At 59.1% G+C, this 56,489-nt stretch overlaps 1 protein-coding gene across 2 annotated transcripts; it reads right to left on the bottom strand.

Annotated features, from left to right (window-relative positions):
• Nucleotides 1-6,792: 6,792 nt before the first annotated feature.
• Nucleotides 6,793-55,241, bottom strand: SHANK3 (SH3 and multiple ankyrin repeat domains 3; the record flags this gene model as incomplete). Of its 2 annotated transcripts, XM_082666073.1 has the most annotated exons (22): nt 6,793-7,384; nt 15,469-17,719; nt 21,973-22,057; nt 22,701-22,831; nt 26,308-26,331; nt 30,617-30,697; nt 31,627-31,759; nt 31,860-31,984; nt 32,437-32,519; nt 32,713-32,788; nt 38,658-38,771; nt 39,899-40,101; nt 43,024-43,297; nt 49,145-49,211; nt 50,161-50,238; nt 50,621-50,737; nt 50,839-51,006; nt 51,100-51,251; nt 51,327-51,435; nt 53,527-53,598; nt 54,449-54,652; nt 54,960-55,241. In XM_082666073.1, the coding sequence occupies 22 exons, from the start codon at nt 55,239-55,241 to the stop codon at nt 6,793-6,795; spliced, it is 5,421 nt and encodes a 1,806-aa protein (XP_082522199.1). The 2 variants fall into 2 exon arrangements, with proteins under 2 accessions (XP_082522199.1, XP_082522200.1); XM_082666074.1 differs by lacking the exon at nt 26,308-26,331.
• Nucleotides 55,242-56,489: the final 1,248 nt, after the last annotated feature.

Here is a 56,489-nt window from a genome sequence, read left to right as displayed (position 1 = left end):
TGTCCCAAGGCCAGGATCTTCAGTCCCAGTTATCTTCCAAGGTCCCACACCATCTGAGGTTCCACCTTTGTGCAGGTTCAGGGTCTGACCCTCATGCAAGCTGTAGCCACAGTCCCATTCCAACTCACACACTGAGGGGCAGCTCAGCCACTCTGCGACAAGATGGTGCAAAATGTCAGCGGTTCGAGAGAGGCTCCACATGTTGACAGACCCTTAACACTGCGGGGGGAAATTGTCTTTCCCTCTTCCAAGTGTGTGCTATCAGCACACTTTCTGAAGACCATTTTGAACTTACCCAGCTTAAGACTACAAAGCCCACCTTTCTCTCCACAGGGTCTCGGTATCTTCTACCTGAGTGTCTCCAGGTCTCCTCCCTGGGGCCATGGGCAGCAGGGTGTTGTCTCCTATACCTGAGTGTCAGGAATTCTCAGCACAGTTACCTGAATGTCATGAAGTAAAGTTTCTTCTGATTGTCAGGAGACAGCATCTCACCTCCAGAGTAGGAGAATGCTCACCTCACCTACCTGGATGTTACAAAGTTTACCTCCCCTGTAAGAGCGTGGGGAGGTCGCATCTCTACCTACTGGAGGAGCAGTCTTAGCTCCTGTACCTGAGTATAAGGTCTCAGCTGGCCTATCCGAATGTCAAGGAGTTGCACTCCACCTATATGAGTGTCACAAGGCCCCACCTCTCCCACCCGACTGTCAGGACACCTCATGTCCTCTTTCCAGGTGTGAAGAGTTTTCAGATTGTCAGCCGATCTCGATTCCTTCACCCGAGCATCTTCTCTGACGAAATGTCCTACTTTCTCATTTCATGTAACCTTCAGGAGGTCACATCCCCCTCAACTGAACATCCAGCAGGTGGCATATATCTTACCTGAGTATCAGGGAGCTGCCATCTCCTCTCCCTGACTGTGACGATGTCTCTTTTCTTCCATCTCGGGGCCAAAGGCCTCAACTCCACCACCTGAGTGTCACTTTGTCCCATCTTCTCTGCCTGAGAACCGAAAGGTCTCACATCCTCTATCTGAGTGTCAAGAGGTTGCATCTCACCTATATGAGTACTCTGAGGCTTCAACTGCCACACTGGAGTGTCAGGGATTCTCACATCCCCACTTGACTGCCAGGAAGTCTCCCAGCCCCTGCTTGAGGAGACCGTCGTCTCCCTTCTGGAATGTCGTGAGCTTACATCTTCTCTACCTGGGCACCACAAGGTCTCCTCTCCTCTACATAAGTGTCCAAAGCTCTCCCTTCAACCCCCTGACTGTCTGAAGTCTTTCTCTCCCCTTCCCGGGTGTCTGGAGGTCTCACCTCCCCTACCTGAGGGCCATGAAATCTCTATCTCCCACGTGAGCACAAGGAGGTCTCACAGGCCCTGAGTGTCGGGAGGTCTCATCTCTTCTGCTCTGTGTCTGGAGGTCCTGCCTCTTCTCTCTAAGTGACCGAGGGGTTTCCTGTCCCTTACTTTAGTACAAGCACGTCTCATCTTCCTTATTTGAGTGTCATGAGGCTTCGTTGTCCCCGGGTATCAGGCTTTTCCATCTATTCTACCTAATTGTCGGGGCACCTCACTTCCTCTCCAATGTCCAGAGACATCCTCTCACACACCTTGTTGTCAGGAAGTTATTTTCTCCACATGACTGGCCCCAAATATACTCTCCCCGCAGGTCAGAAGGTCTTGTTCTCTCCTATTACAAAGATGAGTTTGAGATTCATTATTTCCCTTCCTGCCAAGCGGGAGGTTTTATTTCCCTTATGTAAATGCAATCAGGTCTCAAAGATATCAACTATTGGAGTGTCACGAGATTTTCCTCTCTGCTACTGCATGTCGGGAGGTCTCCCTCTCCGCTCCCTGAGCGTAAGGAGGATTCATTTCCCCTCCGTCCGTTTCAGGGCTCTTAGATACTTTACCTGTTAGGATCTCTTACTTCCCATACCTGAGTGTCACAGGACTTGTTTCTTCTACTTGACTTTCAGGAGGACTCTTCTGCCTTACATAAGTGTTCAAGGTCTCTCTCTCTCTCTCTCTCTCTCTCTCTCTCTCTCTCTCTCTCTCTCTCTCTCTCTCTCTCTCTCTCCTCTCTCTCATCTCAGGTGGTCTCACCTCTTCTATCTGAAGGTTTCGAGGTCCTATTTCACCAACCTGAGGCCTTGCTTATTTTAACTCAGTGTCAGACTGTGCCTGATAAGGTAACCAAAAAAGGCTTTGGAAATATAGTTCAAGAAATGGCAGTAGGAACTCTATAAGTGATATTAAAGGTTTGCTTGTTAAAGAAAAGGTTATTCAGGTGTTTTTACAGGATTTTGATGGGCATAAAATTGATCCAGTATTTAGATCATGAGAATCATTTAACAGAATGATGTAACCATTTATTTTAAATGTTAATATGTACAATTTTCTGGAAATCATAACTTTTGCAAGTTTTCCAAAATATAGGATGAAAATGTAACATATAAACTTCAAAATGAAAAGTGGTACCCAGTTTTTCAAAACATTTAGGGGTTATGCAGTAACAAAGATTGAAGACCCAATGTCTAGATCCTAGAAGACAATTATTGTTTGACTCTTCAGAGTAGCGCCCACTTCTGAGTCTTGGAGGGGTTAGAGCACCTGCTCCCGGCCACAGTCATGGGTTGAGCGATAGGCACACGGACCAGCAGAGGCTTAATTTTGTCGTTAAACCTAATGGAAGAGTGACTGCGTTTGCCTTCTCCACGCTGTTCCCAAGAGCAAAGGAGGGAGGTGGGAAGGTACAGGACAGTTAGGATTCCGGGGCCAGAGGATGGGGGTCTCAATGGCTACTGGGGGCTGGGCTCAGGCCAAGGTGGGGCTCCCGTACCCCTCCCCGCGAGGTTCCTTCTCCCCAGTCTCCAGTCCCACTCCCTCCCCACCCCGACGTGGCCCTCTAGCTGACCCCAGCCCTCCGCCCTGCTCCTGTGCACTCTGCACCCCACTCACCTGAACAGTCCAACTCCCACCCCATCTTCCTCACACTGACCCTTAACCTCTGCCGGCTCCCACCGGCCCCTCCCTCACTTCTCCCATCCTCTGTTGTTCTCCAGCACGGCCCCCGGCAGAGAAGAAACCTCATCGTCCAGCCAGCCTTAGTGCCCCCAGGACCTTGGGGGCGGCTGGTGGTAAGGGAGGGTTGGAGCCACAGCCTCTGCTCCGGGTTCCAGAGAGAGCACTGGTGAGTTGCTTGGGGCCCCTGAGAGGATAAAGCTGGAACATTCTGAGGTCGTGACGAGGCAGAGGCGGGGCAGGGAGTTCATAGTCCAGAGTGAGAAAGTGGTCACAGGCGTTTGGAGGCTTCAGCTCACTCAGCCCTGTGTCCCTCTGCCATCTCTCCACCTGCCGCTGCAGGCTTCTCTGGTATAGATCTGGAAGGTTCTGACCCATTTTCTGAGGCACTGGGGTGGCTTCCGACCCGTGGGGACATCGGTCTCCCCAGACCCCCGGGGGCCGGGACGGCAACGCCATTCCCAGGGAAGGCGGCTCCCACTGCCGAGCTCTTCCTCTCCTCCACTGGAAAGCTGGACTCGCCCCAAGTCCCGGGCCCAGTTCCGGGGAGGCCCAGGGTTCCACACGCAGCTCAGAGGAGCTCAGCGCCCCAGCTGCCACGGCGCTCAGGCCCAGAGCGAGTCAGGGCCCCACCTCTGCCCCGCACACCCGGGCCCTCCCAGGCCCCCACTCCTCGACTCCCTTCTTGGGCTCTTCTGTAGGATGACCACTGTTTCTAACTTGAAAACGAAGCCAAAATTGGAAAGTGTTGAAAATTTGAAACTGGGGGGCTTTCTAGACAGACGATGAGCCTCTCTCAAGGTCCCACTGCCAAGCAGTCGCCGTCGCAGCCTCACTGGGGCCTTCACCTTCCTTTGCAGGCCGTCCAGACCTTCACCTGCTCCTCAGAGCTTCTCTGCCTTCCCCCCACCTCCGGGTAAAGACTCCTGAGTCCACCCCCCTTCTGCCCACAAGGCTTCACCCATCCACCGTTCTTACTCTCCCTGGGATCCTCACGCTTCCCTGGAGGCGTCACCCAGGCCCCATCCTGAATCGAGGTCTACATTTGTCGTGTGTCACATTCACATTCCACCTTGACCCAGCGTGGCCAGGCTGTGCACCCACTGCCCCTCCTAAAACCCCACCGGGCGACTGGTGCCCAACTGGTCTGATAGCCCACCTCTGCGGCTTCTGGCCCTCTCTCAGACCTGGGCCCCGCAGTCTCCGCCCTTCCACGGCTCCCTCTGGGTCTCCTTGGCCCTCTCGCCTCACTGTTCCTCCTCCTTTCACTCTTAGAGGTGCCTCTGCCCTTCCCATGAGCTACCAGCCCCCACCAGGTGCCACACAGCACTTGCCCCATCAGTGGCTGGTGGCAGCTGGCTCAGAGGGGAGAAGGCCTGAACGTGGGCAGAAGCCTTGGGGGCTGGAAAGCACGGGTAGACAGAAGAGGGTTCAAAGACAGGAGCAGCAGAATTTAGGGACAACTGGATACCAGGGGGAAAAGTGGACAGAGGCCACGGAGGACAACCGGACTTATAGCTCAGAAGGTGTCATTCACTGAGCTGGTGAGCAGAGGGCAAAGCTTCCAGCTCAGGAAGCATGGGCTCAGGTCCAGCAGGACTGGGAGAGAGAGAGAGGCACGGAGAAGCCGGGCACGTGGGCGTGGAGCTCAGCAGAGAGACTGGGTCAGAGACGGGGATCTGCAGGTGATCGCGGCGCGTGGCTGAATGCTTACTTGAGGCCGGGGAGGTCTGTGTGAGCTGTCCAAGGGACAGCAGAGTTTGTGCTCCCAACGTCCCCTCTCAAGCAGGCAACAGAGAGATGGTTTCATTTCTTATAAATTTATTACATAATAATATTATAATAATTATTATCAATAATAATAATATAAGAAACATAGATCTCTGTGGGGTGTATCACAACGTCAGGGTCAGGAGGCCTCAGGACTGGAGCAGGGGGTGAAATCCCCCAGCTGGAACTCCATACAAAAGGAGGGGTGAAGCAGAACTGACCCTGTAAAGTTAAAAACCCAAATTGAACGGAACCAAAAACCCACAGGTGAGTGTGAGACGAGTGTGTATGTGGCAGTCTGTTACAGTGACTGCTGCTGTGTGTGTGACCTGGTCTCTCGGTGAAAGGGTTACTGGGTGTGAATCCGCCCAGGGAATGGGGCCAGCGGGCTGGGGGCGGGGCAGGTGGGCACAGACCGGCGTGCCAGGTCCCTGGGCTGTGAAAACTTCTGTTTTCTGGGTTTTTTAATTTTTATTAAAAAAAGCTAGAAATATAAACAGAAACTTGTGAGTGACGTGGATGGAGCTTAGTCCAGACTCCACAGCCTAGGTTTAAAAACGTCCCGGGCCCCCCGCCCCACAGGTCATTGCTGAGTGTGAGTAGTCACAGTAAGGGGGGCTGGGGTGCCCGCCGGGGCCTTTGCCTCTCCCCAGGGCTCGCAGTGGCCTGGCTCTAGGGCTGCCCCTATGAAGCCCGACGGGGCGGGGGGGGGGGAGAGCACTGCCTCCAGGGGCCCCTGGGGGCCTCTCCCAAGCAGCATGCCTTCGCCAAGAAGGCCCACGCAGGCTCGGCGAGGCTCTGGAGGGACAGGCTGGGCAAACAGCAGGTCCCAGTGTGCAAGACGACCTCTGACTTTCTTTGGAAGTGGAGACGGGGTGCTTTCACAGGCACACACCCATGCACGCACCCTGTGCACGCTTCCGAAGCCCCTACACTAGTCCAGAGTGGCCCCTAGGGACCGCTCTCCAGTCAGGCACACGCGGGGCTCCGATGCACTCAGTCGCACCCCGAGATTCACACACTCGCACATGTGCGCACACACGCAGGGCGGAACTGGAGACTTCAGGTCTGAGGCGGGGAGGCTTCTTTGCTGTAGTCGCCCAGCAGCGTGGGGAGGAGGCTAGACCCCTACTGGGGAGGGACCCTGTGAGAGAGATAGCTGGGGGCGGGTGCCAGGGCCCTGCCCTCCCACCCCACCCCTGGTCCAGGGCCACGGTCTCCCAGGCCATCTGACCTTGCTAGTGCCCAGCAGGACTCGCTGCCTGCCGCCCCTCCTCCACGCAGCACCTGAAGGGTCGGTGGGGCACACTATAGCTCAGCGAGGGGAGAGGGCCCAGCCGGGGCCCCAGGGCGGGTTACTAGGACCCTGGCCAACCCCAGACCAGCTGGAGCATCCCCCGCCCCATGTGGGGTGGCAGTGGCAGTTGAGGGGCCAGAGATGGAAGACTGGGCAGCCGCAGCGGAACCAGTGGGGGGCTGGAGGGGAGGGGAAGGGAAGCTATTGAGGACAGAGATATTTGTTCCTTTTCTCGTTCCAAATATAGAGTGGATTAAAATATGCAAAACAGGGGGGCTCCTTGGCCCCCAACCGAGAACCCCAATGTCTCCCCCCTCCCCCCGAGTCACCAAGGTGTGTCTTGACCTTGCATGCTGGACTAGGTTCCCCCCTCTGCGAAAGTAGCCACCAGGAGCTGAGCGGGAGATGGTCAGGCCGGAGCACCCCCGTCCCCAACCCCCTCCCGCTCCAGCCCCACCCCCACCCCCGCCCCACGGCCCGCGCCCTTCCTGACCGTGTGCTGGGTGGGGCTCGACGGCCTGGGAGGGCACTAAGCAATGTACAGGGCAAGTCTCCGAGCAACAGCAAACAGGACGATTCATGCAACATTCCTGGCCCGGGCGCCGTTGGGGTGGGGGTTAGGGGGCGGGCCGAGCCCGCGGCCCGGGGACGGAGGTGGGGGACCCTGCCGGCAGGGCGCGGGCGTGGGGGGCGGGGGGGCGTCAGCTGCCGTCCAGCTGCCTGAGCGCGCGCTCGATGTTCATGCGGTGGCCCACGCGCGTGACGCCCAGCTCCACGAAGTCGTCCTTGGTGAGCGCCGGCAGGTGCGCGCCCTCGATCTCGTGGTCCTCGAAGCGGTCGCGGTGCTCGCCCAAGTGGATGCTCTCCAGCCAGTCGCCCACGTCGAACTTGCTCCAGAGTTGCAGGGGCTTTTGCTGGAAGGGCCGGCGCGGGCTGGGGGCCCCGGGGCTGGGGCCAGGCGCTGGCGAGGGCAGCGGCGAAGGCGAGGGCGAGCGGCTGCGCGCGCTCACACTGCGCACCACGAAGCGCACCTCCTTCGGCTCGTGCGGGATGGAGAGGCTGGACGACTTGAGGATGGTGGGGGGCGTGAGGCCGAAGGGCCGCCCCGCGCCCCCCGCGCCCGCCCCCAGCCCCTCCACCCGCTCCAGCGACGCGGGCTTCACTGGGCTCGGGGCGCGCCGCGCCACTGGGTAGCGGCCGCCGGGCCGCACCGGGTAGGAGGCCCCGCCGCCCGGGCCCCCAGGGCTGCGCTGCGCTGAGATGGAGCTCAGCTCACCGAGGCTGCTGAAGAGCCTGCGGAGGGAGAGGGGGTCAAGGCCAGGTGAGGGGCACTAGGCCAGGTGGGGGTGGGCGGAGGGGCGGGGGCCAGCGGCCAGGAGGACTGTGGGAGGGTGGGGGCGGGAGGGGGTGGCCTGGGACTCGGTGGGTAGCCTCAGGGCCAGAGGAAGAAAGGAGGGTAGGGTCCTGTGGTTACTCTGGCCCGGTCCTCAGACTCAGAGCCAGTGCCCTGCTGGGGGAGGCGGGGCCCTAGACCGAGCGGCCCACGAGGAGTAAAACCCCTGGCCCCCTCCACTCTTTGCGGGCTCCAAGGGCAGGCTGCCAGGGGAAAGACAGCCGCTGGGGCAAAGGGCTTCCCACCGCATTTCTGACAGCCCGGGACACCAGCTCTGGACAGTGCCCCGTCCACCCACACCCTGGAGAGTAAGACTCCGGCAAGACCCCTCACCACTTCTCCCACACACCACTTCCCCCTCTGTCATCATGAGGGGACCCAGAAAGACCTGGGCTGGCCGCACGGCTGGCTGAGTCGTGGTACAGGCTGGTGGCAGCACAAGACGGAACAAGCCCATGAGGTCTGAGACAGACACGAGGCGGCGTTCACACCCACACAGAGCGGCGGCACGTGCAGGGCAGGCGTGAGGCAGCAACACACCCATGACACTCGGCCTCCCCGCACAGGACAGCGCACAGCAGCAGCGGTAGCACCCACGTGTGTTACATACATGCAGCAGCAGTGGCAGGAGTGGCAGTGGCCTGCTCACGACAGTGACAGCAGCACGTGTGCACGCGCACACACACATATACACACACACACACACACACACACACAGATGGGTCTTCACTTCCCAGCATCACCTGATAGGACCCCAGGTCTTCAGCCCCGCCACGCCCCCCAGCATGGCCATGGTGGGAGGCCTGGCTGGGGGAACGCCTCCAGAGAAAACCCACTCCTAGATCCCATGCCACCTCCACCCCGTTTCTTTCCCTATCCCCTACTGTGGCCACGGGAAGCCTCATGGGGCCGTCAGTGGCACCAAAGCCCCATGAAGCCACGCAGAGCAGAGATCCAGGCGGGCAGGTGCAGCGCAGACAGCGAGAGGCATGGGATGGGCATGCTCACTTACACAGCCGGCGCTCGGGACCACCGCGCAGCTAGACAGAGCAGCCACATGCAGATGGGCGGGAGAGAGCAATGAGAGAGAGTGTTAGCGGCCCAGGCCCTCAAAGCAGGCACATGGCCCCCAGTCACGACCACAGGGAGGGCAGCCAGGTGCAGGGGCCCCCTGGCCAGATACCCAGTAAGGGAGGGATTCAGGTGCAGTGGGCCCAGGTGAGATGGGAGGGAACACATCTGGAGCTGCTGGAGGAAGGAAAGTGCAGGCACGACGTGGGCAGAGCTGGGTGGGCTCCTGGCTTGCCTGTGAGCTGTTCTCTGGTCTGTGAAGTGCAGACCACAGTGGTGTTCATCCACAGGCTTTACTAAGAGCCCTGTGTGGCAGCTGCTCAGCAGACCCCTGGCACTTGGGGATGCTTCGTGTCCCCTTGTGTTGCTGCTGCCTGAAGGGCCTCTCTCCAGCTGCCATCGCACCTCCCTCTCCCTGCCCTTGCCCACACTGGGCTAAGGACCCCTCCCCTGGGTTCCCCCACCCACCTCTGTGCTACCCTGACTGGCACCTGTCCCACACTGCACGGGCACCCTGAGCATCCCTCCTCCCCTGAAAGCAGGTTTGGTCTCTTCCTGTCTCAGCCGTGCAAGGTGAGCCTCCCGCTGGAGACCCAACTCTGTCCCTCCCACTCAGCCTGGTTTCCACTGCCTTCCACTGGCTCCCTCTCCTCAGCCTCTGTCCCTGCTGCCTCGCCCACCTGCTCAGACCCAGAGCAGAGCCTCTTGAAGAGGCCAGACCATGCTTCCCCCACCCAGCAGAGAGGGACTCAAAGGACGCCTGGGGTGATGGGCTCAAGGAACAGGCACCGATCACCAGAAGAGACCCTCCCCTCTCCCACGTCTGACCTCCACGGTACCGCCTGGGTTCCGGAGCAAAGTGGGGCGGCAGTGGAGGGTGGGGGAGGGTGCCAAGGACGTGGTAGGTGCCCAAGTGGTCGTGATTGCTAGGGAGAGGGCGAGGGGGCAGTGCTGGGGGATTGGGCCCTCCCGCACCCCGGGGCCTCAAGCATCCCACCCTGGCACGGGGACCTGCATCTCGGGATGCAGTTCTGCGTGGCCCACCCCCAGAGTCCCCTGGAGCACGGTCTGGAGCCCTGGCAGGGGGTGAGCTGGAGGCCTAGGATGAGGGCAGACTGGCTCAGAAGCACCAGGGAGACCCTGCCGAGGGGAGATACTGGGTGTGGGGAGGTGGGCACCTGCCAGAGGCTAGGGCTGGTGCCAGGAGGTACCATGAGTGAGGGACTGACCCAGCGGAGCGCAGGGGAGAGGGCGGGTCACACTCCTAAGGCCCCAGGGCATAGCAGGGAGGGGCCGGGGATGCCTACGGCCCAGATGCCTGCTGCTTCTCCCCTTCCTCTTGGGGAACAGGGCACTTCCCACATTGTCCCAGGCCAGGCACCCGGGAGTGTCCATGGTCAAGGTCCACATGTTTCCACACCACCTCTGCAGAGCCATTGCTGTCCATCACCACTCTGAGCTGTCTGACGGCCTCCCCAGCCAGCCTCTGACCACGGCATGGCCACATCACAACCGCTGCCAGCCTCCCAGAGGGCTTCTGGGCCACCCACTCTCTAACATGTGGTACCTCACTAGGCACAGCACCCCTGGACGCCTTCCGGTCTTTCCCCAGACGTCTCAGCCAGGCTCCACACTCCCCAGCAACTTCGCCACCAGTGTCTGAACCTTGCACTGCCTGCTTCCTCGTGACTCCTTGACCAGTGAGGTCTGCTCCTGCCCCACCACCCCGCGTCCGGCACCCTCTCCTCTACCCCTTCCTTCCTAGATGGGCTCCCCTCTCAGTTCGCACTTTCTCCCAGGCCGTGTCACCCACTCCCACCCTTTCCTGTGACCGATGTGGCCAAGAAGGCCACATGTGAAGCCAACGACTCTCCCCAGACCTCTCCTGGGGTCTCCAAACACGCTCTCCCTCGCCCCAGTCCTGCCCACACCAGAGGCCTGCGAGCCACCATCAGCCGCTCCATCCTCCCCGCCATGGCCGATGCGCCACCAACTCCCAGCATTAACCCTGGCCCTCCTCGCCCGCAGCCACCTCGGACCCAGACCTTCCGCGCTCTCACTCGGGACCTTTCCTCTCACTTCCTAATTGCTATCCTTGACGCTTGGTGCCTAGCTCAAAGCCAGGAACACAATATGCACTGAAAAAAACGTTATAAAACAACGTGACATGTCACTCTCAGGCTCGACTGCCTGTCAACCCATTGGTGCCAACAGGCAAGAAAAAGCCCACTCCGGCCCTGGTCCCTGCCTGGAGCCTTCTGCCACTGCACTCACGCAGGGCAGGTCTAGGCCTGTGGCCTTTTGAAATTTAAGAGCCTCATTAACGGAAATACTCCTCAACAGAAGCACAAACTACATACGGGCTTGTGAGCGTCCCATTGCACTCTCTCTGGTCTCTGTGTCTCACTCCAGCCCTAACTTCTCACCGCCCACACTAGGTCATGGCTCCAACCTTGATGCACCCAGATGCCCCTATGACCCCTCCTCTGTGACCCCTTCCCGCTCCCCTAGCAGAGTTCCGTGAACTCCTGAAGCCCCGATCACATCTCCTGCAAAAACACACCTCACAGGCCCCCAACCTGTGAGGACCTCCGCAAGGACAGAGCACATCCTGGCCCCTGTGCCCTGCACTGGCCGGCAAACAACAGGTCCAGTTTCAAAAGAATAAGCCCTGAGGCACCTGCAGTCATGTATGGCTTTATCCAGATCCCTGTCAGATGGGCTAGCAGGACAGAGCTCACAGTAGGTCCCCAGGGCGGGGTTTCTCCACCATCGCAGAAACGTGCGTCTTCTGTGGGATGCTAATTAGTGATCTACTAAAGAAGCTGTCCGAGACCACAGCACACAGCACATCAAAAGTTCTGAGAAGTACTGCAGGAAAGAAACCTCATCAACTTTGGGTTTCCAAAGCTATTTCGCCATGAACTTTTTTCTGTAACGTCAGATGTGACGGTCAGACAGGTGTCAAACTGAGGGCCACAGCAAAACTGAGTATTGCTGTGGGGCTCAGAGACATGTGCCCCTCAGACCACCCGCGGGGTCTGGAAGACAAAGGGAGTTCAGAGCAGATGTGGGGCTCTGAGCAGACAAATGTTCTGCCTATCAGGCTAGACCCAAAGCCAGAAGCATAAAGAGGTGGATGGTCTGGGATCAAAGTTCCAAAAAGCCAAAGGCCATGGGCCTTCCGGATGCCCCAGTGCCATTTCCACAAGGTGCTTCAAGTCCATGACATAAGGGGTAACGTCCCCTTCCCCTTCTGAGGTCTTCCTAGACCTCGGGCCGCAGAGTGTCTTGCGGGGGGAAGGACGCCGGAGCCTAGACTGAGCTGCCAGCGAGGAAGGTGGGCAGAGCAGGCGCTTCCTCTCTTGTGGTGTCTGTCGGGTGAGGAGAGGGGCAGGCCTGCGAGGGAACACATGGGGGCCAGTGGACAAGGCACAGGGGTGTGACCCACTGGGTGGCCGTGGCAACTGCCCTAGGGCTTCAGCTAGGATCCATCCTGGGAAGGAAACAGCCCCGCTGGGACATCAGAACTTCCTGCACTTTGGACATGTCTCTGAAAGACAATATCACTAGCACTTTTATCGCTGTGTGAGAAATGAGTGTCAGACTCTAGCCACCGCTGGCGGCAAAACAAGAGCTGCCCAGCAGCGCCGATGGGCACCACAGCCACTGCCGGCCACGTGCGGGGCTGACTGGACGTGGCCACAGCATCTCCGCTCAGCCACCTGCCAGGGGCCAGAAGTAAAGGGTCCAGGACAGGCAGTGGGGCCCACCCCGGGGGCCATGGTTCCACCCAGGTCCGAGGGCAAGAAGGGGCACGTAAGAGGACGGAAGGAAGGAAGGAAGTGTGAACAGCAGCAGAAGGAAATGTAGAGGGAAGTGGGAGTGGAAGCGCAGGGCAGACGGGTAGCTGCTGGGCCTCTCGAGCGGCACCGGCTGGGCTCAACTGCAGGCGGTTTCAGAACCCACGTGCTGTCTGTTACACACCTGACCGATAGACAAAGGTTCGGTCTACAGAACGAACACACGCACTTCTGTGTGAGGGGAACTGCGGCACAGAAACACAGTGTCTGTCACTAGAAGCGGCTGAATGACAGAGGCCCCATACTCCAGTGGACAGAGAGTGGGGCTTGAGGCCAGATGCCACCATCTGCTGGCTGGAATGGATCTCCTCAGAAGCTCAATTTTATCGTCTGGAAAATGCAGATTCTATTATTATCCATGGAACAGAATTGCTCTGAAGAGGAGGTAACGTGACTTGGCCTTTTCCAGTGCAGAGCGCTCATTTTCCCGTAAGGACCCTAAGAGTCCTCCTACCGGCCCGCCTGAGGGCCTGGTCACCCTCACCATTTCACAGGGGTGGGACTGAAGTTCACTGAGGTTAAGTGGTTTGTCCAAGAATACAAACTCAGATGCAAGCTGCTGAGGTGGGGATCCAGGGCCCCCTGACCCCAGGCCGATGTCAGGGAACAAAGCCAGGTGCCAGAGCTGGTGAATGCCGTGGCACAGGGAGCCTCTTGTTTCAGGCTCTCCGGCATCTGGCACCTTTGGGAACAGCACCTGACGTTCCTTTGGACACCCGCCCCCCTCACTCAGCACCCATCCAGTAGCTCTGGCTGACCCCATGCCCTGGCTCCCAGGATAGCACATGAGGCAGGCCTGGCCAACAGTAGCCCGATGCCTCCCTGACCCCAGTGACCGTTTCAGGGGAGGCAGGGGATCCACACGAAGCCAATCGGAGGCCGGGATTCTGCAGGAACTCCTGAGGGAAAGAGGCTCACTCTCCCGTGGGCCTGCAGGACAGATGGGATGTACAGGTTGGAACTGCTGGCCTTGCCCCTCCCCCACACCACTTCCAAGAAAGGAAACAAACACAGGTTCTGGCATGACCCAGACCCACTGGCCAAGAGCGCCTCGCCGTGACAAAGGGGAAACGCTGAGGACGACCGTGAGGGACATGGCGGCAGGTCCAGCCCAGAGACCACCTCCTCCTGCCCTGTGACGGCCCAGCTGCACCACAGGAGCCAGCAGAGCTAAGGCAACACCTGGGCTCTCCTGAGCTCGGCCAAGGGGCTCGACAACCAGCAAACCTCAACCAAGTGTCTGTCCTTCTGTGGCATTTGTCCTAAGCCATCTCCCTAGACCTCAAGTCACAAAAGACAGCACTTGCGTTTAGCTTTGTTCTTTCGTCCGTTTAGCAAATGTTTTATTGAGGCCTGCACTGTGCCGGGCACTGTGCTGCCCGCTGTCAATGGCTTTAATTTTCATCAGGACCAAGGGGCACAGAGGAAAGGAAGGGCTGGTGGAGGGGGGAGAAACAGAGAGCGAAGATGGGGACTGGTCCAGGCTGTATCAGGGATCCCTGCCCTCTGTTCCACAGAAGCCTAGGACCTGGGCTGCTCACTGCAACTGGACACTCCTGGCCACACCCCTGACACCCACTCGAAGGGCACTTTAAACATCGCCCTGCTGGGAAGAGGGCTTTCACATTCAACTGGGGGTTGGAAGAGATGAAAAGGGGAGGGCCCCGGCGCAAGCCTGGGGTGACGGGAGCCGGAGGGCAGCGCTGCCCAACCACGCGGGAGAGGCGTCACTCGTCTCCCGAGCCCCCACTTATCCTTCGAGTCCTCAGCTGGAAGAAAGTAGATGAGACAAGCCCTTGTGCGCAAGACCTGGATGCCTCACTGCTCTGTGAACTCTGCCTCCCAAGGCTGGCAGGAAAGACTCACTAGGCTGGTCTTCAGGGTGGCGAGAAGGACTCAGGAGGTGGCAACCCAAGTGCTACCCACAAAGCCAGAGGTGGGGGAGGGCTACGGGGCACAGAAGGCGAAGGCAGACGAGGGCTGGCCAGGGGGCGACCAGCTCTGCCTCAGACCACTCGTGGGCAGGAACCAGCTCTCCCGCCAGCAAGCGGGGAGCCCACAGGCCCGAGGAGGCACCCCTTGGGGGCGGAGCCTTGGGAATGAGGTCCTCAAGGAAAGGGCCAAGGGATGAGCCCAGAGGCTCTGGCAGCTTCTGCCCAGCCAGAACAGCACCCCAGCCAGAGCAGCACCCCAGCCCCCTGCTCGGCCCCTCCCCCCACTTCCAGGGCACCATGTGGCCTCTTTAAGTCCCCACCTTGTGTAGGAAGTGGGCGGGGAGGACAGAGGAACGGGTAAAATATGGAGAAGAGAGAGTGGACGGAGGTACAGAAAAACGGCATGATTTCCGCCCAAGAATGGCTTCCCGATGCACTTTGAAAATCACGCACAGGGACCTGTGCTTGAGAGACTCTGAGGCGGTGCTGAGAGACAGAACAGAAATGTTTCCGGGGCAGAAAACGGGAAACTGGTGGTGGGTCCTAAGAGGAAAAGGGTCCAGTGTACTCCAGGTTTCAAAAGGAAGCAAGGCAGCTACGAAAGGAAGTGAGGAACGATGGCACTGGCCACGTGGGACAGCCATGTGGCCACAGAGAAGCCAAGTAGCTGGGGTGGGGGTGGGGGAGAGCTGCACCTTGAGTGTGGACCAGAGAACGACCCTTGATGGTAGCAGAGGCAGCTACGTCAGGTGTGAGAGTGAGAGCGCAGGGACCCCGCGGCAGGGAGCCTCCAGGAGGGCTGTGAAGGCGTTCATGGCCAGCCTGGGTCTCCGGTGGGTGCCCAGCTCCCACTGCCAGCACCGACAGGGACAGAGAGAACAGAACCCCTGATATTTCAGATCGCTGAAAGAGCCTTCGGTCTCAGACAGGTCAAGCAAGGCCAGATAAAGAACAGAGATGTGGACGGGAGAAGCACAGGGATGGGTGCCACGGACAGGTGAGGGAGGGGACAGCACGGGCTGTGGAGGAGGAACAGAGGGAACCGTGGAAGGACAAGAGGAAGAACGGGGTGGGCATGGACAGGGGACAGGACCCTCCCCACACCGCCCTGCTCACCGAGCTGCCGCGATGGGCGACTTCTTGGCGGGGTCCAGCAGGCCGCCCAGGCCGCCAACCGGCTCCTCCCCCAGGGAGCGGGTGTCTTTGTTCAGCTGTTGCAGGCGGGAGCTGAGCTCACTGATCACAGTTGGCTTGTCGTCTTCGGGCCCGGGGAGCCCCCGGCTCTCCACGGGGTCCCCCCACAGCTTGGACCTTCTCTGGAAGAGGTAGCGAGGGCGAGCAGGCCCGGCAGCGGAGGCCAGCCCGGCGGAGGCGGCATGATGCTGCTGGGCCATAAGCTCGCTGTCGGAGGACTGCTTCAGCAGCGGGTCCCTGAAAGTCACCGGCCCCTTCCCCAGCGGGGACTTGAGCTTGGGCTTGGGAGGCACTGGTGGCTTCTCGAGTAGAAAAGTATGTCCGTCGGCGAAGGACGTGTGGGTGTCGGTGAGTTCCCCACTCTCCGAGCTCAGGGTGGACATGCTGGACACTGTGGAGATGGTGCTCGTGGTCTCCAGGTGGGGGTCGCTGGAGCTGCGCGTGTCAGCCTCCTCCACCCCCGAATCCGCTGCGGACTCGGGGGCAGGGGGCGGCTCGCTGCTCGGCTTCCCTGAGGCCGGGCCTGGCAGCGTGGCGGGCGAGGGACCTGGGCCAGGGAGTGGGGTGGCCAGCAGGACCCCATTGGCAAACTCTTCAGGAGGCGGCACGAGTCCGATGCGGGCCAGCTCCTCTCTGGTCTCCTCATCGCTGGAGGACAGCTGGGCCGGCGGCAGGTTCACGGCGAATACCAGCTCTGGCTCCTCCTCTGAGCTGCCCTGGCCCAGCCCGGGGTCTGTCGGGGTACTGCCGGGGGGCTGGGCCCGGGGGCTAGGCAGGGGCTCTGCCACCACGGCCGACTGCGTGGGGGCCGGGGCCAGCTCTGGGGTGCCCGGGCGCTCCTCTCCGGCCCCCAGCCCACTGGGCTCCTGCCCATTGCTGGTGGCGTGCACGACGATGAGGCCGGCTGGCCGCTGCAGGGATGTGTCCAGGACGCTGAGGATCATGGACTTCTTGTCCTCCGGTGACTTCCGCTCCTCCCGGGGAGCTTTCTCGGCTTCCCTGCGAGCAGGCACAGGAACCCAGGCGGGGCTCCTCGGGGAGAAGGCTGGGGAGGCCAGGGGCCCTCGCTCAGTGTCACGAGCCTGCACATCCACAAACAAGGGCCCAGGGCGGTCGGTGTCAGGGCTGTGCACAGGTGTGGGGGAGCGGGAGGGCGCCTGGGAGGCCAGAGCCCGCTCCCGGGCAGCCAGGGCAAGGGCCAGGGGTGAGCTGGGGTCCAGGGGTTTGCCGGTGAGCGGGTGGATGAAGGTGGAGCCCGAAGGCCCAAGGCTCGAGCTGCTGACCAATGGCTTCAGAGCGGAGACAGGGGAGGGCAGCAGGAGGTCACGGCCGGTGGTGGCGCCGGCCCCCAGCAGGCGCTCGTCAATGGAGCGGGAGGGCTGCAGGGAGGGCATATCTGCGCTAGGAGGGCTGCTCTCGACGGCTCCGACAGACAGGAAGACGGTGGAGCGCCGCCGCTCCTCCAGCCGCCGGTCCTTGCCTGGGGCCGGGCCGCCGAACGCGAGCCCGGGGCCGTCTCCGGGGCTGTAGTCGAGGCCGCTCGGCCGAGGCCCGCGGTGTGTCGGGGAGGGCTCCCGGGCGAAGCTGCCGCCCGCCGGGCCAGGGCTACCCACGGCCAGGGCCGCGCGCTCCTGCGCATCCTCCACCTGCAGCTGCTTCACCAGCGGGCTTTTGCGGCGCTGAGGTTTGGACGGCGCGAAGAGGCTGGCGCTGAAGGCGCCGAGGTTGGCGTAAGGGCTGTCGGGGCCGGGCGGCCGCGGCCGACGCTTCGGGCGCTCCGGCGGAGTGGCCGCTGGCGGGGGCCGGGGGACGTCGCCTGCCTCGGGCGCCGAGTCCTGAAGGATGATCATGGACCGCGCGCGCTTCTGCCGTTCCGGGTAGGGCAGCGGCCCCAGGGCCGCGCCGGGATCATACAGGCCCGGGGCGCCCGCGCCCAGGCGCGCCTCCAGACCGGGTTTGAAGCTGGAGCGCACGGTGTCATAGGCGCGGCCCGGCGGAGGCGGCGGCGAGAAGGCGGGGGGCGGCCCGGAGTCGAAGTAGTAGGGTGCGGGCGGGGGCGGCGGTGCGGTCTGCGGCGGGGGCGGGATACCTCGGCCCTCGCGCACTGAATCCTGCATCGACGTGCTCCTCGGGAAGCGCCCCTCCAGCAAGGACGCCAGCTTCTCATCTTCCCCTGCGGACAGAGGGGCCCCGGTGAGCCCGGCCCAGGAGCCAGGGGCCTTCGAGGAGGCCCCTCCCGACCCAGGCGCCCGCCCTCCCCGTCCGCAGAAGCCGGCCCCGCCCCCACCCCCACCCCCCCACCCCAGGGCAGCCAAGGTCCCGGACGCCAAGGCGCCTTCTTAATCCGCGGGCGGTGCTGGCCGCCAGCCAGAGGACGGAGTCAGGGTGGGCGTGGGCGCTAGTATGAGATCAGGGGTAGACACGGGGATCCCAGAGCAGGGGATCTAAGCAAGATCCCCAGTCTGGGCTCGTCCCCGCCGGGTTGGGAGGGCTCCTGCGGAGACTGGGGAGAACTATCCGTTCAGATATAGCGGAGAGGAGGGCCCCCCAGCGGAGGCTGTGACAGAAGACCCAAATTCTGCCTCCTCAGGTTGGGTACATGGAGAGAGCCCAAGGTCAACACCGCAGGAGGGCAGGGGCAGCCCCACCCCCACCCCCAGTCGTGGGGACAGAACTGCAGAGAAGGGCCAGGAGGTGGCTGGCACAGGCCTTCGCACACAAGACTGAGCAAGGCCTCATCTCAGAACCACCAGCAGTGGAACAAGCAGGTGTCACTGGGAGGCCCTGGTGGCAACCAGAGGCGGGAAGAAGGGAGATGGTCAGAAATGAGCGGGAACTCTCCCAAGCGGGAGTGACGCGCTGTGGACAAGGGGGCAGCAGGGCTGTGGCCGGGGAGAGAGCCGATGCCCAGGTGAGGGAGGCTTTGTAAAGAGAAGTCCTGAAAGGCTCTACCCCAGAGACCGACGGGCACTGGACTGGGGGAGGCTGCCAGGAGGTCACTGCCATAGCCCTAGTGGCGGAAATTCAGAAAGGCTGGGCAGGAGGGAGGGAGGGCGGCAGTGGAATGGCAGGCTGAGCACCTGACACGTATTTTAGTTTCACTCCTTATGGGCTGTGTGACCCCAGGCCAGGCCCTGAGCCCCTCTACGCCCCCGTTCTCTCATGGACAACATGGACTGAAAGTGAACCCTACTTCCTGCCGCACCCAGCTTGTCATTAGGACCTGTGCGGCGTCAGGGCTGGAGCGCTCAGAGCCCCCACTGTCCCGCCGCCCAGCTAGGACAGGGCAGGGCCTCCCGAGTGTTCCCGTGTACACAATGCGTACACCTGTGCTGCAGGTGTGTTCGGTTAGGCTGCAGGTGTAAGGCAGCCCGATGCAAGGACAGTGGAGGGGTGGCTCCTCAGTGCTGACACACAGGTCTCTGGAACAAGTCTTTGGGAATCTACACCTGGCCTCACTCTGGGCTTGGTCCCATTTTTATGAACTCACGACGATGCAGCCTGCCTGTTCCTGACCACCTCCTCCTTTGGCCACCACAGTGCTCAGCAGGCCTCCCACCCGGCACTGTTCGCATGTGTCCTGCGTAAGGGCTCAGCAAGGGGCGTGGCACACGCGGGAGCTTTCGTGTGAGAGAAGGCTTGAGCTCCAGCCCTGCCACTTCTTGTCTGATGCCTCTTAACCTCTTGGCGCTTCAGTTTCCTCATCTCTGGAGACCTGCGCCCTCCCACGGAAGCGCGGAGTGAAGCCATTCAAAGCTCATAGCACAGGGCTGAGCCCCCGGCAGCGCCCCCAGGAAGGTGGCTGAGGTCGTCGCCACCATCATCATTTTTAGGCCAGGCTTCCACCCCCACTGCTGGACACAGATTCCGTGCCAGGTCCGGCCTGGGTCTCCTCCCTGCTGCATTTCTTGCGCAGCAGCTCAACACCCACAAGCTTGTGCGTGAGATGGAGCCACGTGGGACAAGCTACTGCACCTGGAACACGCCGGAGGGTCAGCATGCCACGTTCTGACCCAGGGTAAAGACAAGTCACTTTCCTTGTGATGAAAATGGGAATCCAAGCAACAGCCGTGAGCATTTCTCCAGCACTTTCTGCGCACCAGCCTCAAGGTGCAGGACCTGCATCTACTATCACCGTGAGCAGTTACTCAGTACTCAGTCTGTGAGTACAGCCCTCTGTGCGAACCTCAACCCTGAGGTTTCAAGGCTTGAGATGTGTGCCCAGGGCCACGTAGCCAGGACAAGGGGTAGGAGTCCCGGAGTCTGACACCTCAGCCAGCGTTCAAGTGGGTGACAGGCGGCAGGCTAGGGCAAGGGGGATTAAAGATGAGCCACCCATGGACCGAGCACAGGAGGGTCCAGGAGGGTGAGCAGGGACCAGCTGGCAGTCTCCACTGAGGCTTACAGCCTGAAGGACAGGCACTTAGATGCGGACCTGTGGTGGTCAGTACTGAGACTGGGTGGGGCTGAGGGACAGGCCATCCAGGCAGATGAGGGCAGGTGGAGAACAGCCAGTCCTGGTAGATGTCACTCAGAGGGAGGCAGAGACAAAGGTCCTTAGATGAAGCAGGAGGGGGCTGGGGCTAGGCCTCAGGGCCCCAAGGCAAGGCAGAGCCCACAGAGGACCAACTCTAGGGATGTGAGGTGGTATCTTGTGCAGAAAGCCCCCTGTGGCCAGAGGGATGGACTAGAGGGTGAAGCTGGGGCAGGAGGTCAAGAGGAGACCAAAGCTGTGGTCTCCAGACGCTGAGGCACAAGACACTGAGGCCTGGCCAGGTAAGGCTGCAAGGACGGTGAGGAAGCCGGCCATCCCTAATTTGTCCGGGGAGGCAGAGAATAAGGAGGAAACCACAGAGGATGCCCAGGGCTTAGGCCAGGGAGGTGAGGGGGGAGTGCCTCTTGGCTCCAAAGCAGCTGCAGTCTCATGTGTCCTCTCCCCCACCCTCCTACCTACAGAAATGACCCATAGCGGTCTCTGAAGGACCACTACTGTCAGCAATTCATGCCATTATCTCTCAGAAACCCCCACTCAGCAAAGTATCTGGCATGTCTGAGCCCAAACACACACACACATGCCCGGCCTTTCATGACACCCAAGCATGGTTGGTGCTCCCTAGTAAATGTGCTTTGCTCCCCCCATGTAACTGCTGAGCTGAGCTGTCTGCAGACACGTCACCTCCTCCAACTGAGCCCCAGACCCTGCCCAGCATCAGCCTAGAGTGTGCATCGATCAGCTGGGGTCCTGGGGTGAATGAGGGACTGGGTTTGCAGAAACTGGCCAGATGAGTGAATAGAAGACAGGTAAGGCAGCTGTGTGACCTTGGGCAAGTCATTTTACCTCTTTGCCGCGGTTTTCTCATCTATAATCCAGAGGTGCTGATGGTGTTACCTCAGCAGGGTTCCTGTAAGTACTAAATGAACCAGTGTGTGTAGAACACAGGGCGGTGGGCACAGGGGCAAATGGGCGCACGAGTGGAAAGGCCAGCGGGTGCACAGATGGACAGACAACTGGACACTGCAGGTGCATGGATGGACAGGTGGGCAGGTAAGGGCGGAGCAGTGGGTGGGGCTTATTAGATGACCCAGTCTGGGGTCAACAAGAGAGGAGATGGCCAAGGGTGAGACGTGATGAGGCCCCAAGGAGACAGGTGCAGAAGGCAAAGAGGCTAAGGACATAACCTTGAGAAAGACCCACATCTTGCAGGGGAACGATGGGCACTGAACAGGTCCAGCCTGAGAACTGAGGGCAAAACCAGTTAAGTGTTGTCTTAGAAGCCCTGGGTAGGAAAATTCCACGGAGGAGGGAGCAGCAAAATCAAGTGTGTCCACTGGGAGGAACGCCCTGGAAACCACTGGTGACCCTGGTGAGAACAGTTTCAGGTACGAACAATTCCCTAAAAGGCCGAGAGGCAGGCAGGGAATGGAAGACAGCAAATGTGGGTGACTTCCGGAGAAAACTGGCTGTGAAGGAGAGGAGAGATACAGAGCAATAACTGGGGTGCCGGGGGGAGGGGAGAGGGCAGATTCAAGGGGAGGGTAGCTTAGCATCAGAAACGTGACAGGTACTCGGGCTGGAGGGGGCACAGCCAGGTAGGATATGGAAGACCCAGGGACAGGGATGCTGGTGTCCGTGGGAAGTACAGACGGGGGTGCCCACTGGCAGGGGGTGACAGATGGCGAGAAGCCTCAAGGGCGTCTTCCAGCAAAGTATCGCTGGGTTGGGGGAAGGGCTGACACCCCACACGCACATCCATATACGTCCACAAAAAATGAGATTCCTGGGTTGGGGCCAGGGAGAGACAGGACTCAGAGAGAAACCGGAAACCTCAGTCGAAAGGTGGGGAGAGACAGGGTCCTCCAGCCCCGCACGCACTCCAGCCCCCGCCCCAGTCCTCCAGCCCCATGCAGCTCCCAGCCCAGCCATACCTACAGATTTGGTCCGTGGAATCCCCTTCCGCAGGGAGCCTGGCAGCTTCTCTGGGCCTGGGAGGCCCTGGCGCTCAAACAGTGACTGTGAGAGTTGGAGGGGGTGGGGGTATATGGAGGTTCCAGAGCACTGGGGTCCCCAGCTGCCCATCCAGCCCCACCCATCCTCCTCCCAAGCCTGAGATCAGACACCCCATGTGCTAATTCCAACAGTGCTAATTCCCATGGTGTCTGACCCAGAAGCCAGGCCCAGGCCCTGCCTCCAAGGAACGGGGGCATGGCTGCGGGCCCACAGGCATAGGCAGCACTGGGCAGGGGTGATGCAGACGGGCCAGAGCAGTCAGGGGTCCTGGGTATGGCCGAGGTGAGGCTGCGGGAGCAGCCCAGAAGGTGCCAAGTGAGAGGAGTGGGCGGGGGGGACAGCGACACCATGTTGTGGCCTCAGCACGGCTGGGGTCCTTGCTCTAGGTGGCACAGAACCTGCCTAAGGCGGGAGGCGCCAGAAGAGTGAGAGCTCAGCACGAGCTGGACTGTGGCTGTTCTGAGGGCTGATGGCCCCAGGTGTCTTCGGGAGACGCTATGGGGTCCTTCACCCCCACCCCTGGAGAGTGGAGTCCAAATGATGGACCCTCACCGTCCAAAATGCACAAACACCCAGTAGGGGCCATGGCACTCTGACCCCGTGCCCCACCCATCCCCCAGCGCCCCCAGCTGCCAGGCAGGCTTACGCTGATCTCGGCAGGGGTGATCCTCCGACTGGTGGGCCGCTGCTTGACGGTGGCAGCTCTTGAGTCAGCATCCGCGATGTCTGGCCTCAGCGCCGGCTCCGTGGCAGCTGCCAGGATCTCGTCCAGCTTCTCTGCACAGCCAAGGAGGTGCCGTCTCAGCCACAGGGACCTTGAACCCGCTACAGCCCCCTGCAGCCCCACTCACGCATCCTGGCTGGTCCTCCCGGGGCTGCTGACAGAGGCCACTGGGGCCCCGCCCACCTCGGCCCCTCCCTCCCCAAGGCACACAATCCAGAAACAAGACAGGAGGCCCCACAACTTGTATCCCATCCAAGCCCCTCACACACCAGAACCCAGACCCTGCTCCAGCCTGGCCCCTCCGTCCTCAGGGAGGCCCCAGGGGACCCCGCGAACCCCACTCCAGGAAAAGCCTGGCTGACCATTAGGGAGAGAACCAGGCAGGGGGCGGGACTGTTTACAGCCCAGAGACCTCCTGAATTTCCCCATTTCCCTTTGCCCTTTCATTCTTCTCCTTAGCACGTGGCATTCCTCGCCTGCCTGTACTGCCACTGCACCAAAAGATAGGCTGTAGCCCCAGAACAGACCTGATGCACAGTCGCTGCCCACAGAGAATGTGTATAAAGCAAGAACCATGGGGGGCGGGGCGGGCTCACTGCCCGAGGCTAGAGACCTAAGAAATAGCTGCATGCAGATCAGGAGGCCACAGAACCTACAACCCCCGAAAGGCAGCCCCACCAAGCGTGGGGGGTGCAGAGAAGAGGACATTGGGAGGGGCAGTGCTGGGGGGCTTCCACCGGCCCCTTAGAAAGCAGCCCCAGAAGCCAGGAGCGGGAAGGACAAGCCCAGGGCTGAGCCTGAACCAGGTGCCCTCGGGCGGCGCTCTTCAAATCTGTTGGAAAAGAAAAACTGTTTGCTTGTTTTTCTTAAAGCTACGTAATGTTTCTGAAAGTGGTGCTTTTGATTAGCGAGTGACTTGGAGATTTTGTTAAACACTTGTGTCTGAAACCTATCAGCTGTGGACGGATGACTGGGGAGGGCCCGCTTAGGGCCAGCACACGGGACACAGCAGGGGCTGGGGCAGCTCCCACGTGCACCTGGCCGCCACACTGACCCTCTCATCCAGGAGCCCCACCGCAGCCCACCCATCACTCAGCCTCGAAATCCCTGAGCCCTTCCAGACTCTTAGGAGCTGTGCCAACCATAGAGGACCACGCATCTGGTTACACTTAGTCCTTTTATGCCCCAAGTGCCCCCCTTGAATAACTGTGGTCAGCCCTGACACCTCCTCCCAGCACTGCTCAGTCATTGCTGTGGGGAAGGAAATAAACTCCTCCGAGATGTACAGTACCCGACCCAACCCAGACCCATCCTGTATACTGACTGTTCTGACCTAATCTCTTTGCGACTTGATTTCCTGATCTGATAACAGGCATTAAGAAAGGTACCTGCTTCAGTGTCTGTTGTGAGAATTAGCACATACGGCAGAAGTGCTACAGCTGTGCCTGGCGCGTCCAGCCTGGTCCCCAAATACAAGAGAGTTCAACAAATGCTACGAGTGACCAGCAAAACACGCTCCATCTACAGACCAGCTCGCTTGGCCTGTGCACAGCTCCCAGCGCCACCAGGTGCAGACAGGGGCGGGCTGTTAGAGGGGCCTTCCTGTTTGCTTCTGTAATGAGGTAAGCAATTGCCCTTTGGCAGCTGAAATCACCACGATCACCATTTGCTAAGTCCGTGGGGATCTCCAGAGTTAGAAGAGGTTTATGTGGCCCCTCTCATGCTGCAACCGCCACAGGCAGAAGGGGTCACTATTGCCCCCATTCTACCCAAGAAGAATCTGAAGCTCTGAGAGAGAAGTTGCCCCAGATCATAGATGCGATAAGTAAGAGACCAGACTTAACAACCAGACTATCCGGAACCACAGACATAAAGACATGAGCGGAGGGAAGATATTTCCGTGGGCCACACGGGGCGCACGCTCACCCGAGCTGTGGACTTAGGGGCTGCGTCTCTAGGTCCGGAAGCACTCAAGCTCAGAGACCCAGAGCAGTGTGCACACGAAGCTATTAGCAAAGCGAATACTGTTGGCCATGGGGCCATGGTGCTGAGGCCAGACGAGACTCATTTTCCAAAGGAAAAGCATCAAGAATTCTGCAAACTACAAGCTGGTGAGGTTGACACCAACCCCCAACAAAATGAGAAAACTATATTCTTAAATAAATGACTTTAGATACTTAACAAAAGAAATGAAGCCCATTAGGAACCAGGTCTGGGGCACTACACTGGCTGTCAGGGTCGCTATGTGGCAGGGACGCAGCTGGGGATGCAGCTGTTTGAACCAGGACCCAAGCAGGGATGAGGGGCCTGCGGGGGCGACGGATCGCCGTCACTTCCCCTACGACTGGAAGAAGCACACAGGCCACAGCAGAGCACCCTGGGAGCCCCGCTAATGAGCTGAGGAAAGAACCAAAACATTCCAGAAATAGCTTGTGTGTCTGCCTCAAAGGTGTGAAGAAAAGTGTCCCCAGAGGAGACCTAGTCATCTGTTTTATACCTGAAAAGACCCTGAAAAGGGAAAGCATTTCACCTGGGACCGGGGCAAGGGCGACGGGAGAATTCAGAGGGTGAGATCGCAGGTCACACAGGGAACCTGGGCTCAGACAGATGGGCAAGTGTGTCCCTGGCACAGGGAAGGCCCAGTGGATCCTGGAGTGAGGGGTGGGCGGGCACCAGGCACAAAGACAAACGAGTGAACACACACGCCTGGGGCCACAAAGCCACCTCAGGCCCCTGCTTGGCACGGACTCCTGTGCAGCAGACAGAGGCTCCAGGCTCCACGTGAGGTGCAGCCGGCTGGCAAAGGCCAGGCCCTAGACCCCACCAGACCCTGGACCTCAGCGCCCAGGCCCAGACTCTGTCCCCGCCTGGCTGCTGTGCCTCACGGAGCCAGGCTGGACATCCAGGACATCCAGGAAGGAGCTTCAAAGGATCCAGGGTGGGAGGTCTGACGGGAGGGGCGGGGTGGTCAAGTCAGCAGCTCTGGGGCCCAGATTCCCGCTCCTAAAGGGCCAAGCTTAGGCTTGAGCCCGTAACAGATCAGCACAGAGGCGGGACCCACACACCAGGCACAGGAGCCCCAGGAAACAAGCAGAGAGAAGCGGCACGGGCTGGGGCTGAGCACCTGACACCCCCGCCCCCACCAGCCTGGTCACCTTGTTCCCCAAGCGAGCTCCACAGCTGGGCCCTCTGGACCCTTCCCCCCTCTGCTCCGGGCTGTGGCACGCGCTGTGGCCTCCACTGGGATGCCTTTCCAGCTCTGCCTCAGCAGCCCCCATGGCCCTCACACCGCTGCCCCCAGCTCACTCGAGCCCCCGAGGATTGTGGCCACACTCACCATCCCAGGCCCATCTGACCCTTCCCAGGTCCTTCCACTGTGCCCCCAGCAGCCCCCCCACGGAGAAGGCCAACAGGAGGGTGCAACCCAGGCTCCCAGACCCCCTGACTCGAACAGGAGCCCCTCACACACAAGCACTTCCGCAGCCAAGGGTCAGGCAAAGCTGGGCCCCGAGCACAGCAGATGACTCACCCCCTTTCCTTCTCCGAATGGAGGCTTGGAATCGAGAAACAGAGTAAACGGGGTGAGAGGCAGGACTCGTCCCTCGGCACCCGGGCCCCACTCCCCACTCCCACCGCCTCCTAGCCCATCCCTTCCCTCCCGACAGCCAGGATCTCCCAGATCCCCACCACCCCTGGCCTATACCCTGGTCAGATCGCGGGTGGCAAATCGACCCAAATACCAAGTCAGTACGTGAAACTCAAGGTGGGAACAACCACAAGCAGGGACAATGCTTGTGCGCATGCATGCGCACGCACGCACGCACGCACACACACACACATGCACACACACTCACACGTGCTTGTGTACGTCCACACACACACAGATATGCACACACCTGTGTGGACACACAGCTAAGTCACACTTGGTTCAATCAAACGTTTGTTCAGAAAAAAGGCAAAACCCCATAAAAACCCATTTCAGAGGCCACCAATGGTGCAGTGGCCACCCACAAGCATTCCTGCAGTGTGTTTCCAACAACAGGCAAGTCAGCGTGTTTTCCAGACCAAGGCCAGTCAGGGACCACACCCTGGCATGGCACCTGCCCTGACATTCTCATCTCGAAAGAACAAGGAACCCAGAAGTTCCAGATTTCTCAGTGGAAAGAGGATGGACAGGAGGGGCTTGGACCCATCAGGGCCCCTCTGGCCTGGGCCTCCACCAACCTCTGCAGCCCCAGCACGTCCTTGGTTCGAGCTATGCAATGAGCACCTGCTGAGTGTGAGGGGCCCCAGGGCTGAAGGGCACTAGAGGGGTCCCACCCTCCCTCCTTCTCCCTCTCTCCCCCTCTCAGGAGAGTCCCCACCCAACCCCTCCTCTTAATGCCGTCTCTGCCAGCCACCTCAGCCCTTCCTTTCTGGGGACACCAGTGCCCCCCCAGGGGGCAGGATATACCTTCCCTTCCTCTTCCCCCTGCAGGGCCCTCCAAGCCACAGGGAGCCACCTTGCGTGAGCCCCATCCTTGCCACCTGCTTTTCTGTCGCCTCACGTTTTCCTTTCTTCCCAGGTGTTCAGGTCATCTTCTCAATAGACCACAGACACTAAAGGGCCCTGTCAGCCCTCGATATCGTGACATAAAACTGACATGTTCATGCTGGCAACGAACCCACGGGCCTTCCTTCTGTCCCGTAAAAGCACAAGCACTGGATCATGGGATGATCGCTTAGGCACCTGGGAAAACCCTGATGCTGGCCTGGCTTCCTCAAACCACGTGTGTCTACAGAAGGCCGGCAGGTGGACTGGCTTCCCAGGACAGCTGTCGTCCAGGGGCAGGAGTGGGTTTCCTGTGGGTTTCCTCTGAACAGAGCCACGGGAAGGGCCTGGGTCCAGTTCAACAAAAGCTGTGACCCGCTCACTCAGCAGTGTGGATGGAGGCTCTGCGGTAGGCTGTCCCTTCACCCTCCCCCAGACTCTGCTCAGGAAAAGCTGGTGAAAAGGATGCTGACCTCGGGCCGCAAGAGTGAGCCCCCTCCCTCTGGAAGACAGGGGTCTGTGGAGCAACCCTGTCACAAGGCAACAGAGGGGACACCCAGGCCAGAGAGGAAGGAGGCTCTTCTTCCATCCACTGGTCTCTGCACACAGAAGCAGCCCAGAGAGCAGAAGGCAAATCTTCTGTTTCTGCAGCGCAGAGTCCCTGGGTCCCTGGATGACAGACCTCAGGCTGCCCAAGCACCTCTTTCTGAACGTGCAGCTGAACGTGGCCACGTGACGGCCTCTGGCAAGAGACTCCCAGGAACCACCCACCAGAGCCTGGTGTGGGGTCTAGCCAGACCCAGCTGCCTACTGGTATTGGTTTATTGACCAGTTTGGATCTTCAATCAGTGCGGTGGGTCAGCTCCCCATGACTAGCCTTGCACCCTTGTGACCCCGGGGCCCGGAGCTTCTCTGCCTTACTCTTGAATGAGCGAGGTTACTAGGCATAGAATTCCAGGTGCAAAGGCATTCTGACCCAAGACTTTGAAGTTACCGTTCCGCTGTCTTCTAGCATCTGCTGATCAGACCTCCGCTGTCAGTCTGACCCCTGTTCCTTTCTAAGTCATCATTCTCTGGCAATTCAGGTTCTTCTCTTCGTCTATGGTGTTGTGAACTTTTACTATGGCAGGTCTAGGGGTAGCTCTGTTTTTACTTCACTGCTTCAGACTTACACTCCTGCAAACTGGAGTCTCATGTCCTCGTTCAATTTTAGAAAAGTCTTAGCCATTTACTCTTCAAATATTGCCTCTTCCCCAATCTTTTAACTCTTTCCCTCTGGGACTCTATTTAGGCTGGGATTTTTCTCAGTTGTCCTCCATATTTTTTGTCTACTCTTTGATATTTTGCATCTCCTTATCTTTCTGTGCTGAACTTCGGGTAGTTTCCTCAGATTATCTTTTAATTCATAGTTTCTTCCTTCAGGTGGGTCTACCATATTGTTTCCCAGGCACGGATTTTTAAAATCTCAGGGGCTCTATTTTTGTTTCAATAACATTTCTTTAGGAATCCTTTTAAAATCTGCTTATCCTTATTTCCCCCCCCCCCACTGTGTTGTTCTTTCATTATGAGTTCTGCTATTTCTCTCAAACTTTGGCTTTAAACACCTTGTTTTGTCTCTTTCATAGCATTCTACGGTTCCCAGTTCTTCTGATGCTAATTCCAAGTCCTGGGCTTGGCTCTACTTTCCCCCATCTCTTGGCTTTGTGGGGGTATCAGAGCCCCAGTGTCCTGCCCGTAGGATCTGTATCGGTCCCAAGCCCTCATGGACTATGGGAGCATCTGCTTCCTCTCACTCCCTTGGCTCTGATTTCTCTCTTCATTTTCGAGAACTGGGAAATTCCTCTTCTTTTGTTTTGAGATGGCTGTGTATTTTTAGAGTTTTACTTTATTCAGAATATTTATGGGGAAGAAGGTCCTGACCACATCAGCCTAATCTATCTTGGTGGCTGTTCTCCACACCAAACTAAACTGCAGTCAAGAGTACCTGCTCAGGGCTTCCCTGGTGGCGCAGTGGTTGAGAGTCCGCCTGCCGATGCAGGGGACGCGGGTTCGTGCCCCGGTCCGGGAAGATCCCACACGCCGCGGAGCGGCTGGGCCCGTGAGCCATGGCCGCTGAGCCTGCACGTCCGGAGCCTGTGCTCCGCAACGGGAGAGGCCACAGCAGTGAGAGGCCCGCGTACCACAAAAAAAAAAAAAAAAAAAAAAAAAAGAGTACCTGCTTGGAAGGGAAGGGCTCAGCAAAGGTCTAGGGTCAGGGATCAGTCCATGAGGGAGGTCAGAAATAATTTTAGGGGACAGGTAAGGGTTCCTTCTATGGCTGGGGCAGAATCAAGCCTGAAGCCAGGGTTGGGGCTCAGTCTAGAACCAGGATCAGGGCCCTTCCTGTGCCCACGACTGGGTTAGAGCTCAGCACATGACCAGAGTCAGGGGTCCTTCTATGGCTGGAACGAGAGCAAAGTCTGGGACTCGAATTGGGTTCAGGTTATAGAAGGATCGAGCACGTTAACAGTCATGTGCATTGGGACATGCCACGATAAAGATGTTCATGGTCGTGTAAGTCAGGGCATAACCATTATTAACTGTCACGTATGTCAGGACACGGTCATGTATATCTGAACATGCCAATGATGAGGCTATTAACGGTCACATATATCGAGACACACCCACGATGAGGCTGCTGGTGGTCACCCTGGAATCGTGCCCTCCGCATACCCATCAAAGCCTCAACACACTCTTGTTTGCCTCCTGCAACTTACGAGGACCTGTCCCATCACCGTACCAGCAATGTTCACAACGGCCCCGCGAGGTCGGCAGCTCACTCTACTGAGCCCTGCTTAACGGATGTGTGAACGGGTGCTGAGAGGGCACCGGAAATGCAAAGACCACACAGCTAGCGCCTGGTAGAGCCGGGGGCAAAGGTCAGGTCCCCTTTTCTCACTTGGATGAAATGGAGACGTAAAGCCTTACTGGAGGTGGGGAGGACCAGGGGCTGCATGCGCACACGCATGCAAACACACTGGTGAGCCAGGGCCTGATTCCCCACCGCCAGACATGGTGGTCCCACTGTCTATCCCCAGCCCTGTCACCCTGCCCCTCAGCCCTCGATCCACCCACACGTCAGCTCCCTTTTCAGCCCACAGACACCCAATTCCCCCACCACTTCAGCACCCACCCATTTACCTCTAACCTGTCCATACATCCACCTCTCGGTCCTCCCTCCCCTCTGTCTCTGCCTGGCTTTGGCCCAGCTCCCCTGACCTGGGCCCCCGCCCTGGGCTATCTGCCCACCGCCTGCCCTGCCACTCACCAAGCTCCTCGAGCTCCGCCGTCATGGACTTGGAGCGCAGGGTCAGCGTGGTACTGGGGGCCCTCTTAGGGGGCGGCGGGGCTGCAAAGAAGAGGGAGGCCTTGGACCTCCTGTCCAGCAGCAGGCAGCGCGGCGTGGCCAGGTGCAGGTGCCACCTGCGCTCCACCGCTTGGATCTCCTCGTACTCCCGCGAGGACGAGTCACACTGTGCCAGGATCTTGTTCAGGCTGCGGCTGGATGCAAACTTCTTCATGGCGCTGGGAGCTCAGGGGGTGCTGAAGGCCGGGCTGGGCCAGGGCAGCCAGGGCCTCAGGCGGTGGTCGAGGGCCCCAGGGGGGTCACAGAGCTGGCCAGCCTCAGCCCGAGGGCCCACGTGGAAGGCTTCGAGGGCAGAGTCATGGGGTGGGGGCTGGGAGGGGTCTCCCGGCAGGCCGGGCTCCTGCTGCTCCAGCGCCCGCCCCCCCCACCAGGCCTGGAGGCCGCTGCCCCTCGGGGGACCAGGGTGTGGTCAGCCAAGCCAGGGCCTGGGCTGGGCTAGACCCGGCCAGCAAAGCCTCCTGGGCCCAGGCTGTGCCGCGACGTTGGCGCGGGGAGAAGACGCTTTTCCTCTTCCCTCAGGTGCCGCCTCCCCCTTCCCTCCGACAATAAGCGGCAGCGGCAGCGTCAACCTCACAGTTGCTATGGCAACCCCGGCCTCCAGGCAGCTGCTGGCAGCGTCGGGAAGGAGGGCTCTTCCATGCCAGGGGCTGGGGGGCGCCGGGAAGGAGGGGGCAGGGATCTTAGGAGGGCAACCTGGGGTCAGAGGCCGGGAGAGGGTTGGCTGTCTAACATCGGGGATTGGCACCCAGGCGGCGCACGTGGGCGTTCGCCTAGGTTCAGGCCTCTGACGTCAGCAGTCAGCAGTCTGGGGCCGGGGGTGATGAGAGGAGCGTGGGCCTGGGGTCAAAGGTCTAAGGTCAGGGGACAGAGCAGGGAGACTGGGCACAGAGGTCCGAAGCCCGAGCCCTCACCTCTGCGCCGAGCCCCATCTTCTTCAGGCTTCCGTGTCACTGACACCACCTTCATGACGAGGCGGTTCCCGCCCTGGCGGATCAGAGCCACCACCTGCTTGTGCCCGACCTTCACCACGTTCACTCCATTCACCTGGGACAGTCAGGGCCCGGGGGCCATCCAGGTGAGCCCTCCTCGGGCTCGGACAGAGGCCAGCACCCCACAGGGCCTCACAGGGAAGGACGAGCCTCACCTCGATTAGGAAGTCCCCCGTGCGCAGCCCGGCCCTCCAGGCCACGCCCTCCACGTCCACCGACTCGAGATACTGAAGCGCTGGGAAGGCCGGCGTGGGCGTGAACTCCTCGATGGGGGTCTCTGCTGTGGGACGGGAAGAGGGCAATAAGGACGGCGTCCTGCCAGCAGGGTCCAGGTGGAGGTGGCTGCCACACAGCAACCTCCCACGAACGACCTGGGCCGGGGGGCGGCGGGCGGGGGCTGCCCAGCGCGAGAAGAGCCAGCCCGGGAATCCAGGACACACCCCTCTGAGAGACCCCCCCGCCCCCGCCACTCACCCCACCAGAAAGGCCCCCGCTCCATTAGACACGCACAGCAGAGATCCTGGGAACCAATGAGGGAAAGGACCCGCTGCCTCCTACCAACATCCCAAACCAAGAATACAGAGTCACAGCAGGGAGAGGAAGCGGGTGGGGGAGAAGAAAGGGGGGCAGGGGCGCGGCAGGAGGAGAGCAGAGGAGAGGAGCAGAGGCAGGACACAGAAGACACCCCGAGTGGTGCACAGCCCTTGCCAGCCGGGTACCCCGCTCTGTTACCTTTGGCCCCCCGGAGCACAAAACCAAAGCCTTCGTGGTCCCGTTTCTGCAGGACAGCCACCTTGTCGTCAATGACATAATCGCTGACAGAGGAAAACAGAAAGGTGAGGAGACCCCTGCCGGGAAGGCACGTGCCCCAGACAGGATCCCACGGGCACGGACACAGCCCACCCTGGGAGCTGTCCTTGGACTCACCCGGGAGGCCTCCCTCCACATCTGACGCTCCATCGCATGCGTGCCCACCCTCGCCCGCCTGCCCACCTGCCCCACCTGTACCTGTGTGCAGAGAGGCTGTCATAGGAGCCCACCGTGTAGTGGCGGAAAAGTCGCTTCGTCCGGTCCTCCCGGGTTTCTGAGGGGAGGTTCAGGAGCTGACAGAGGGTCTCATCCTCCACGTGGCGTGAACCGCCCCCTGAACCACGCCCGTCACCAGCCGCACACGCATGCACGCACGCTCACGCACACGCCCCTGGCATGGTAGTGCCCACATGGAAGCGGGGGGTCCAAATCCTGGGGTCCTGGGCCCAGCGGTCCTAGGTGAGAAGGCTGAGGGGACCATGCAGGAACTCTTGCCTCTAGGGGTCAGGGTCCAGACGGGGGCAGGAGCTGTGGCTCATCTTTCTCCTGAGTGGCTGCACACAGCAGACCAGACAGGGCCAGGGCAAGCACAGAGAGAGTCAGCAAGCCCCCAAACTAAGGGCAGAGAAGGTTGCGCACGCACACGTGTGGCCTGGAGTCACGTGTAAGTGCTGTGTTCATACAGGCGTGTCTCTGTGACCTGCAGTCATGTGCAGGTGCTGTGCTCATACGTGTGCATGTCTGTGTGTGCATGACCCCCAGTCATGCGCAAGTGTCACGCTACATACCCCTGTGAACTGGCACTGAGGTGGCCCTGCGTCTTCAACGTACCCCTCACCACAGAGACGCTCACCCCCATGGGGTCCTTTGCTCCAGACGCCACCTCCATGTATGGGGGGCTAGGTCCCCCTATCCTGCTGTCACTGCATCCCACAGAGCTTTATCCCCGTCTGTACTCTTGATCTCAGAGTCCCTCACAGCCACTGCAGAGCTGCCCCACCCTCGGCCTCGCTGATGTCCTGCAAGCCTGCAGGTTCCAGTCCGCACCTCCAGTCACGACCCTCCCTGCTCCAGGCTTACTTCTCCAGCTGCCTGTACACGTACACTGGATTCTCTGGTACCCTCGCACCCACTCCTGGCCCCCAGCCCCCAGCACCTCTGTCTCCAGCTCCACCACCACCTGTAATTTCACCCCTCAGCTCCTCCCCCCTTCTCTACCAGCTTAGCATTCCTCAAGATCAATTTATTCATTCAACAAGTACGTACTGAGCTCCTACTACGTACCAGGCTCCAAGAATGGAGCAGAGAACAGAACGAAGCCCCCCTGCCCTGCGGAGTTTACAGGCTAAACTGTACAGATGAAGAGAGAGAGGAGACGAGAAACAGGTACACACAGAACGTGTGGAATGCTGGTAAGCAGTAAGAAAAAAGGAAGCCGTTTGGGGCGCTGCAATTCTAGGTGGTCACGTGAAGGCCTCCCCAGGAAGGGAGAGGTGAACAAAGGCACGAGGACGTAAGGGAGCAGCCCTCCGTGTGGGTAAAGGCTTTCTGGGACAGTGAACAGCCTGGGCAGCTGGGGCGGAGGGAGCAGGAGAGAGAGCAGGAAAGGAGGCCCGAGAGGGGACCTATGATTCTGACGACTGTCTCCACTAACTGTAAGCTCCTGAGGGTAAGGACCATGTCGCAGTTGTTTCTGTGATCCTAGCACCAAGCACAGCACCTGGCACACAACAGGCGTTCCAAATGCCAACTGGAAGGACAGACAGGTGGACAAGTGGCTGGGGCGGGGGGGTGGATGGATGGAAGGATGGATGGAACAAGAGGTAGACAGAAGGATGGATCAAAAGGTAAATGTATATATAAGTGGATGGAGGGAAAGAGAGCAGGGTAGGGAGGTGGGAAGGGATGCAAGGGATGGAAGGTGGGGATGGGTGGACTGGGTCTGCTAGGTGGCTTGATGGATGACAGGATGGGTGGGTGAGTGAAAGCATAGATGGATGTAAGAGTAGACAGAGGGGACTTCCCTGGTGGCACAGTGGTTAAGAATCTGCGTGCCAATGCAGGGGACACGGGTTCGATCCCTGGTCTGGGAAGATCCCACATGCCGCGAAGCAACTAAGCCCATGCGCCACAACTACTGAGCCTGAGCTCTAGAGCCCGCGAGCCACAACTACTGAAGCCTAGAGCCCGTGCTCCACAACAAGAGAAGCCACCGCGATGAGAAGCCCACACACTGCAACAAAGAGTAGTCCCCGCTCGCCGCAACTAGAGAAAGCCCGCGCGCAGCAACAAAGACCCAGCACAGCCAAAACTTAATTAATTAATTAATTAATTTTAAAAAAAATAGTAGACGGAGGGACTTCCCTGGTGGAGCAGTGGTTAAGAATCCACCTGCCAACGCAGGGGACACAGGTTCGATCCCTGGCCCAGGAAGATCCCACATGCTGCAGAGCAACTAAGCCTGTGCGCCATAACTACTGAGCCTGTGCTCTAGGGCCCATGAGCCACAACTACTGAGCCCGCAAGCCACACTACTGAAGCCTGCGTGCCCTAGAGCCCATGCGCCGCAACTACTGAGCTCACATGCTGCAACTACTGAAGCCCACGTGCCTAGAGCCCACGCTCCGCAACAAGACAAGCCACCGCAACGAGAAGCCCGTGCACCTCAACAAAGAGTAGCCCCTGCTCGCCGCGACTAGAGGAAGCCTGCGTGCAGCAACGAAGACGCAACGCAGCCAAAAATTAAAAAATTTTAAAAAAAGAGTAGATGGAGCAGTGGCTGGATGGAAAGAAGAGCTCCTGTTAACATCAGAAGACACAGGTATCAGGAAAAGTATTGATCTGGATTTCAGAACCCTGCCACTAACTTGTGTGATTCTCAGGATGTTCGACAGTCCCTTTTGGCCCTCTCCTTATAAAGCAGGAAAATTCACCTTGGAGGGGCCCCCTAGGTTCACCTTGGAGGGGCCCCCTAGGTTCTGATGGCCTATAGTCTGATCTCACTGGCACCGTCCCCAGTGCTCACACCCTCTCCTCCCTCTGCAGCACACCTGCACCCACCACCCTGCCGTCCCCAAAGCCAGAGCAGGCCAGGCCTCTCCTCACCTCTACCACACCCTTCTCCACGCTGACCCAACTTCGGAAACATTCACAGTGCCTGCCTGCAGAAGGACTCCTCCCCCAAAAATGACCCTCTGCAGATCACTGGACTCCTATTTTTATATTTATCGACCAAACACAAATTATTACATAACGCAAATGAAAACACACAGCATGCCCCCCCCACCCCCAGTACTGGAAAGAAAGGAGGAGGAGGGAGGATGCCAGCCAGAGCCATAGCTTTGGTGTTCTATGCCAGCCTCCCGGATGCCCAGGGCCGCCTCCCCACTCCCTCCCCTCACAGCTCAACTCTCCCTGCTTGCAACTGCTGCTTTCACCCAGATGGGTGCCGTGGGAGCCTTGCTCTCTGCTGACCCAGGGCATCGGCCTGGCCCACACGTGTTGGCAGTATCCCCTCCTTGGCCTCTAAGTCCCTTCTCTGTCCCTGCTCCAGTCTCAGAAACAGATCTTTCTTTGGATCTGGGCCTGTTGGAAGCAGGTTCCTGTTCCTGGGCTGCCCTCTCGCCTCTGGCAGAACTCAGCCCCTGGGTCCCAGATCAGAGACTCTGCCCAGAGCAGCTGGCGGCCGGGCCTGCAGGTAAGGACAGAGGTTATTCCCACCCCCTCCCAGCAGGCAGCCCCCGCAGGCCTGTCTCCCTGCCCGTCCATGAAACGCTCCTATCTACCCAGGTACCTTCTGACACTTTCAGATGACAAATCCCAGAGCCACCCCTGTCTAGGAGCCCCACCACTGCCCGGAGGCCTATAGCTCCTTCAACAGGTTGCTCTGTGTCGTCTCCCTTCTCTATGACTCCAGTCCAGCCCTGCCCATCCCGTCTCCGTCTCCCTGCTTTGCCCTGCCTGGGCCATCACCCTAATCCTAAATGACCAGCACGATCAGGACAGCGCCCCCCAGACTCCTCCTGCGACATCGCCACAAACTTTAGCCCCTGGTCCCAGGACGCGGGACCAGCCCTCACACTCCCCACTCCAGCCCTGCCACCCGCCCCTCAACACACAGGTTCGCTCAGCCAGAGCCCATGAAGCGTGGCAGCTACAGCACAGACCCTGCAGCCCACTGCCTACACTGCAAACAAGACTGCTCCCTGGGCTGCGGGACAGAACCCTCCTAGAGATGAACTAACAACAACTGTCCCCACCTCCCAGGCACGCCGGGACGAGTCAGTGAACTCTTAGATGTAAGAGAGCTTAAAACCCAGCCAGGCATCCTGACACTGCTTGGAGCACACGGGGTGCCAGCACGTGTAGGTCTAGAAGGCCATGCCGTGCCCTGGCCAACAGGCCGTGCCCTGGCCAACAGGCTCTGCCCCCACCCCCACCATGCTGACCACCTAGATGGTCCTAGCGATCCTTCAAGGCTTAGCTCAAACAACACCTCTGCTTTAAAGGCCCCCGGACTCCTTCAGACCGACCCAGGGAGGCCCCTGTGCTCACGCCTGTCACAGCCATGCAGTGTGCCCGCCTGCCCCTCGCTAGGCAGAGAGCCAGCCCCTGTGACCCCAGCTCCCAACACAGGGTCCAGCGCACGTCAAACACCTAACAAACATGGGCTGTTCTCAAATTCCAACTCCAGTCCAGACCTCCCTTCCTTCCTCCCCAGCCTCAGATTCAGCTCCAACTGCCCCTGGACCCACAGAGTTCTCAGACCAGAACCTTTATTGCCCACCCTATAGGGGCGCACAGGACCCACTCCCTACGCAGGTCTCGAGGCCCCTCCTTCCCCTCCCCTCTCCCGTCCAGTTGGCACCAGAGCCCAAACTTCCGAAACCACTCCCCACCTCAACATACCACCCCACCTGCCCACGATGGGCAGAATACAGGATGTCGTGTCCCTCCCAGGCTCCCAGCCGCAAGGAGAGCCGTCAGGGTGAGGCGGTGTGAACAGCCAGGTATGAGAGTAAAGGCTCCACTGTGAAGCAATTATACGCCAATAAAAATAAATAAATAATTTATAATAAAGGCTCCTGCTCAGGAGTGGGTCAGCGGCCACACTCCTGCTTCCCTGGGCTCTGCCACGCTCCACCCAGGGCAGGGGTCCAGGCCACACAGGGGTGGGCTCCCCTGGGGAAACCCGCAACCCAGGATAAGGGAGCACAGCAACCCTGGCTCTGAGCCCTTCATGTGCAGAAAGACAGAGGAATGCACTCTGGGTCCAGACACACCACTAGTGACCACCACCTAGCCACCATTCAGGAGGGGGCTCCCTTGTCCCACCAGCTCTCGGGGCCAGAAATAATACCTGCGGGTCGAGGGGCCTCCTGGGTGCGCAGTCAGCCCTGGCTGGGGTCTTGAAAGGACCCCGCTCCTTTCCACCGGCAGGACCACCTCAGATTCCAACTCCCAGAGGGGTCCTTCCTGGAGGTTCAGGTGGTGAGCAGGGTTGGACCGAGGCTGCTCACCAGCCCCAGGAGCCACGGCCTTTGCCCTCACGTCCTTCCTGCAGGCTAAGGATGCAGCCATCCCCCACCTGCTGCCCTCAGACCATCCTGGCCCCAGGGCACCCATGACAGCCCCTCTGGGCCCAACTGGCCTCATTTCCTTTTGGCTGGCCCAGGCCTCCCGGCACTGCCCACTTGGACAATCTGTCCACTTTGGAAAGATGCCTCTTTTCTCATACTGACCTCTTTACTTGTCTGCCAGCCACAAGGCAATCACACACTCCAAGCACCCAGCATTTCTGTGAGAACCGTGTCTGGGAAGGGTTGTGGTCACTGAGAGCCACATGTGGGATCACAGACTGGTGCACGTTCATACGTGCGCGTCCCATGGGCGCGCACGTCACACGTGTCTCCACAGCTGTCCAGGATCCAGATGCAAACGTGTGTGTTGGTAAGTAAGTATGGGGTGAACGCGTGCCGTGTCTGTCATGTACACGAGTTTGCACCTACTTCGAACGTGTGTTTGAGTTTGTTCTAGTCTTTTCTCTGTGTATACAATGAGGATCTGCCTCCAAGCAAGACCAACGGGAAGCTGGAAGGGGCGGCACCCTCAGGGGCCACCCAGGGGACGTAGGGGTCACTCACCGTGCCGCGTGTCATACTGTCTCATCTGCACCTCCTCCACGCAGTCAGCCGGGAACCAGCCTGTGCGGCCTTTCACGGTCCCCTCCCAAAAACCGCCCTCCCCAATGCTGAGCACTGGAGGGACAGAAGCCAGACGGGCTGTCAGGGCGGAGGAGGGCGGCCGGAGGGCCACACCTCTCCCACCAGCACCACCAGCCCCACCTCCACCTCCTCGGGCTCAGGCTCTGCCCACCCACCCTTCACGTCTCTCCTTCCCTTCCCGTCCCTTCCTTCATCCTCCTGTCTTTTTCCCTGGGAAAATTTTGGGATCCACACAGAAGACAGAAAAGAACAGATGGGCACAGCACAGGATGGGCATGTGGGGGACAGAGAGACGCACAGATGGACACACTCGAGGGGGGGACAGGAGGCAGAGGCAGGGGCCACAATCCTACTCCTGCCCTCCCAGCTGACCCCTCTCCTCCCACCTCTTCAACCAACCCCCAACCAACCTTGCTCTGTCGCCCACCCCAGGGGTCACGGCCAAGAGCTCAGGGTCATTGTGCTGCGGCCAGGGGATTAGGCCACATGATGGGCCATGGAGAGCTGACCCTCGCAACTGTGTCTTTCTTAGGCTCCACGGGCAGAGAGCGCTCATGAGGTGAGGACCCCAGTGATGACAGAGACCCTCGTAATGCAAGGAGCTTGTCATGGCACAGGACCCCCTCATCACAGACACCCACATTAACTGTCACAGATACCCCCAGAATGGCAGAGAGTTCCCACATATCACAAGCGTTTCCAATGAAAAAAGTCCCAGAAGTGACACAGGAACCCCATAATTCAAGGAAGCTCTGTAATAGGATAAGGTCCTACGAACACAGAGAACCCCACCACCACCAGCCCCGAGCATGACACAGAAACACCCCCATGACGAGAGGAGCTTCTGTTGTGACACGGAAAACCCAAAATGACAGAGGATGGAGAGGGACCCACGACAGGAACCCCATAAAGACAGACACCCCTCCCTGACAGAGCCCTTCACAGCGACACAAGGAATCCCCAGTGGCAGATGCAACCCATAATGACCACGGCGACTCAGAGTTCCCAGGGACACCCCTAATAACAGACACCCAAAATGGCATCAGCCCCTCCACGGTCGCCGGGAAGCCGGGCCGGGCACCCCAGAGTGGCGCCCGCGAACCCCAGGAGGCCCCGCGCCGCGCCCCCCCCCCGCGACCGCGCCCCCCGCGCCCCCTCACCCTTCACGGCCTCGCCGCGGTGCAGCGGGATCTCGCCCTCGCCCTGCGGGCTGTGCGCCTTCACGGCGATGAACTTGCGGCCGGGGACAGCGCTGTAAAGTTTCCGCTTCGGGCCCCGGGGCGGCGGCGCGGGGGCCGCGGGGGGCGCCGGGCCAGGGCCGGGCACGGGACCGGGGCCGCCGGGGCCGCCGGGACCGCTCGGGCTGTAGACGAACACGTAGGTGACGGACGCGATGCCGGGGGGCAGCGGGCACGCGAAGCCGGCGCCCGGGGCCTCCATGGCGCGCGGCCCGGCCCCGCCGCCGGCCTCACCGCAGCCGCCGCCGCAGCGCCCGCCGCCCGCCGCCCGCCGCGGCCGCCCGCCCGCCCGCCGGGGGCCCGGCCCGGGGCCGCTCCATGGGCCGCGCCGCCGCGCCCGGCCCGCTCCCGCCAGCGCACGAGCCGCGCCCGCTCAGGGCTCCGGGGCCGCGGGGCTGCGCTCCCGGGCGCGCCGGGCTCGCTCCATGCCACGGCCGCTCCGCGCGCCCCGCCTCCTCCGCGGCCCGGCTCCTCCCTCTGCGGGCGGCGGGCCGGGCTCCCTCCTCTCCCCCCTGCGGCCCGGTCGCCGCGGCCCCGACGCGGGAGAGGCCGAGGGGCCGAGGGGGACTACGGTGCCCAGAGGGGAAGGTGGGGGAGGGGTCAGTCCGACGGAGGAGCGCGGGGACGGGGGAGGCGGGACCGGCTGGGTGGGAGCTGGGGAGGGACTGGAGGCTTCGGACAGGAGGGAAGCGCCTCCGTGAAGGTCCGCCTCGCCGCCAGGAGGGGCTCCCCCAGCGGGTCCGCGCCCGCACCCTCCAGCTCGGGCCTTGGCCTCCTCACACCCTGACCGCTGCGTGTGCTGGGCGCCAGAATCCCCCTCCCGACCTGGGTCTTCTCCTGGACATCTGCCTCGGATGTTCATGCCCTCTCCAGGCTGACCGCCTTGCCCGGACCACTCCCCCGATCTGGGCACCGAGCCTGAGGCCTCGGCCCTACGCCTCTGCCCTGCTCAACGGCCTGCACTGGCTCCCTGGCACCTAGGCCGACCAGGTCCACGTTCTCCGCCGATAGCCAGGCTCTCTGGGACGAGAATTAGCTACACTTCAGTAACAAGGCTGGGTACCTTCTTTTCCCTCCCGCGGCCGCTCATAAGGCGGTCCCCAACACCTCAGCTATCCTAATGCTCCTCCTCCGGCCAACTGTTAAGTTACTGTCTCTCAGCTCCGAATGCACCTTTCTCTGTCCGGCTCTGTGATGGTGGTGGGGACTCTGCGACTACATTTCATGCCAGGCTTTGCCAACAGGGGGAGCCCGGGGGAAACTGCCACGTCGGCCACCTCTACCCACCACCCCACAACAGCAGCTCAAACTCAGCCGTCTACCTTCTCTCCTTCCACCAAACGTGATCTCTCCCCCTGAGGCCCTCTCCCTCCAGGGTGCACCAAACTTCCTCTGGCCACTCACTGGGGGACTCCCTTACCTCCAATAAAAATTACCTGGATCGCTCCCCCCCAGCTGCTGCTTCGTCCTTAGCCCCCCACCACATCTGGCACTCTAGGCACCTACTAAATGTTTGCTGGAAAGAAAGCTACAATAATTCTGTTCTCCCCACAGAGCAGGTCTTAGCTTGTGTTTGCTAAAAGAATGACCGAATATACGAAAACTGCATGAAAGCAGGGCTTCCACACAGCTCCAGCTCAGGAGCAGCCCATCTGCAAAACTGAAACACCCCAAAGTTTGTTCTTTTAGCCACTGGGCCATGCAAAAGTTTTGGGGGAGAACTGAGGTGATTTGGGGCAGGACAGGTAGCCTTGCAGTCTGGGTAGGGACATCACAGGTCGAGGCTATATGAGCAGGGACGACAGCAGAGGAAGAAATGGCTTTTATAAGCTCCTGCTGCACCCCTCTGCTGAACGCTCAGGCTTAGGAAGTTTGGGAATCAGGTCTACCTGGGGACAAGTTAAGCTGCTTCCCAGCTCTGTGACTTTGGGCAAGTCATTTACCCCACCTGAGAGTTAGGACCCTCATCTGTAAAATACAGCACAGCCTCATACACGGTCAACACTACGCTGCTGAGCCCAGCTGTCATTGTGAAAACAAGGTGCTATTTATGTAACTCTTTCAGTCAACATGTCAGCCGAGCACCTTCTATGTGACTGGCTCTGGAGCAACTGTGGGAAATGAGAAAGACAGCTCCTGCCCTCAAGGTGCAGGGAGGAGAGAGGCCTTAATCAGCAGCAGCAGGCCACTGCTGTGGGCCAGGGGGGTCCCAGTAGGGAGCCCTCACTGCCCAGGCTCCAGAAGGCTTCCCAAAGGAAATCTTTGGGTAGGATTAGCCTACCTTACTGATGAGAAAGGCAGGCACAGAGTGGTTGGCTAATCCACACAAGGCCACACGGGAGGCAGATGCAAGGACTGCACTGGAGCCCATCCATCTGTCTGCAGAGCCAGTTTCTACCTTCCACTCCCCACTGCTCAGCTCAGTGGGGCTCCAGCCCACAGAGTCTGGTGAGGCTCCCGCCCAGGCTTTTTGCTCTAAGTTCTAGGAATGCCAAGTCCTTCAGACGTCCTTGGTTCTCAGGGTCCCAGCACTCATGGTGAGGGATAAAGAGAAGAGCCATGGGGTCCTGTGGTTATACAGGGCCAGAGGGGCTGGGGAAACACCAAGACGGAGTGTTGGGATGAAGACTCCCCCCTTGGGAACAGGGCTAGGGTCCACCCATAGATTTTGAGCCCTCATGGAAAGGAAGCTCCAGTCCCTGACCTCTTGCCACACGTCACCCAGCCCTGCCTCATCCCAGCCCTCATCCTCCTCCCTGGCACTGCAGGAACCTTTCTAAACCACAGGTCTGACCAGACCCTCTCCCCACAACATTCTCCCTCAGCTGCCCACTGCCTTCGGGACAAGTCCAGCTCCAGCCAGAGATCAGCACGGGGGCGCCTGCCCCAGGCCACAGGACCTCACCTTCTTCCCTTTCCCATCCAAAGAGACCCCCCCGCCGACCCAAAGCCTCAGCTCATCACTGCAGAGGTGCCAGGCACAAACAGGCCCCTCCCTGCCCCGCTAATGCTGGCTCCTCCAGGCTCAGGTCCCGGCCCCCACATACCTGATCTTACTCTGGCTGCCCCTGCCTGCTGCGGGGCCACTGCCGTCACTCTGCTGGTCACCATCCCGGTCCCGGTCTTTCTCCTCCTGCAGCCGCTGGAGCAGCAGCTGGTGGGGGAGGCTTCGCAGTGAAGGTCCAGGAGAAGCTGCTGGCTGCACCTCACCCTTCAGGTTGATGTCGCTGGCCGAGCGCTGCAGGGGCCGAGGAGAGGCAAGGCCGCTAGGGCCAGCCAGCCGCCGCCGCTTCGCATAGCTGGGGGTTTCCCTGAATGGTACTGGGAGGGGGTAGGGGGGACAGGTGAGACTCTGGGCAGCCAGAAAGGGTGACCAACTTGTCCTGGTTTGCCTGGTATTTCCAGATTTTAAAAGTAGAATCCTATGTCCCAGGAACTGCCTCAGTCCCGGCAAACCAGGACAGCTGGTCACCCCATGACTGAAACTATGATGCCAGGAGGGACACATACCAAACTGCCTCTACCTCTACCTTCAGGGGTAAAAGCCTGCCCTTCCTCTCAGCCAAATGAGGTCTTGGAACTGCCTTTTTCACAGGCTTCCAGAGAGACAAAACCGGCCACATGTGACAAATCTCACCAGACTACCACTGTATAGAACTGTTTGCAGTTGACCATAACCAGAGAAACTGTAAAAGATGTTCTAGACCGGGGGTTGGCAAACATCTGTAATGAATCAGATAGTAACCATTTCAGGCTTTGCAAGCCATACAGTCTCTGTTGTAAGGACTCAGCACGGCCTCTGCGGCATGAAAACAGCCTCAAATGATGTATAAGCAGATGGGTGTGGCTGAGTTCTAATAAAACTTTATTTAAATAGCAGATGATGAGTTTAAAAACATGATCCAACTATGTACTATTTACAAAAGAATCACTTTAGATCCAGAGACACAAGTAGGCTTCAAATAAAAGGATAATGGAAGATAATTTCATGTAAATAGTAACCAAAAGAGAGCTAAGTAGCTACATTAATATCGGACAAAATAGACTTAAAAGATAAAAAGTGTTACAAGAGACAGAGGACATTATATATTGATAAAAGTGTCAATTCATCAAATAGATTAACAATTATTAATACATATACAACAAAGCATCAAAATATATGAAACAAACACTGATATCTTTGGAGAAATAGACAGTTCTACAATAATATTTAAGACTTTAACACCCCACCTTCAATAATGAATAGAACATCTAAAGACAAGATCAATAAGGACATAGAAGACTTGAACCAATTAGACCTAACAAATATATATATATATATATATATATAGAGAGAGAGAGAGAGAGGACACTCCACAGAACAAGAGCAGAATACACATTATTCTCAAGTGCACATGGAACATTCTCCGAGATAGATCATTAATGAGGTCACCAAAAAAGTGTCAATAAATTTAAAAAGACTGAAATCATACAAAGTATCTTCTGCAATGACAATGGAATGAAGCTAGAAATTAAGAACAGGAAAAAAAAACTGGAAAATTCCCAAATATGTGAAAAATTAAACAACACTCTTAAACAATGTGTCAAAACAGAAATCATAAGGAAAATTGAAAACACTTTGAGAAAAGAAAAACAAAAATACAACATACCAAAACTTACAGGATGCAGTAAAAGCAGTACTAAAAGGTAAATTTATAGCTGTAAGCACCTACATTAAAAAGGGATAAAGGTCTCAAATCAATAACCTATTTAAGGAACTAGAAAAAGAGAAGCAAACCAAACCCAAAGCTAGCAGAGGAAGGAAATAATAAAACTTACTTGAGATAAACAAAATAGAGAATAGAAATACAGACAGAATCAATGACACCAAAAGTTGTTTCTTTGAAAATATCAACAAAATTGACAAAACTTTAGCTAGACTGACTAAGAAAAAAAAGAGAAGGGGGACACAAATAACTGAAATCAGAAATGAAAATTGGGGTATTACTGCCAACCTTATACAAGTAAAAAGAAATATAAGACACTACAATGAATAATTGTATGTCAACAAAGTAGATAAACTAGATGGACAAATTCTAGAAAAACATAAATTACCAAAACTGACTCAAGAAGAAATAGAAAATCTAAACAGACCCATAAAAAGCAAGGAGATTGGATCAGTAATCACAAATCTCCCAACAAAGAAAAATCCAGCATGAAATGGCATCGCTAATGAATTCCACCAAACATTTAAAGAAGAATTAGCAAAATCCTTCTCAAATTCTTCCCAAAAAATGGAAGAGGTAGGAACACTTCCTAACTTATTCTATGAGCAATTTTTAAATGAGCAAAGGGACTTCCCTGGTGGTTCAGTGGGTAAGACTCTGTGCTCCCAATGCAGGGGGCCCAGGTTCTATCCCCGGTAGGGGAACTAGCTCCCACATGCATGCCGCAACTAAGAAGCCCTCATGCCGCACCTAAAAGATCCCGCATGCTGCAACTAAGACCCGGCAAAGCCGAAATAAATAAATAAATATTTTTAAAAATAAATAAAAATGAGCAACATTTCTCCTGACATTTCTCCAAAAAAGATGTACAAACAGCCAACAAGCACATGAAAAGATGCATCAACAACCATTAGGGAAATGCAAATCAAAACCACAATGAGATACCACTTCACTTAGACTAGAATGGCTATAATAAAAAAATTTTTTTAATAAAAAATATTCTTTTAAAGGTAATAACAAGTGGTGGTGAGGATTTGAAGAATTTGGAACCCTCATGCATTGCTGGGGGAATGTAAAATGGTGAAAAACAATTTGGTAGTTCCTCGAAAAATTAAATATAGAATTATCATATGACCCAGCAATTCCACTCCTAAGTGTACACCCAAAATAATTGAAAACAGGTTTTCAAGCAAATACATTTCACACATCTTCGTAGCAGCAATATTCACAATAGCCAAAGGGTGGAAACAGCCCAAGTGTCCATCAAAGGATGAATGGATAAACAAAATGTCACATATACAAACAATGGAATATTATTCAGCCATAAAAAGGAATGAAGTAGTGATACATCCTACAATATGGATAAAGCTTGAAAGCAAGGAAGCCAAATACTAAGGGTCATTCCACTTAAATGAAATATCCAGAATAGGTAAATCTCTACAGACAGAAAGTATGTTAATAGTTGACAGGGGTTGAGGGAGAGGGGAATGTGGAATAGTTGCTTAATATATATGTTGTTTCCATTTGGGAGGATGAAAGTGTTTTGGAATTCAATACAGTTGGTTGTGAATGTACTAAATACCACTGAATTATTCCATTTAAAATAGTTAATTTTATGTTACATGAATCTGATTTTGACGGTGGGCTGGATTTGGCCTGGGGGCACTGTTTGCCAAGCCCTATTCTAGACTCCTGTTATGCAAAGTGTGGGCCTTGGGCCTCACCTCCAGCTTTTAGAAATGCAGAATCTCAGGCTCCACCCAGACCCTCTGAGTCAGAATCTACATTTAACTAGATCCCTGGGTGACTCAAATGTACATTGCTAAGTGAGAAGCACCTCCCTAGGGCACTCTTCAAAAGCACTCTGGGAGAGCAAGTCAGAGAGAAGTGTACTTGAAAGTGTACACACAAGAGAGGGTAGGAGAGCCTGTGGACCCAGAGGTAGCCCAAGGCAACAGGTGAGGAAGCAGAGGTGGCTGCTCCCAGGTAGGATCCCTGCTTCCAGCTGGTCAGTCTAGAGGGGGAAGGTGAGGCTGCCAAGAGGCTTCCAGGTGACCTGTCCCGGGAAGGGTGACAGGTCTCAGCCTACCAGATCCCTCCAGGTGGGCTTCGTGCCTGAGGAAAAGGAAGGATGACTGGGCAAAGCCTCCCTGCCGCTCCTCCTCTGTGTGCAGGTCCCACCCGGGTCCCCAAGCTGGGGTGGGACGTGACAACTGACTCATGGAGGGAGTGTGCGCAGAGGGAGTGGGGTAACAAGGATGGATCCCTGGATTGCTCAGGACTGAAGACAGGCTTTGCCATTAACCCTTCTGTGCCTCAGTTTCCTCCTCTGTAAGAATGGACTAACAACAATCACTCATTGGGGGGTTGTTAAAACAGTGAATTAAAATAACAGGGTTTATCATAAATGCTCATGAACACCTGGCTGCGTCTTCTGAGTGTATGTGTGACACCTGAGCAGGTAAGGGTACATGGCCGGCAGAGCTGATGCCCACAATGGGACTAACGGATATGGACCTCTCAGCTCAGCGACAAATGCCTAACCCCAGCCGGGTGAGCTCACTCTGGATCAGGCAGACAGAAAGATAATGGTGACCCCAGGAGCCCTGGCATGTCTGTTCAAAGAAGAGGGGCAGCTGAGGCCTGCCTGACTCTCAGCCTGGACCGTGGCCTGGCCCCCACCCTCAAGGCCACCTGCCAGAGTCCAGACCCACGGAATCGAATCCCACATGAGGTGAGAGGGCGAAGGGGTTGCAAATAACCATATTTTACTGAAAGGAACTGAGGCACAGAGGTCCCAAGAAGCTTTCCCAAGGTGACATCACAAGCAGAAGAGGGAACCCACATCCACAAACCAGGCTTCTCCCAGGCTAACAAACACCTCCAAACACGCAGCAGCCCCAACCAGACCCTAACTGGAGCCCTTGCTCTGTCTCTCACCCCTAATTCAAACCCCAAACTTCATCACAGTTCTCTCCCAAGCAGAACCTGGGCCCCAAGCCTACACCACTTCATCAGCTCAGTTATGTGCTCGACACACGCCTACTGATTCTGCAGCCTACCCGCTGTCACAGTCCGCTGACCCTGCTTGGGGAACAAGGGGCTCCTAACCAAGCCTCGCTGTGGGGAGGACTGTTCTGGGAAGGCTCTATATCGGAAGACTTCTTAACATGAACTTGGCCTTCGTCTTAACCCCTGCCTGACCATAACCTCACATTAGAACCAACAAGGACTCAAAACCTGAGACCAGCTCTAGCCCTCTGCTGTCCACTGTCACTTTAAATTTGATAAAAATGGGGATATCAGGCTTCCCTGGTGGCGCAGTGGTTGAGAGTCCGCCTGCGATGCAGGGGACGTGGGCTCGTGCCCCGGTCCGGGAGGATCCCACAGGCCGCGGAGCGGCTGGGCCCGTGAGCCATGGCCGCTGAGCCTGCGCATCCGGAGCCTGTGCTCCGCAACGGGAGAGGCCACAACAGTGAGAGGCCCGCGTACCGCAAAAAAAAAAAAAAAAAAAAAAATGGGGATATCGCAGTCCCAGCAGAAAGGGGAGCCTGGGAGTCTGTGTTCCAAAGAGAGCCGTGGGCAGAAAAGCCTTGTCCACCAAGGACAGAGGGAGCTGAGCAGGAAGTCCCTCTATGGCTAGGGGGCTGGAAGGGGCAGCCCCTGGCCAGAAAATACACTTTCCAGGAAGAGAGGCCCACCCCCCAGCCACCCCACACAGGGAGGGGCGGCAGGATTTGGAGGGCTGACAGGGGAGTGGGTGCCCCCTGACCCAGGCCCGATGTGAGCCCTCCTGCCCTGAGGTTCAGACTACAGGGCACCCCCTGGTTCTCCTTCTGGGGCACGTGCGGGGCTCCCCCTGAAGCACTGGCTGCCGAAGGCTCAGAGCCCCTCGCCCCGAGACCGCTGCCACCCTCTCCCACGGGCATCCCCGCCACTGGGTTTTGACTTCTTTGCGCGTGCATACATGTGTCGAGGCTTGCTACGGGCCACTTGAACTGCTTTATGTGCCAGGATGAAGTGAAACGCTGAGGGTCCACTGCCACGTGTCCCCTGCTGGCCCTTCACACGACCTAACAGGAAAACAAATCTTGACCCTAACTTCAACCCTGCTTTCAACCTAAGCTGATCTCTAAACCCAGCACTGGCGCCAACCCACAGCCCTATCCATTATTACCATACCCTTGACCCTGACCTGACTCTAACCCCAATCCACAGCCCTCACCTAACCATGACCTTGACCCTGACCCTTTGTCCACCCTACACAGGCCCTTCCCTCAGCACATTCCCCATACCTGCAGGGGCCACTAATGGACCACTCCCAGTTGTACTGGAAGAACTGGAGGAAAAGGCTCAGGGTATGGGGGCTTCCTTGTAACACCCCCACTGACCCTTGCACTGCTGGGCCCCGACGACCCCCACAAATGCACATTCAGCAGGGACCTGGGTGGGCAGAACTCACCAACATCCGAATCTTTGTGAGTCTTGATGACCTCCGCAAGCTCAAAGTTCCCTGCTATGATGGCCACCTGCGGGAGGGGAGGGGCAGGAGGGAGGCTCAGCAGCCCCAAACGCGCCTCCCCTGGGCCCCGGCGGCGCCTTCTCGGACCCCTGTGTGGGGTCTTCCTCAGCTGGGGGCCCCAGGTTCGGACGCTGTCCCCTGCCTAAACTCACCACCCCAGTCTGCATGGGACCGAGGGGTCTCCTGGGACATGAGACTCTCGGAGCTAAAGCTGGGACGTGCTGGCCACTCTGCCTGTTCTCTTAAGGGCCCCTCCACACACCATCTTTTCTGTCTCAGCCATGGCCCACCACTACCTTACTCCTGTCACCCTCTCTGCTCCGTGCCCCCACCCCTGCATCTCGTCATCCAGAAAGCCCTCCACTGCTGCCTCTGCCCCCTTGGCTAGACAATCAGTGGCCACACCTGCTCTTCCCACGTCTCCTATGAAGGCCCTTGCTCCCACCGAGAGTGGGGTCCCAGCTCCCTCCGTGTCCAAAGTCCCCATGACGTGGTCCCCGACTCCCCCCACAAACTCCAGGCCACACAGAGACCCATCCGTCGGGTCATCCTGGTGCTAAGAACCAAACCTGGCCAGAGAAAAGGCCCAGAAACATGACCTGAGTTCAGGCGGGATCTGGGACCACCCCTCTCGCCCCTGGTTCGGCCTCTGCACCCCACCTGTCTCTGGTAGATCAGGCCCACAACTGTTCTCCCTTGGCCCCAGGGCCCTCTAGCCCTCTTCTCCTCTTCCTGGAAGGGGGACCAAGGGAACCACCCTCAACAAACACCCCCACCACGAGCTGGGCACTGCACTGGCTCACCCCCTTCCTCCGTCCCACCCTGGGGCGATCCTGGAGTCAGAGCTCCCTTATTACTCTACAGGGAAAAAAAGCAAGGTCTAGAGAGACCAAGCCACATACAAACAGACAAACACGCCCTGGGGCAGCCTCATGCTCCTGTAGACACTGGCGTACCTGGAAGGCTGTCTGGCTGTTATAATTGCGGACATCCTTATTGGCTCCACGGAAAAGCAGGACGCGGGCACAGCTCTCCTGTGGGAGGGTCGGAGTAGGGTCGCAACTGGGCGACAGCACACGCGCACGCCGGAGTGCAGGGCACACGCACCCACGCCTACACGTTCAGCGCACACATGTGTAGCACAGGGACAAGCAGGTCAGGTGCACACGCGCAGGCCCCACCTGGCCCAGAGGGCCCAGGCGCACACAATTCACACCTGGTTGTGCAGAACACACACACACGACACGTGTGTGCAGGGAAATGACATACACACGTAGGTCTACGAGGCCACAGCTCACTGCGGAACGCAGAACACGCACTTGTGGCGCGACAAACAGGGTCAGACGTGCACACACAGGTAGTCACTGCACAGCATCACCTGTGTGTACACACACGTGTGCACAGGCGCAGGCACACCTGGTTGTAGAGGGCACAGATGTGCAGGGCTGTGTTCCCCGAGGCGTTCTGAGCCCCCATGTTGGCTCCGTAGAACAGCAGGTGCTCCAGGTGCTGCACGTGCCCGAAGCGGCAGGCCTGGGGAGGAAAGAGGTGCTGCTGGGCCCCTGGACAGAGCCCAAGCCCCAAACCCCAGAGACAGAGCCGGGGACACCCCCGCCGTCGTGCTCCCCGCCCACCTGGTGGACCTCCTGCCAGCCATTCTCGTCGGCGGTCCCCAGCCGAGCGTGGTCGTGCAGAAGCAGCTCACAGCAGAGGGCGTCTCCCCCACCCAGGGCGCTGTGGTACAAGGGCGTCAGGCCGCGGCTGTCCTTGTAGTCGGGGGAAGCGCCCAGGTCCAGCAGGGTCTGAGAGCGAGAACCTCAGTATTCATGCCAGGCCAGCCTCCTCCCGCTACTGGGCCGCACGCCCCTCCAGGCCAGGGCTGTGCCCGCACTGACCGTCAAGGCCGCCGCATTCCGCTGGCGCGTGGCACAGTGCACAGCGGTGAGCCCGTCGCGGGTGCGGAAGTCCAGGTGAGCACCGCCGTTCCTCAGCACCTTCAGCAGGTCTGTGGCGTCGTCTAGCTGGGCCGCAAGGCTCAGAGGACACTCTGGGTTCAAGGGATAGATGAAGGTCATAGTCCTGGCCATTCCAAGGCCATGCCCCTTCCTGCTCTGCTTCTCACCTCCTGAGTCAGGATCGTGGAAATTGGGGTCCAGCCCCTTGTCCAGCAGGCGTGCCACCTTTTCCGTGTTGTGCAGCTGGACATATTCCATAAACTTCTTCAGGTTCGCCTGGAATACCCAGCCATCCTGATCAGCCCACACCACGGCCACCATCATCTGACCATCACCCACCTTCCACCAGGGAGCCTCAGATTACCTGTGGGGCACCACCCCACCCCACCCTCAGTCTGACCTATCAGCCTACATCGTGACCTTGTCACTCCTCTCGCGTCACCCTAAGCCCTGCACTCCCGCTGTGGCCCCGATCCCAGCTCAGCTGGACCCACGCCCTGCTCCAAGTCCTTCCCTGAATCCCAAGCCCAACACAGCTGTCAGCCTGAGCCCAGCCAGCCCCTCGACAAGGCCAGGCTGCCCTCGCTCACGCCCCCTGAGTGAGTTCCCTACCCCAACCTCAGCCCCTGCCCTGGCTTCTCTCCCTGGCTCCTGGTGCCCCAACCTGTCCAGCCTGGAAGAGCCCGAGGCCACGTGGGCAGGAGCCAGCCCAGGGCAGCCCACATCCCCATCACTCTCAAGGTAGCCTGTTCCTTATCCAGCCCATTTTCTTCACAAGCTCACCCCATGGCAGACTGCCAACTCCGGGGCCCTCCCCCATCACCAGGTGCCCCCTCCTGCCACGTGACCTTGACTGCCTTTCATTCATACCCCGAGTCGTGCGCTAATTTACCCAGCAAAGCCTCACTGAGCTCCTGCTGGTGCTACAGTGCCACGTGCACAAGGCAAGGTGCCCTGGCCAGAGGCCCCGGGCCCTCTAGAAACGAGGCGCATCCGAGATAAGACAGGGTGCCGCAGGGCCAGCCCCGTGGGAGGAGCATCCTCCAGGGGGGTCAGGCAATGAGAAAGGAGGAATGATGCTCATGGCTGACAGGAAAGACCTCAGCTGTAGCCGGCAGGGAGGGAGGGGGGCAGTGTGATGGTGGGGGCCGGCTGGAGCCCAGGCAGGCAGAAACACGGGACTGTGGTAAGGAATCGAAACGCATCCTAAAAACGAGTGGGACTCACTGAAGGTCAGGGGTCACTGGTGTCCTGTGGGTCACTGGGGACAGTTTTGGAGGAGGGGCAACTACAGGAGGAACCCAGGGTGATAGGTCACACCGGGGCCAGCGAGGGAGTCTCTGCCCAGCCACAGAGTCATGGCTACTGACCACCACATGCCCCGGGGTAGCAGAGAAGTCTGGCACGGAGGCTCCAGGATCACAGCGCGGTCACTGGGCCACAGGGGTGAATGTTCAGATCCCTCTCTTAGGCTCCAGAGACTGTCAATGAAGTGTCCAGCAAGCAAATGTCCATTGGCCCAGGGGAGCCTGGGGTGGGAGCTCAGGGACTCTGACTGTGGGAAGGGCCGCGGCACCCACCCTGCCCCTCCTACATTCAGAGAAGACAGGGAGGTGCCCCCCAAAGAGCACTTGGGGTCAGACCCTCCTAGCAACATTATCGAGGAGTAAAGACTCCACAAGTATGCCTAGGGGCAGGGCCCCAGAGTCAGAGAGATCTGGGTTCAGCCCCAGCATCACTGGATGCAGAGCTGTAAGTCAGTCACTTAACTTCCCTGGGACTCAGTATCTTCATCTGTGAAATGGGATGATAATAGTCCCTCACAGAAGAAAATTAATGAGATGCCTAAAGTGCCCAGCACTGGATGACTACTAAGTGCTGGGCTCCCTGTTCTCCCCACCCCTACCCAGCTCCCCGCAACAACCACATCTGGCGCCTGCTCACTTCTCCCCCACAAAGACACTGTGCCCTATCGCACTCCACCCCTTAGCCGGGGCCCACCAGAGGGGTCAGCCAGAGTCTGATCTCACTAGAACCCATCACCAGACCGACCACCCCAAAGCCATGGTGCCCCGAGTCTGCACCCAGCCCTCTAGCCGTCCCCAACACCCACTCTGGGCCCCTAACGACAAGAGAAAGCAGACTGAGCCAACGCTGGCAGGACTGACTGGTCAGCCCCGACCAAGGTCGGGTGGGGGGTTCTGGGAACAGGGGGAGGGCCTCAAGAAGGGAGTTTTTAAACAACATTTTTGACACCACAAAACCCAGTTAAGGCTGGGGTGGGTGAACACTGGTCATGGGGGGGCGGCGGTCAGAGGGGGTGTAGAAGGTGACCTTGGAGTCCACTCCCTGTGGCTGCCTCCTTACCTTTGTGTGAAGCTTTGCAAACTGCTTATCATCAATAAGGTTCTGGGCATAAACTCGTCGCTTGTATCGAAACTGCTCAGGTAAAGACAAGGCAGAAAAAGGCATCCGCCTGGGCTGAGTGAGTGAAAGTATGCACATAACCGAGTCCTGCCCACTTCTGTGCGGCTAGGGCCCCACGCTGCTCGCCACCACCACCACCCCGCCCCCCGTCACAAAACCGCTGCCGGCCAGCCACACGAAGCCATGCACACTACCATGGACACCACCAACACAGAGGTCAGGCGTGATGTACGCCCAGCTGTCCGCCTGCAGTGCCCTTTCTGTCTCATTCCCATCCCCGGGATTCCCTGGAAACCTCAGTCCTCTTCCAAGACCAGGTTCCAGGCTGACCTTCCGAGACATGCCGTCTCTGGGAAGAACTGTCCCTACTTGCCGGGGCCACCACGGAGGCCAAGCCGGCTCTGAGCTCTGCCACCGTAATTCTTGGCTTCAGTGCTCATTGCACTTGCCACCCCCACCTCCAAACCGTGGGTCTGGGTCCCCTTGCTCACAGGGCGCTCAGCAGCCTTTACACCGTGGACGGGTGAGCAAACGAGGAAGCTTAGGTCGCCCTTCGGACAACTTCACGGGCGGGGAGGCGGAGACGCTGACACCGACATGCACACAGACCACGGCTGGCTTACTCCACACAGCGCTCCGGGCACTCACGCCTGCTCACACCCCATCGCACGTGCCGCTGACCGCACGCACGGCACGCGGCTCACACCTCACGCGCCAGACACACAACTCAACCCCCCCCCGCCCGCCGCTTCCACACTAACTCGCCGCGTCCGTGCCCCTCGCTGCCGCGCCCTCCGCCGCTCCCGTCCCGGAGCTCGGAGCTCTCAGCCCGCCCCCTGCCGCGCCCCCGGCCGCCGCTCACCTCCAGGTAGGGCAGGGGCGTGTCCAGGTTGGGCGGGTATTCCTGCAGGAGCCGCTCCTCGTCCAGGAACTTGCCCGCGCGGCCCCGGGAGGGCGGCTGAAAGAGCCCGTAGTTGAGCGCGTCCTGGAGGCTGTGGTTGAGGGCGCAGAGCACGCGCTGCTTGGCTGCCCACACCGGCGCGGCCGGGTCCAGGCGCAGGCACTTCTGCGGCGGAGCGGGAGCGTGAGCGCCGATCGGCCCCGCGCGGCGCTGAGTACTGAGTCCCAGGGCCGCGCGCGCCCAGGCCGCGGACCCCGAGCCTCCGCGCCCCGCCGGCTAGGCCTCGCCCCGAGGGCGGTGCTTCCCCAGGCCCCGCCCCCGCCCTGGAGGTGGGGAGGGTCCCGGCGGAGGTGGTGGGGGAGGGGTGAGTAGCGGCGGGCCTGGGGTCTCCCGCGCAGGGCTCCGAGAGCGCGGGTGGGGGGCTGGGAGAGGAGGGCGGGGGTGCCGCCGGGATCCGGGCGGCGAGGCTCACCGTCTGCTGAAGGTCCGGGATGCCGACGCGCACGATCACGGCGCTGGCCCCGGGGCCGTCCATCCCCGCGCCCCGGCCGTGGCCGCTCGCGGCCGGGAGCTGGGCGCCCCGGGGCTCCTCGCGGCGCCCCGGCCCCCCCTGCCCCCCCACCGGAGCCCCGTCGGCCGCGCTGCGCGGGAGGGGGCCGGGGGGGGCCGGGGCCGGCACGGGGGACAGCGGCGCCGAGGGCTCCGCAGGGGCGGCGGCGGCGGCGGCGGCGGCGGCGGCGCGGCTCAGCTGCATCGGCCCCGGCTCCGCTCGGCGCCTGCCTTCCCCGGGGGCGGGGGCGGCGGGGGGAGGGGGCCTGAGCGGCGAGGAAAGCGGGGGTGGCAAGGGGGCTGCGCCGGAGGCGGGGGCCGGGAGGGCTCAGAGCCAGCCGAGGGCGAGGGGGACTTTGCGGGGTCCCGGGGTGAGGGGTGAGGGGTGGGGTTGGTGCGAAGGGCGAGGGCCGCGCAGCAAGGCGGGGGCCTAGGGGCTGCGCCGGGGGTGTGGGGAGTCCTAGGCCTCAGTGTGGGGAGAGTAGCTGAGCAGCAAGGGCCGCGCCGCCGTTCGGCTGCGGAAGAGCATCTGTGGCCCACAGGGGAAGATGCGGCGAGGAGGGGGTCTTGGACCTGGCGTGGGGGCCGCCTTGGGCACAGGGACCAGAGGCAGGGCAGGAAGGGGAGAGAAAAACAGGAAAATTAATTTCCGGGGGTGGCAGCTTCTCTACCACCCTACCGACCTCCCCTCCCCACCCCACTCAAGCCCCGGAGGAGATGACAGAGACCAACACTGCCCCAGTCCTGGGGTGGGACGGTGGGGACCTCGGAAACCTGGAGGGGCCGGGACTTCTCCCACAGCCAGAACCAATTAACCTCACAACTTAACCCTTAGGACCACGCCGAACAGTGTGCCGCGCGGCTCCCGGCTCCCCCACCCCTGGCCGAGGCTGGGGAGTTCACTCCGGACTCTGAGGCCCGCCTCTTCTGCCCTCCTCCTCAGGTCCCCTGGTCCGCCTAGCTCCAACGCCTGTCACGCCCTCCCAGTCACCTTAGCGACGACAAGATGGGGGCGCGACCTGAGAGGAAGGGCTTAGGGGAGGGGGCGCCACTAGCCTCCACCTGCAACCGGGAAGTGAATTTTAGTTTCACGCGTTGTCGTGGCAACGCGGGAGGGGGTGATGAGTAGGCGGAGGAGAGGGGAGCGCAGTAAAGAAACTAGCTCAGGCGCCACCGCCCCACTGGAGCTGGCCAGGTCCCACCAACACTCATCAGCCTCACAGAACTACCCCAGTGCTGGGAACCCTGTGCCCCCAAGGTCCCTAAAAGCGAAGAGCGGCCCCTTGCCGTCGAAATAGCCCTGATTTCCCGAGGAACAGCTTCTGACTCCCCCAGAACTCCCCCAACATGCCTGACTCCTCCCCAGAAACAGGCCCTGACCCCCGCAGCCGCTCACCCTGGCCGACCTTCACAGAACACCCCAGCATGAGGACACCTTCGGGTCCCTGGCAGA

The sequence above is a fragment of the Grampus griseus genome (genome assembly GCF_964374135.1).
Source record: "Grampus griseus genome assembly, chromosome: 11".
NCBI lineage: Eukaryota > Metazoa > Chordata > Mammalia > Artiodactyla > Delphinidae > Grampus > Grampus griseus.
This window is presented reverse-complemented; position numbering and strand designations above follow the sequence as displayed.